A 68,982-nucleotide genomic window follows, 5' to 3' on the forward strand; every position below is an offset into this window, starting at 1 on the left:
GTAATACTTTTTTTTTTCAAAATTTCTTGCTCGATGATACTAAAGGTGTAGTGAGACAACATGACAGTCAAATACCCATAGCTTCTCCTAGACCAAAAGCTTCTGGGGGAAACTCGTCTCGAATGGAGTGCCATTGGATACTAGCCTCCCCCAGAGGTTTTCGGTCTTGTAGTGCAAATGGGTTTTCTCTTAACCTATTACTGACTGTCATATAAGTCTATGATCTATGATCACCACAGAGCAGCGGATGGCTCTATAAAGCAGCAACCCGCTAATTTGAGGGCACATTTGTTTCTTCTTCTTCTTCTACTACTACCAAACTAATTTGTCTCCTTTGTGTGTTCTCTCTCCTATCTTCTCCTCTCATCTGCTGCTGCTACTACTAAAGCACTGCTGCTACTACTAAAGCACTGCTGCTCTCTCTTCTCCTCTCTTCAACCTACTTCTCTGTTTTGATGCCTTGATGCTCCAAGTTCTTGATCAAATGATGGTAGACATATTTCTAAGGCCTTTTTAAAACCTTTCCCTCTCCTCACCTCTCCTTCCTCTCTGCTCTTTCTGTCTCTCTTCTATTTTCTACTCTCATCCTCTCTCCAACACTGCTGCACTAGTCTACTACTAGTCCTAGCTGCTGCTGCTGCTGCTACTACTACTACTACTACTACTACTACTACTACTACTACTAATACTACTACTACTACTACTACTACTACTACTACTACTACTACTACTACTACTACTACTACTACTACTACTACTACTACTACTACTAATACTACTACTAAAGCACTGCTGCTCTCTCTTCTCCTCTCTTCAACCTACTACTACTACTACTAAAGCACTGCTGCTGCTACGACTACTACTAATGCTGCTGCTGCTGCTACTACTACTACTACTAAAGCACACTTTATTCCTTTCATCTGTTAGAACAAATCACGAAATGACACGGACAACAAGCAATGCAGCCCGATCCAACGAACATGAAGAGCACCCTAGCCCTAGAGAGCAAGAAATACATGATCAGTTTTCTCAGGAACAGTTTGATGAAGAAGTGGGCAATGGTGTAGCATTTATGCTTACTCAGGAGGAGTCTGGCGAGGAGCAAGGGGGAGAAGCGGGAAGAGGAGAGACTGATGAAGGATCTAGCAAGGACGATGACTCAACCTCGGGATATGAAAGTCCTGAGGATCCACACCCATGTGAACCTAGACGGAAGCCAACGACGGATGAGTTGGACAAGGACTTTGACCCAAACGAGGAGGTAGGGATATGAAGGTCACTTAGTAAACCATAAATTTTGGTAACGATATGGTTGTGTTACCTCTACTAACACTTTGACCTGTTGTTTATACAGGTCCCTCCTAAACCTCCAAAAAGACCACGTCGGCGTCCGACACGTTTCGCCGGACACGACGGGGCAAGGGAAAGGAGGGCAGAGGCAACAGGCACAGAGACTACGATTGTGGCCTCTGCTCCGCAACCTGAAGGCACAACCTCGGCCTCGACTACCAAAGTGAAAAGGAAAGGAGGGGTCAGAAAGCCAAACCACTATCCAAATGCAAAAATGGTTTATGTGATTGATGAGGTTGGGGAAGAAGGGCAGATCCTTAAGCCAAAGGAGTTCCAATCAAAATTCCGCAATGCAATTGGGGCCCTAGTCAGAGACAAGTTGAACCCATCAATCCGTAATTGGCACGACTATCCAGAGGACATAAAGGATGACCTATGGAAAAATCGTCTATTGGTCAATTTTAATTTTAGGATTCCGGCAGAGAAGCTACCCCTAGTAAGACGACGTGCTATGAAGATGATGGGAGAATCCTTCCGACGTTGGAGGAATGAGCTGAACACCGAGTACATCAAAAAGGGGTTAACTCCGTACCATAAGTATGGACACATCACTCCTGCTATCTGGGCGTTGCTCGTGGCTGAGAAGACTGCACCAGAATCTTTGGCCTTAAGTGAAAAGAACAGCTTGCAGGCGAAGAAGAACATCCACCACCCTCGTCTAGGCCCCGGTGGCTACGAGGGCAAGGAAGAGATGTTTAGAAAGATGGAAGAGGAGGCCGTAGCTGCTGGGAATACAAAAGTAATGAAATTGAAGCCACGCACCAAGCGTTGGCTCTTTGCCAGGAATCTTGAAGAATCAGGCAGCAGTCTGAAATTTGCCAAGCCAGAGACCGAGGAGGCAGTGTCAAGGATAATGAAATATTCTGAAGATATCGAGAAGGGCTCATTCACTCCTTCTAGAGAGAAGGACGAGCTTAGCCTTGGCTTGGGAAACCCCGAGCACCCAGGCCGTGTCAGGGGGTTAGGGAAACATAAGACCTGGAAGGAAGGATTTCGAGAGGATGTGGAGATGTACAAGAAACATGGTAGAAACCGGGAGGAGAGTCTTGCCACCCTAGTGAAGACCCTAGTTGCCAAGGAACTACAGGAGCAAGGACTGTCTACTGAGCGACGGTCACAAATGGAGCCGCCTAGGGATTTGGTTCTAGTTGGTAGCCCTCCAAATGTTCAAAGCAGCCAAGGTTCCAATGCAGCCTCCGCCTCAGTCGATCACATACGGGTGCCAACTCGTTGCATCCTGTTGATTCCCATCGGTAGGGGACAGGAGATGGCTGAGGTCGCAACGGGTCTGGCACATCCTCCAATTCCAGGCGACATCTGGCACCATAAACCGGTCCCGGCCGACTATAGTAAGGTTGAGGTGCATACCGTGAATCCCGAGTACGCGAAGCATAAGATTGAACACCCAACTAGCGAGGGGATTCGTGAGCTTGGACTACTCATGAAACAGTTCATCCTATGGTACAAAAAGGATATTGTGTTGAATGTTTCCTCGCCAACTCCAAGTGATGTACACCTGGAGAGAGTCCACCTTGAGGATGGAGCGGTGTATTCACCGTCTCATGAGGACCACTTGATGCATGAGAGGGTACCGGCTTCTCCAACCGCTGGTGAGCAAGGGGTCGAGCCAGGGCATGATGAGACGCCACATGAGCCTCAAATAGGTGAACCTTCTGTAGCTCGTGCGGAGCCAGAGCATGAGATGCCACATGTGCCTCATAGTCCGCATTCTTCTACAGCTCGTGCCGAGCCAAAGCGTGATGAGACACCACATGTGCCTCATAGCCCAAAACCTTCTACAGCTCGTGCCGAGTCAGAGCATGACGAGACACCACATGTGCCTCCTAAGCCACAACATTCTCCAGCTCGCCCCGAGCAAGGCCATGATGAGATGGCACAGACTTTTCAACAAGCACCGCCGACACATGAAGAACTACTCCCTCTAGTATGTGAAGCTCGTGAAAAGATCCCCATCATGATAAGGTCGACAGGGTCAAAATCTTTTGTGGATATGAATGTCTCGGGTATGTACAAGTGGTATGCTCATGACCAGTTCAAGCCTGAGAACCAAGGCCCGAACAAATTTGCCTACAGGATGCCCACTGACACCTCAGACTACACAACGATAACAAAGTATCCAGATGTTGAAACCATCAAGTGGTCAAAGGATTGCCCGAAAGAATATGTAAAAGGCAAACGTTTCCTACCAAACCGGGTCTTGTGTAAGATGCCATATGGAATGAGAAGGTTCCATGATTGGTACTACTTGCATGTTTCACGTACAGAACTGAATGTGTTGGAAGCAGTAATACCTGCTCGCACATTTGGAGGCCCTGCTTCGGGTATTGCCTTTGACTTCAGCGACATCCAATCATGCTTTCACCTTAGTTCAATGTCGATGAATCTGATTCGCACTTGGTGCCTGTAAGTCCTCTTCCTCTTGATATGATTTGAAAGTAACCTAGTTGGATTTTGCTAAAACTAACTTACGTCATGATTTTTAGAATGCAAGCAAACTTTATGAAATCTACACGCTCAACGAAAGCCGGGTATGTAGACCCTATGCCTATAGCACAAATAAATTTTAATTACCCATCGAGATGGGAATTGGATGCGCCACAGCTAGCTGCTGGAGGGACGTTGGCGGAGAAAGAAAAGATCCGTGCGGCCAAAATAAGAGAAGAGTCTCTTAAGGTTGCGGCATGGCTTGCCGTATGTTTAAAGAATCTCCAACACTTCGAAACAATATGGATTCCATACCACTTCAAGTAAGTTCGATTAATTGTATACTTAACGATTGTTCGGTTTATCTTATTTTGATGCAAAGGTACTTATGTATTTATTTAAAATTGTTGTAGCAATCACTGGATAGTCATAGGTCTCGATGTCGGGATGAACATGGCATGGATTTGTGATTCTGCAGATTTTGACCCTCACACATATAAAGACTTCATGTCAATTCTCATTACGTAAGCAAATTTGTAATCCTAGTAACCTTATATGATTCACTTTAATATCGACTTCTGCATACTACAAGTCACATCGATTCTCATTCAAACAGGGCATTCAGGGCCTATGTCAAGAATCACAAAGGAAGGCATGATCCAGGTCTGGGGAGCCACTTGCGTTTCAAATTTCTATGTTCGGTAAGTGCGACTTAGTTTGGCATAAAATTACTAATTTTTTCAGTACTTATACTTGACACATCTCCATTTGCAAATTGAAACAAAGTTTCCCAAGCAAAGGCCAGGGAGTCTGCATTGTGGATACTATGTATGTGCTTTCATCAGTAACACAAAAGGCTACAGGAGACACCCTGAATTGGTAAGTTTGAATCTCTTAGTGGGTTGTAGTATGAAAACATAGTATTTCTCACTTAGCTTTGCAATCTCTTCTTTACACTAGACCTAAACTTGTCTTTTACGATCTTGTAGTGGAAAGAAGAAAAAGGACTAAAAAGGGATGTCTACAGGGATGATGACCTCTTAGAGATTGTCGGTGACCTTTGCAACTTTATAATGGACCATGTTGTTTATTACAAAGGTGATTACCATAACCCACAGTCCGACTTAGGTAGCAATCCTCTTTACCAGCACCTCCGTCAGTGGGATAGGCTATGTCTAGGTCGTTGATTACATGTGAACTTGTTGGAATGGACTGTGATCGATTTGTATTAGTACCTGAAAAATTTCGGACTCTTTTGGATGGATTTGGACATGGAAACATTTTGGACTTGAAATGTGGTGCTGTGTATATGTATGGATATTTATGTTGTGAATCTGTGATGTTTTCTGTCTCTGATTATATATGTATATATGTATGTGGTGCTGTGCTGTGCTGTCAACTCGATTATTGTAATTTTTATTTTTTTTTCTGAAAAATAACTGTAGGGGCGGTTCTAGATAGAGCCGCCCTTGCAAATACAGATAATAGAGGCGGCTGAGACACAAGCCGCCCTTACTAAGGCTCACTATAAGGGCGGCTGGAAGCACCAACCGCTCTTACAGTAGGCCACTGTAAGGGCGGCTGTTGTTTCCAACCGCCCTTACAGTGGGCCTCTGTAAGGGCGGCTGGTGTTGAACCGCCCTTACAGTGAATTCCACTGTAAGAGCGTTTGCATAAGGGCGGCTGGGCCAGCCGCCCTTACAGAGCTTATTTAGCCGCCCCTGCAGTACCTGACTGTAGTAGTGTATCTATATTTAATGTTCCATTCATGTGTCCAAAGGTTTAATGTAATAGATGAAAATTTTTTGATGTGAGAACTAAACAGGGCCTGAGTACGAGAGTGTCTCTGCGTATATTAATTACGGTCAGCATCCAAGCTCTACAAATTGTGTAAAATGCTGCAGCTTCTTTCCCCCTCAGCCTCTTTCATGTCTTCGTAGGCCTTGTTTAGTTCCGAAAAGTGAAAAGTTTTCGGTACTGTACCACTTTCGTTTGTTTATGATAAATATTATTCAATTATGGACTAACTAGGATCAAAAGATTCGTCTCGTGATTTACAGCTAAACTGTGTAATTAGTTTTTATTTTCGTCTATATTTAATGTTTCATGTATGTGCCACAAGATTCGATGTGACGAAGAATCTTGAAAACTTTTTGGTTTTCATGGTGAACTAAACAAGGCAGTAGACCTTGTTTAGTTCCAAAAAAATTTACAAAATTTTTTCGAATCTCTGTCACATCAAAATTTTTAGACGCATGTATGAAATATTAAATATATATGAAAATAAAAACTAATTGAACAGTTTAGTCGGAATTGACGAGACGAATCTTTTGAGTCTAGTTAGTATATGATTGGATAATATTTATTAAATACAAACGAAAGTGGTACTATTTTTATTTTGTAAAAAAATTGGAACTAACCAAGGCCCTAGTGGATTTGCTTCAGCAAAGAACTGGGACGTTGTTTGTGTTTGGCTCTGGTTTCAGATCATCCCCAAGCTTTTCCCCCGTTGCATTGCATGCCAGGCCAGGCCTTTTTGTGTAGTAGTAGTAGTAGTAGGGCACCTGTACTTCATAGTTGCTTGGACTCACTGCACTTTCATTACACAACGCAAGGCGCCCATCAACTGCTTCAAGGAACAAGGAAAGGACCGGCCTCGTTTAGTTCACCTATCAAACCAAAAAGTTTTCAAGATTCCCTATCAAATCGAGCCCTGAGAAATTCTCCATTCTCCACTGAACCCTAGCCAAAACAGAGACCGGCAGCAGATCGCACGAATGTACAAGTCGCGGCTGCAGGAGCTGTGCCAGAAGCGGCGATGGGCGCCGCCGGTGTACGAGCCTACCCGCGAGGGTCCTGCCCACACGCCCCTCTTCCGCGCCACTGTCGTCGTCAATGGCGAGAGTTTCAGCTCCCCGGATGAAGGGGAGAGGTCAGTCAAGGAGGCGTGCAACCTCGCTGCCATGGCCGCCTTCGAGAACCTCAGCGCGCTCCCGGCCGAGGCCCCTGCCCCTGCCCCTGCCCCTGCGCCGCCGCCGCCCGGTGAGCTGCCAGCTTGTCCCCTTACGATTTGGGATCAAATAAGGTTTTCGTTCCTCGAATTATCACCGCCTTCTCGGTGGAATTTCCCTCCGTGTGAAAACCCCATGCTATTATCTTCTTTTCCTTTCGAAAAACACTATGTTTTCTTAAAACAATGGAAAATAATTTCTTTTCTTGGACGATCGTGGTAGCATTGGATTTTCGCACCCTTCTCGTTGTTTTGAGTTCCTTACCAGGTACATTTGAATATTTGATTATTTGGAGGTGGCACGGGTGCCTGAATCGGTAGGAACCACTCCAAGGTTTAAGCATCTGCCTAGCTTTTGAAATTAATCTTACGAGATGAACTGGAGAAGAGTAGAACTTATTAGTAATCCAAGTATTTTCAGGTGAATTTTACTAGCATTATTGTTGCAACAGAGGAAATTGATCCCTATTTTTTTAATACTACTAGTGCAATGTTAGTATTGGTAGGAAGCATTCATGTAGGTAGATAGGCTCACCACCACACTTTACTCTTTGATTTTGTATTGATTGCACTTGATTTTCCCACCCTTATCATCGATTTGAGTTCCGTATGAGGTACGTTTAATTGTTTCTGTTGTGAAGCATTAGTGGATTGTCCACCTTTTCCCAATCGCTTAAGCTTTTGGGTTCACTTGGCTTGTGCATGAAATCTCGAGTTTGAGTCTTGGTAGAGGCATCTTTTAAGTCCTCTGCTCCCTTCTTTATTTCCACGTTTGCGCCTTGTTCTGGCTGCACGTGAGTGGGAGTGTTGTGAAGTATTAGTTGGTGCATGAAACCTAACAGTTTCGAGGTGGTGTGGGTGTTTCAATCAGTAGGAACCCTCCAAGGGGTAAGCATCTGCCTAGTTTTTGAAATTAATCTTACCAGTTGAACTGAAGAAGACTTGAACTTATTCACAATCCAAGTATTTACAGTTGAACTGAAGAAGACTTGAACTTATTCGCAATCCTAGTATTTACAGGTGAACTTTACTAGCATTATTGCTCCAATAGAGGAAAGTGATCCCTGTTTTTGTAATGCTACTAGTGCAATGGTAGTATTGATTGCACGTGATTTTGCAAGGACGTAGTGTGTTTCATGCAGTTAGGTAGGTTCACCAGCACACTTTACTCTTTGATTTTGTATTGATTGCACGTGATTTTGCAAGGACGTCGTGCGATTCTTGTAGCTAGTGGACCCTGAAGATAAAATTCTGGCCGTGTATAATGGATATATAGAAGAAGTACCACGTGAGTCATTATGTACATAATAAACTGCTCGGAGGTCATGTTGAACTCATTTAAGAAATGCAGGAGAAGCTGTCTGTAGTTTTTAGCAAATCGGTTACACGGTTACATCTCAGGACTATTCATCATATGATCCATATGTCATTCCTGGAAAGTTGTCATTATTATTTTCTATTCTTTTTTATGTTTGGATTAGTTGTTTTGTCGTTTACCTATGTCCCTATGTTTATTCTCTCATGCTATAAAGATCCTTTTTTCATGCAGTAGAGCGTTTTTCGCTCATCTAAAAGAGGAAATTTTCTTTTTTGCTTTATCTGTCACACTCATTATTATTATTTTTTATGTAGAGACCCAGCTTCGTTACAAGAATCAGTTACAAGAATATGCTCAGAAGCGAGGCAAACTCCTGCCTTCGTATCGTCCCATTCATGGAGGTTCTCTTCGTGCACCTCTATTCAAGTCAGAAGTAACCATAGATGGTCAAACATTTGAGAGCCCAGAGTACTGTCGCACAATGAAGGAAGCTGAAACAGCGGCTGCAAAAGTTGCTCTGATGTTCTTACCTCAAGAAGCAGGCCCAACACAGCAACTACCGGTTGGTCCATTTCTTTTCCTTTTCACTTTTGGAGAATTTAGTTAGCACAACCTCACCTTATTTATGATAACAGATACACTCTTCAGCATATATGCGCACTGTCAGTTAATATTCAGCAAACCAAGTTTGGATTGTCCAGTACATCTGGGACCAATATTGATCCATACTGATAAAAATGGTTTTTGAATTGGGAACGACTAATATGCTTAGACATATTTTAAATATCTGCAAATGTATTTAATTGCATGCCATCTTGTACCATCTTGGGGCAAATAAGTCATATGCATGTGAAGTTAAGGCCGTTGCTAGTTTTTTTTGTCTTTTTTCCCTTTTCTTTTTAACTTGATCATGTAGGAAAGGTGTGCATCATTTCATTTAGAAGAAAGAAAGTACATGGGTTCTTTAAAAAAAGTACATGGGTTGGAGAGAAAATCCCCTTCCCAAGAGGAAACCCAGCACACATGCACAAAACCATACCACTGGCACAACAAAATCTAGGAATCATCCCATACCCCTAGCACAAACCATACGCTTAGGGCGTGTTTGGATCATGGCCTCCCAGTCAGACGATCCTAGCCAGTAGCCACAGTCACATGAAATCAGATGCCTGCCGACGCTGCCTCGGCCAGGCAAGAATCTCATGCCATCATCCAAACAAGCCTTAGTCCTGGTGTCTTGCATTCCAGGTAAAGGTATTACTGTACTAGTTGTGCTAAAACCTGAAGAAGTTGCTTCCATTCCATTTCTACTTGCTAAGAAAATGTTGGTCTTGTTACTAATTTTCCATTGTTGCTATCGTTTCTTTTTTGTTGGGTTTCATCTCTAGCATATCCTTAGGCTGCAATTGTTTGAGCTACTTTGCAGCAGCTGCTGCTTTTTTGTACAGTAATACACAGTAACCCGTGAGAGTGAGCTGCAGCCGCAGCAGCTGCTGCTGCAGAGAATGGCTGCCGATACTAGGGTTTAGCTGCACACTGTTAGGAATTCCAGTAACAATTGTTGAGCTGTGATCCATTTACCATGTCAGGTACCAAGCATATGTCGTCATGCTTTATCTTTTTAACAAAAATGTGAGAGTAGCAATGAGCCAGTAAACTGTGAAAATTATCTCAAACAGTTTTGTAGTCAAATTGCAGAAATTTGAGCTTTGCCATTGCAGGTGCCTATGAGCTAGCCTGAAGCAAGGTTCATAGAACAAGATAACAGTTTGCAACTAAATAGGGTTACATGCTATGTATTCCTTAATGTTTTGTAATGTTTATAAAGAAAGATAATGATTTGTCACTATGCATCTTTTTCCATGGATCAAATGTTCTAGATTCTAAAAGGTCAACAATTTTTTTTTAAGATATCCGATGAATTTAGCTATACCAATTTGATGGGTCATTCTACCTTTCACAGCTTCCATCAGTATCCTATAAGAATCTTCTACAAGAATTTGTTCAGAAAGAAGGCTTTCCCTTGCCTACCTATGATACAACTTTGGATGTCTCGAACTATTCTGCTGCCTTCATATCAACTGTGGAAATTCAGGGTGCAACTTTTCGTGGAGAGCCAGGGAACACTAAAAAGCAAGCAGAGATGAATGCTGCGAAGATTGCTTTTCAACATTTCAAAGACAGTAAGTCGCTAAGCTACTGTCATAGTTTCCTTCACATCAAGAACAAACTTGCCTACCATAGCAATAGATTTGCAATTATCTTTTCTATTCATTACATGAGATCAATGATGGCATTTATGTTTTGAAGCTTCATTCTTGATAAAGTTCAACTTCTTATTCTGTCATATGATTACAGTTCCCCGATGTGTTGTATGTATTAAGAACTGCTATGTAGGAGTTAATATATACCTAAAATTTTGCTCTTAGGAAAAGAGTGAGAAATTCGTAAAGCAACTAAATTCTGAGCCTGTTCACATGTGTGGATGGGAACAGGAACTCCTATTTGACTATTCATTGCCTCAGTATCAGTTTCTGATATATGGCTCCATTGTCAAGACTCCAGACTTGTCTAGTTCATTGTTGATGGTTTACCTGTTTACAGATTCATACTGCTTAGCATTTGAATTATAGTAGAGTGTCAACCTTACATCTAACCCTTGGTTACGATATTTGAATATCGTGCGAAGGTTAGCTCTTGTGGATTCTGTTTTGAGTTTTCTTTAGCGATCAATTGCCCCTGTCCAACCTTCTCGTTTTTCCCCATCTATGCACACCTTGTTCTGCATACCGTTAGCAAAATTTTTTTGCCTTTCAGGGGTAAAAGACTCTGCTTGTTCTACTGTCCATGGAGGACCACCTGTGCAACAAGGAACCAAGAACTTGCCTGCTGGACAAAATATCAAGGTTCTAGAACCTGGTTTTTCGGTGCTTGGTGTATCAATGCCAACGGCAAATCATGGCAAGGATAATGACTTTGATGCTGGTGAGTTTTCTGGTTACTCCTTTTGTTCCATTTCTTTGCAAACTAATATTACAAGTACATGGAAATCTCATGGTTCTTAGCCACTAGTATTGGGCTTCTTCTAAACCAACTTCGCCACGTTCATGTCTATGAATGTGATCTTTCAAATTTCAACTTTGACGTTCCAGGAGGTACTAGTGGCTAGTGCGCATCAGTTCCTTAGCCTCTCAGATCCTTTGCTGTACCATATGCCAATTTCTTCCGTTTTGAACTTTGGTGACTTTGGAGTTTTGAAACTACAGTGAACGTGCATTTGTGACATTATGTGCATGGTATTTGGTAGTTACTATTTCTGCTCTTTGCAAACACGTGTTGGGCTTTGCACAACAGTGCAGGGATTTTTTTTTTTTCAACGTAGTGGCAGGAGCTCTGCCTTTCAATTAAGAAGAAATAGAATTGACCCAGTTTATGAGGGAAGCAAGGCCTGAAAACCTTACAACCACACAGTTTATTAAAGGAAAATTGGCAAAAAACCTAAACATGACAGTCCAGACGGCTAACTCTGAGCAATCCATTTACAAAGGTGACACACAACTGACAGAGCCCCATGCACGTCATCATTGCTGAGCTTATCACAAGATCCAATGATAAGAAGCTCCGACTTAACATCAACCAAGCCCCAAACATGCCACCACGACCTCCGTAGAAAAAGGACACAATGTGTCATCGTTGCCAAGCTTTGTTGCATCCCACAATAAAAGCAGCTCCGACATCTCACTGCAGATCCACTCTAGGAGAACCAGAGACGCGCGCCGCAAGAGTAGCGAACCAGAGAGAACCTGGCCTCGTTGAAAATCCAAGGCTTGCAGACGAAGGATACGATGTTGATCGTTGTTTTCACCTGCCTAGAAAACCCCAAGCGAAGTTTCCTCAGAAGAACCCCGCAGGATGAGGGGAGGCCTCGACGACTCTTCCAAGGAATCCAAGGAAGGGAGCAACGCCAGTGTCGCCGTTGTTGGCTCCGACTAACACTGGCCAGGTTTTCGCGCAACGCGCTCCACCTCACACCAGCACAAAAGGTCCACACCACTGCACATCAGCCAGTCCTGTAAGCACCACAGCACGTGGCCAGAGACTGATGCATGCGGCCAAACGCAACATCTTCCGCGAAGCCAGATGAAGAATCTCACTGTCTGCCACCACACGCAGTTTGTGAGCTGAGCTCATGGAGCCATTGCCGATGGAAAGCCATGCCCACAGCAGGTTGCGTAGCGAGCCATGGTTGTCATGTCCTAGCACCACACATGCAGCCTCGGTAATGTCGTGACATCCAAGAAGTGCCAACGCTCCAGCACGCGATGATGCCACGTTGAACGTGGCCTCCAAGCCGCCGTCGTGCAGCATCCGGGCCACAGCCACCTCTCTGCGACTGCAGCATCCTGCGAGCGTAGCCAGTATGCAGCCTATGCCCCCACTCCCGCATGCCACCACCAAATGGCCTCTGGCAGCCAACTCCAGTTGCTGGGTTGATAGATCTGGTCAAGGGGACGCTGGATCCGCACGCACCGGAACTGGATTCTGGCCGCTGCCTGCTGCTACTTGCAGGCCACGCATGGGAGTTCCTCTGGGAGAGAGGGAGGATTTATGACCTTACACGTGGGTCCTGGTAGAATTACACAAGCATACTGGCCAAACCTCAAGGACCAGCGGGAAGGTATGAGCTGTGTATTTCAGGCATCTTGGGTTTGAATCCCAGGCATGTCTTCATTTTTTTTTTCTTCCTGATTACCTCTCTCACTCATGTGCTGGTCCCTCCATTTCAAATTATAAGTTGTTTTGGCTTTTTTAGATATCTATACATAGTAAAATCTATGTATCTTAGACTGACATAGTGTATATTTATATACATAGTAAAAAGCCATGTACCTAGAAACACCAGAAAGATTTTAATTTGGAACAAAGGAGTAAAAAAATAAATTAGTAAGTTCAACTTGGTTCCTCGGCTCTCAGGGTTAGGGATGCATATTGTGATGTCATAGTGGTTGTACTGCTGCTATTTAGTATTTACCCTCTAAAACACATTTAGATCATAACCAGTTGATCAATATTACCACTGAGAGGTAATAATATGAACTAGTAGAATGTTCCCTGCTATGAGGCACATGTTAAGTTCAACTTTGCACTTGATTAACTTTTGGCTGGTCTTATTTATTCTGCATCTGATGTCCATAACTCTGTCCATTGCATGTCTACATAATGCAACCCTTGCAAGTTTCTTTTTGTCTGTATTTGCTATTTGCTGATGTGGGTTTTCTCTGTATTAACTTGATTCTCATTCATTCATTCACTCACTCATGTTATGTTCATGTGCAGTAAATCATGATGCTGGATCAGCTGGCTCTGCTAACCGACTTCCTGTTGCTGCTACAACACAGTCTCTTGATGGAAACACTCTCTCTGCAAAGCTGGAAGTTAACAAACCACTCCTTGCAGAACCAAGCACAGAAGTTGACAAACTGCCCCTTCTAGGGCCAAGCATGGATATTGAAGTAATGGACTCAACTCTGGAAGTTGACAAACTGTCCCTTCCAGAGCAAAGCATAGATATTGAAGTTCTGAAAGTTGACAAACTGCACTCTCCAGAGGCAAGCACAGAAGCTGAAGTGATCCACTCGTCTCTGCAAGTTGATGAACCGCTCATTCCAGAGCCAAGCACAGAAGTAGAAGGCATGGACTCATCTCTAGAACACACATCAGTTGTGAATGGTCAGGCAGCCCTCATAGCCCCAACCATTACCTCTACTCTAAGCATGTCAACAGCTACCATGCCTGTCAGCAATGACAGCTGCGGTTGCTATTTGGGAACCAACAGAATCCAAGTCTACCCTCGCCACACTGATATGGTTATCCCAGAAGGTGCGACCATGCTTCCCATCAGCGATAATCAGTGGGTAGCTGTCAGCCTACCTTATTCCAACAATAACTAAGGTAATCTGAACCCCACTTTATAATTTTATTACTGGAAGTCTATGGTTCGCTTGCTCCCACTGAATCTATTCTCTCTGTTACCGTAACGCAGGTAGCAGGACTGCCAGGAAGATTAGAGCAGACAAAAGGAGAATTGATGGATGCTTTGTGACGATTATATGGCTTGTGATTCCGAGCTAATATATTTCCCGTGTTGTACTAGTAATCTAGTCTAACAAGACTGCCTTGCGCTGGATATCATTAATGCCCCTATTGCGGAGACTTGTGACTTCCATTGTACTCCTTATCTAGCTGAAGCTACTTGCTTAACTATGTGAGGAAATCTGAGTTATACCAGTGCCAGGTTATAACTGAAGTAGAGAAGCTGAACTCTGGATGACTGGATGGACCATCCGCAACATTTATCATGATCAGACTTCTTTCATGCTCCCTGGTTGAGCTCGTTGTTTTCTTGTTGCCTTTGGGAATGCTTCTGGATGTTGATATGCGTCTGAGTTTGAGCATCTGCTCAATGCGGTCGGCATGCTGTAGGCTGTAGCTCTTGATTCATTTTGTTCTGCGTATTGCTCTTTGTTCAACTCTTCGCAGCACACTTTCTCAGCAAGAGCTCTGCGTCGAAATTTAGGGAGGAGCATTGAGTAGTAATCGTCTCCCTCTGCCTGCCCTTTTTACCGCGGCCATTGGGTGCCCCCATACCTCTAGTGTTCCTTCCGAAAGCACCACGCTCGCCTACAAATCACGGCGCCGTGACCACGCGCCGCTGCTCTCTCCCCAGTCCTCCACCTCGCACCGCCGTTCCCATTTCCGGCCTCGCCGGTGCGTGCATGCGCGCGCGAGGGACGGCAAGTGAGCTCAGCTCCAGCACGCAATCGGCAGCAGAGTGAGCTCACCCTCTCCCTCCGTCGCTGCTCCGCGGTGAGGAGAACTCCCGGCTTGCTACTAAGCTACTAGCTACCACAACTGTCTGTTGCCGCCTCCTGCTGCTGCTCTCAGGGAGCTCTCGTTTTAGATCAGCGCATGTGCTTCTTGGGAGAGATTTCCGCGGTGCTGTTTCTTTTTCAGCCTCGAATTAGGATTTCCAGGGGAAATCAGGGGACGCCACTAGCCCACTATAGTGTTCCGCTGCCGGCTAAGGCCTTGTTTAGTTTGGGAAAAATTTTGGATTTCGCTACTGTAGCACTTTCGTTTGTTTATGGCAAATATTATCCAATCATAGACTAACTAGGATCAAAAGATTCGTCTCACGATTTACAGTTAAACTGCGTAATTAGTTTTTGTTTTCGTCTATATTTAATGCTTTATGTATGTGCCGCAAGATTCGATGTGACGGGGAATCTTGGAAAATTCTGAGGGGTCAGTATTTTATAATAAGACCTACTGAGACGTGTTGACTTCGCTACCATATCATATTTTTCGTTGACCACGGCTGAGTAGTGACACAGTACTCGCCGTATGCTGTCGAATTCTTCTATTCTTTATTTACCTGCTGGAAATGGTTCTCATTCAGCCATGTCCAATGTACGTACTTCATTGTGGTGATAGTTGTATATGAAAACTACACTTGTGTGGACATTGATAGAGATGCTGAAACTTTGTTATGTGTTCAACATTCTCAGTGCTAAACCTTTCTTTTACGACTGACTTAGCAATTAGTAAAGAGGAAAAGTTCTAAGGAGGTATCAATAATTTTCCCTCAGCAAGATAGGGCCATCATGTGTTTTTACTACATGTTAAGGTGTGCTTCATTTCTTGTAGAAGATCAACGGGGGACGTGGGTTACAACTTAATTAGATCACGTCTGGAAGCCCATTTGCTGTGTCCTTCGAAAGAAAACTATTTTCTTTGTTCATACAATTGCACTTTCTTTCTGATCTGCATGCTGATTTTGATTTATCTAATCTCTAATGTTTCATTTAGGCCTATTGAATTATGTTCACAGTTCGGGGATCAAGACCATCGGGCCAAACTATTCCAAAGAAATTTTCAGACATGAGATACTCCAATGTTTCCTGGACATTCCTTCTACTGCTATGTTTTGTTTCGATGGCAGATGCAGAGTACATGAAGTACAAGGATCCAAAGCAGCCTATTAACTCTAGAATCAGGGATCTTATTGGTAGGATGACCCTTGCTGAAAAAATTGGCCAAATGACACAGATAGAACGCCAAGTTGCATCTGCAAATGTCATGAAAAAGTACTTTATAGGTAAGTTCTATATAAGCCCAGAATCATTTGCCGTCTTTCATATGGCTTCTTGTTTGGGTGATAAAAACAAACGAAGCCTATGGTACTCCACAGCTATAGCTACCACTGTTGTATTCTTCTAAAAAGGCTACCACTGTGGCATTGTCCTATCCATATCCGATGTTATGCAATTTCTAATGTCAAACTTTCACGCTGTTCTGAAGGAAGCATCTTAAGTGGTGGTGGAAGCGTTCCTGCTCCCCAGGCCAGTCCTGCAATTTGGGTGAACATGGTCAATGAATTCCAGAAAGGTGCCTTGTCAACGCGTCTAGGAATTCCATTGATTTATGGAATTGATGCTGTTCATGGTAATAATAATGTCTACAACGCCACTTTATTCCCTCATAACATCGGGCTTGGAGCTACAAGGTACATCCCTGTTAATCTACATGCACATATTGCAATTTGACAAATATATGCTACATGCTTCATAGAAGGCAGCAATTCATATCCATTTAGCAACAAGAATTGTTTCTTGTTAGCAGGCTGATCATGCAAACATCATAAAAAAATTATGTAGCTATATCAACATCTGTATCTTTCTTGTTCTGTTAGGGATCCTGGCCTCATAAAAAGAATTGGTGAAGCAACTGCTCTTGAAGTGCGTGCGACAGGCATTCAATATACTTTTGCTCCATGTATTGCAGTAAGCACGTATAAAATTTGTTGCTTCTACTATGCAAGATCTTTGATGAAGCAAAGTTGAATGAATATAATGCTATATTCTTGTTTCACTTTAAGTTATATTGATCGGGAACTATTCTTATAGCTTGATTTAGGTTTGCAGAGATCCAAGATGGGGTCGATGCTATGAGAGCTACAGTGAGGATCACAAGGTTGTGCAGCAGATGACAGATATTATCCTTGGTCTGCAGGGCGAGATCCCAGTCAATCATACCAAGGGAGTTCCATATGTTGCTGGGAAGTAAGATACTCTTTTCTCAGTGCTGATACAAATATTATGGTACAAAGCCAATATGTAAGGCATTTGCATCTTTATCAAATACTTGGAACCTAATCACTAATCAGCTAAGATGCCTTGATGGGCACTCTATCAGTAACAATATTTTTATAACAAATATTACTTACTATTTTTGTGAATATCTCCTTCGAATGAAATTAGTTTAGGAAAACAATCAGTATTCTTTTTTTTTTTTGCGAATAACAATCAGGATTATTATCTCACAGTGTTAAAGAACTTTCTATCTTATGCCTATCCTTATACCTCAGCTTATGGCTTTTGCAGGGATAAGGTTGCTGCTTGTGCTAAACACTATGTTGGTGATGGTGGAACTCATAATGGAATCAATGAGAATAACACAATCATTGATGAACATGGGCTGCTAAGCATTCACATGCCACCATATTATGACTCTATCATAAAGGGTGTTGCTACTGTTATGGTTTCTTACTCAAGCTTGAATGGTGTAAAAATGCATGCCAACCATCACTTAATCACTGGATACCTGAAATCCAAACTGCATTTTAGAGTTAGTAATAATCTGCAGCTTTATCTACATTACTTTGCTGTGATCTAAAACTTAATTTTGGATATCTTGTGACTGCTTGCAGGGTTTCGTGATATCAGATTGGCTAGGAGTAGACCGTATCACCTCACCTCCTGGCGCGAACTATACTTATTCTGTGCAAGCCGGAATCAATGCTGGCATTGATATGGTATGTGGATTTCTTTTGAGAAAATTATTGGTTACTTTCAACTAGCTACTGAGGAAAATTATTATATACCTAGTGGGGAAGGTTTAGTGTTGCAATTGGAGGTGAATTCCTAGTAGGTATTGATAACTCTGATGTATTCTTTGGTTGACCTTTTGTCATGAATTATTTTTCATAACAACAATTCAAGAATTGGGGACAGATAAGTTTGCACATAATGGCCATAGTAATTTTTGCTGAAATAAGAATGAAGTTTTTCTTTTCCACCATCTGCCTTTAAATTTTTTCCTTCAACTCAACTCCAGGTCATGGTGCCATACAATTACACTGATTACATTAACGATTTGACTTCTCTCGTTCACAAGGGTGTCATCAATATGAGCAGAATTGATGACGCTGTGAGACGTATCCTTCGAGTCAAATTTACAATGGGCCTGTTTGAGAACCCTTTAGCTGATCTTAGTTTTGCAGAGCAGCTTGGAAAGAAGGTTGGTAAGCTAGTTGTACAATGTTTTCTCAAGTTACATGGTGATGTTTCAAAAAGAGCTACATTGTGATATAGAAAAAAAAACAGTTTTTTGTGTACAGCTAGGTTGGAATTCATTCCAGATCAACCTAAATTTTGTACCAAAATCTGAACAGGAGCATAGGGAGCTGGCTAGAGAAGCTGTGAGGAAATCACTTGTTCTATTAAAAAATGGGAACCCTCCCGAGCAGCAATTTCTACCTCTCCCTAAGAGAGCTAGAAGTATCCTGGTAGCTGGAAGTCATGCTAGCAATTTGGGGTACCAGTGTGGTGGATGGTCAATCAAATGGATGGGGGGCAGTGGTGATATCACAACCGGTAATGCCATTCATCATTTTAATATATATTTTTTAACGAAAATAGCAGGAACTCTGCCCTTCAATTAACAGAGGAGAAAGACCGGTATTCATTACATGAAGCTTCTTTTATATAGGTTTTCCTTTTATATTTCAGCAAAAACAATGCAGGTGTTCATTGCATGGAAATTTAACAATTTAACATACATTTTATGTGACTATTTTTATTGTGTGCATATGGGATTGTCATAGAGCTACGACCGGTGGCCGGCCCAGCCGGCCAACCAAGGGGTATGATACTGTTCAAGGCATGTACAGTACGCCAGTGCCTGAGGGTACACTACTGAATAACTGACTGATTCGGCTGATAAGCTCAAGCGAACAAGCTTATCAGCCGAATCAGTCAGCCAAATCAGCCAACAGTACTTTCTGCCACGGCTTATCAGGGAGTTCATCTAGGTTAAGACTAGGGAACTAGAATCAGGTTTGCATGTAAGTCAAGCCAAGTTGGGAAAATGAGAAAGGGGAGATGTAATTGTTTGGAACTAAGAAGTATGAGTAGTACTGAGAAGTCAATAAGGGGTAAAACCCTAAAGCTCTTTAGCCTCCAGTATCCATGTCGCCCTGCAGCACGCCACCGCCAGCAGCTCTGACTCTCCCTCCTCTGGCCCTCCTCTGGCTGTAGTTTCCTTCCCCCTTCTCCCTAAAATTCTGCTTCTAATTTGCTCCTAATTCCCCAATCCTACCCTAATCCCCTCCAACAGAGATATAACCCTGACAGGGATACACTGAATTGCCAAGTAAACCTAAGAGCTCACTCTAGTTATTTTCCTTGCAGTTTGGTACATTTTTAACATGGTCTAAAACTGCATTTGCATATTTAGAAGTTGGTATTCATAACTGCAAACGCTAGAAGCAAACATGAGCACATTCATACTTCAGATGCATCACAACTGAGCAACTCATTTGCCTCCAGCTTTTGAGCTCAGAAATTACTAAAGGTTCACACTTCAGATACATCCAAAGTTAACTTAGTATCTCCATGATCAACAGCACAGTGATGATAGTGGAACTATCATTCTACTGAACTAACATAATTCCTGATTGAGATTTAGAAGAGGCTAGGATAAACTTCCCAATGCGCTATGCTGAATTTTGCTATGTGAGGTTCCTTTAATAACTGAAATACCTAAAGCAACAGTCTCTACTGTAATTTTTCGTTGCAGTGATTCAGTATCCTGTGCAGGAACAACAATTCTTGGTGCCATAAAGTCTACCGTTGCTGACTCAACGTCTGTTGTCTACTCTGAGAACCCTGATGACAGTTTCATGAAGCATAACGACTTCTCATTTGCTATCATCATTGTTGGCGAGCCACCCTATGCTGAAACAGTCGGCGATAGCACTGACCTCACTATGCTAGACCCTGGTCCAGACACAATCAGAACTGTGTGTTCTGCAGTTAAATGTGCAGTAGTCATCATTTCGGGTCGTCCCATTGTGATTGAGCCGTATGTTCCATTAATGGAAGCGCTTGTTGCAGCTTGGCTTCCGGGAACCGAAGGTCAGGGGGTTGCAGATGTACTCTTTGGAGACTATGGTTTCACAGGCAAGCTCCCACAGACCTGGTTCAAGTCTGTCGACCAGCTGCCCATGAATGTGGGAGACCCACACTACGATCCACTCTACCCTTTTGGCTTCGGTTTGACGATAAATTCATCATTGCCAGGGTAAGCTTGTTAAATGTAGTGTGAAATCAACATGAAGTCCGGTTCGAACTATTGCTTTTTTAAAATAATAATAATAATAGAATAAACCAGACGTTAGTCTTTTTATGCTTCTCACCATGGCGTTTCATCTTGTTTTCTGTTTTCAGGTTCTCTGGTGTTGACAATCTGGGATATAAGAAGCAAAGAGTGCTATTTGTTGTGCTGTGTTCTCTACTGCCATTGGTACTAATCAGTTAATAAATTGGGCATAGACAGTATCTCAACGCCTAGAGCCCTTTTGTAGTTCTCATATGATTAGCGTGTTACTAATCTAGCATTAGTAATTGTTGATTATTTCTTAACGGCCTCATGACTCTCTGCAAAATGTGTCACTGGACATCAATCATTAATCAATCCTTTTGTTTTCGTCGATCCATCTATTATCTATCTATCTACTAGATGAATTCCCCGCGTCATTGCCCCAGGCCATTTTGTTCAAGTTGATACAGATTGTCCTCGAGAAGTGGATGCATGCTACTATATAAAAAGTTAATTATCACCATGTTATGATTTATGTATTTAGCACTTACATGGTTAGTGTTGACGTGGATTCCGGTGACAAGCGCCAGCAAGGGCTTGATCGCCGGACCATACATGGTTGAGAGGGAGGTCTAATTATCTAAACAGTGGGGCTGACCAGGGGGTCGATGAGGCTAAAAATGTTTGACTTGGTAATTGAATGATAACTAATGAACTAATACTTTTAGGGCCCTTTGGAAAACAGGATTCTTTTGCCTGGTCCTGCATTTTTCCTGTGAAAATCGATTCCTGCGTTCCCAAGGGACTCTTAATTGGGGATGTTTAAACTAGGGTCCACAAGATGGTGCCACCAAGGCATGGAATATGGTGGAGATAAGATGGTGTCACCAAGGCATGGAGTATGGTGGAGATACTGATGACGATAAGAACTTACAATTTGGAATGAAGGTAGTAATAAATATATTTATATATTATAATGGAAGAAAAAAACTTACCATGCCAAAGGCCTAATAACACATGGCCTAAACTTTATTTTTTATGAGAATTATGCCCCATTGTCAGGTGATAATATTTATTTGTATATATTTAAAACTATGGTCTAAAACGGACTAAATTTGTAGAAAAGTACAACAATATTCATGACACCAATAACAAATCATGAACATATATTTCATAGTGCATGCAATAGTGCATGCAATGATATTAATTTAGTGCCATAAATCTTGGTGTTTTGTTCTATAAATCCAATTAAACTTAGAAAAAATGAGTTAAGACTACTCTAATTATTAATTTATTTAGGGACATATGGAGGACTATGAGCGTGACTTTTATACGGTATGTTGCCTAAACCCTTCTAAATACTACTATGCTGAGAGGCTGCCATTGATTATTCTCCTGCTCTGATTATCACTTTGGCTACCATGTGCAAGTTGAAAGTTCATGATCCATCCAGGTCACCAATCTCACCATACACCTTTCAGTTGATTTCAACTATCAGGATTAAATTAAATAGGGAGCCTGCAATCACACAGCTTCTTCCATCCAGAAAGAAAGGAAGAAGAATTCTCATGGTCGGTTTATATATATAGACTCGGAACTCTCTAGCAAAGAAGGTCAAATTCAGCAACCAGACGTGTCGCTTGGTCAGTTCATCCAGAATGGACTCGTGGGCAGTTGGGCACGGGCATGATCCTCGTGCACCGCGCACAGCGTAACCAATCCGGCGATAACACCACGCGTACGCTGTGGCCGCGCACAGCCTGGACGGCGAGCCAGCGGCAACGGCGGGATTCGTCAAAATCCTTCGTTCGTAGTAGGCACGCACCAACCGAAGCCAGCAGGAGCAGCCCACCACGCCTTCCCCTCGCCTCGCTGCTCGGCGTTCCGTACCGTCCATCCCCCGGACCCCAAATCCGGCTTTCCCCCCGCAAACCAAGAGCTCCAGTTCCTCACGCCTCTCCAATCCCTCCTCACACACCGGCCCTCCCCCTCCAGGCTCCAGGGCCTTCTCCGGCGACGCCAGCGCCGCCCCTAGCCGCGGTCCTTCACCGGCGACGCCAGCGCGGCCCGAATCTAGGGTTCCCTTCTCCCGCCGCCGCCGCCGCCGGCCGGATCGCGCCCAGAGGAGCCTCAGCGATGCTGCCGTGCGCGAGGTCGGTGCTGCGGAGGAGGGGGCTGGCGTCTTCCGTCCTGCGGAGGTGCGGCGGGGAGGGCGAATGCTCCACCGGCGCGGGGGAGCTGGTCGCCAATGCCAGGTGTTCGAGCACGCTGGCCGCGATCGTCGGCGGCGGCGGGCGCGTGCTCGAGCGCGGCGGCCGGTGGGCATATCCGCAGACCGGCGTGATTGGCGCGGGGCGGATGGCGCGCACGCAGACCAGGTGTTTCCTCGGGTGCGGCGACGGGGAGGAGGGGGGCGTGCTCTCCAAGGTCTATGAGGAGAGGCGCGTGATGGGGTATGCGGTCAATCGAGAGCTGCCTTGTGGTTGTTCTGGAAATCGATTTATAATAACGTGGTTAATCGTTGGTGATTGTGGTGTTGTTGTGATTGCTTTGGTGAGCTCAGGTACTCGCCGGAGCAGATGTTTGCCGTTGTCGCGGCAGTGGACCTCTACGAGGACTTTGTGCCGTGGTGCCAGCGTTCCAGGATTATTAGGCGGCATGACGATGGCTCGTTTGATGCTGAGCTCGAGATTGGATTCAAGTTCCTTGTTGAAAGCTATGTCTCCCATGTGGAGATGGAGAAGCCCAGGTATATCAAGGTGAGAATTGTGGAATGAACATGTAGGTCATGTCATACTTGTATCGAATGAAGACAATAACATCTGGTATAAGGAATGTACTACTTTCAAGGCTCATCACACGTAGGACCTTTTTTTAACAAATCACACAGGACATTCCACCTGTTACCTATTTGCGCCCTATGTTTCTTAGCATGCTTATATGTTTGTTTGCAATGTTGAGTGGCAAATGGATATTGTCGGTGTTTTATCCCCCGGGGGGTCACACCAACGAGTAAATTTGTATGCGTGCTCCCCTTTCCGGATGGTGATGCAAGAAGACACTGAGATTTATCCTGGTTCGGGCAAGAGAAGGCCCTACGTCCAGCGGGGGGGGAGAGAGTTTGTATTATCTTGCACCTAAGTGCTTGTACAAGGGTGAATACAAGCGTGGTATGAACTGCGCTGCTCTACCGTGTAGTAGTGTGCGTGTTCATGTGTTGTGATCTGTCTCTCTTCTATTCCTGAGTCCCTCCTTTTATAGCTCCAAGGAGAGACACAGGGTACATGCATAGATGTTAGAGTAGGGATTGATAGCCGCATGGAGCGCTGACCTACTCGAGGCTTCCGTACGGCATGGCCTCGAGCCGTCCCATCTTGATAGCTTGGTGATGATTACGCGTGCTCCTGTGTTCTGCCCTGCCAGCCGCCTTATGCCGGTCCTGAGGTCGCACGCTTGTACGGTGTGGTGGCGGACCCGACGGCGTAGCTGTGACGAAGTTTAGTCGACGCCCAACTTGTTCCTGAGTAGGGGCCCTGTTTGGTCGAGGGTCGGACGCCGTGTAATACGCTGGTATCTGGAGCGCTGACCTTGGGTATCTCGAGGGGGTCACGATTAGACGTTCCATCCTTGTTTCCTGCGTCCTGACACGCCCTGGGTCGTTCGGTGGGAAGGCTGCAAAAAGAACGATGGGACAGAAGCTTGCTCTCTATCACGCCTCCCATGACCTGTGTGTTAGGTGGGAAACGTCAGATGCATTTAATGCTCCCGCCCGCGTGCGCGCGTCAGGCGGCGGACAGTGTCCCAACGCTCGATGTCTCTCGGTTCGCTCGAGCCCGCTTCCGTCTTCGACGGTAGTCGTTGCTCGAGCCCTGACCGGTTCGCTCGACGCTTATTTCCGTATTCGAGGCTGCGACCGTCGTTGGCAGCGCGTAAGCCAGATTAAGGCGTCGAATTGGGGGTCCCAACCTTCGTATGGGCAATCTCATAATGCGCATCGCTGAGGGTACCCCTTACCGATACCCTCGACAGATATACTATTCGAATAAAGTTACTATATCATGAGCTGTGACCTTTCTATAAATTGACTACTTCCTTGCTAGCTGATTGGTGTACTTCTTGTTTGTTTGGCATAATTTCTTATGGAGCCTTATATGTTTCTGTAAAAGACGTGCCCGCGTGCAAGTTGTGCAAGTTATAAATATGTTTTCTATGATAATGTTCTTAAATTCAAATAACTCTTAGATACATTTGGACACTTGGGAAGTTAAAGTTTCCTGTTAAAAATGTCAATAGTTTTGCTTTTGGCGATGTCATTAATTGATAATTCATTATCTGTTGGCACTGAAAAAGATCTGTGCTCTTGTTTATCCAAGTGATGGTCACATCTCAAAAATATTACCTTAGCTGAACTAGCAATAAGCGCCAATTTTATGTTATGTGATAGCTGTTAATTGTTACAGATCTCAATTTAGTCATTTGTTAGGCACACTGGATTAAAAATTTGCATAGACTAATATGAGCCTATAATCTAGATTTAGTATTCATGTTAGCACAATAAGGGAGACATCAGAACTTTCTGCCTTACTTAGAGCTGCATGTACCATACTATTTGAACAGAAATTTTCTGCCTTTTTTATAGGCTGCATGTACATACTATTTGAACAGAAAGTATCTTCATATATATCAGACTACCAATCATCTGCCTAGAGGGGTGCTTTCTTTTGAATAGCTTTGATGAACTATGGTATTTGTTAATAAACTGCAATTTAGGTTGAAACTTTTTTGTTCAACTAAGATCTTCTATAGTGTCAGTTTCTGGATGATAGTTTGATGTGTGCGCTGATTGTGCCACAGAAAATGCTGTTCTATGCCTCTAAGATTACGAATTTCTTCTACTTGCAGTGTCTTCTGATTACGATTATTTTGCAAATTATGGTTCTGTGTTGATATCAGAGGCACTTTTTCTTGAAAGAAACTGACATGGCAATTTTTCTCTATCCTGCATTTGTCATTTTGTTTATGCTTGAGAAAATTGTGTTTTGTTTTATGTTTCTTACTGGTAATGACTACATGCAGACGACAGCATCTGAAAGTGGACTTTTTGATCATTTGATAAACGTTTGGGAATTTAAGCCTGGTCCTGTTCCAGGGACATGTGACCTCTACTTCTTAGTCGATTTTAAGTTTCAATCACCACTTTATCGTCAGGTAAATCATGCTTTTAGTGATACTGCACATCCATCAACGTATCATATGCCCGTTATGTCTCTTACAATATGAATCTTTCTCATCTCAGGTTGCATCGATGTTCTTCAAGGAAGTTGTTTCACGACTAGTGAGCTCACTTAATGACCGTTGTTTTAGAATATATGGACCTGCTGTTCCAGTGCTTGAAAATACTTATGGACAAGGAAGATGAAGCCGTTATGATTCAATTTTGAAGGATATACCCTTCGCAGATCCCTGGGGATTCCTTGTAGTCAAGGCATAATCCTTCCTTTTATGATTGGCGGTAGTGCCATTTAGGGCATCGTCAGGCAAGAGGTTGTCTTAAGGAAATTCATCAGTTTTGAGTTTACATTCATGGCTATTTCTGAGGTTATTTTTTCATCGAATTAGTAAATTTGTTCCCCATGTATAACAAAGGAATGGCCATTTCTCACGATTATTTACCCAGCCATTCAGTCAATCAGATTCTGATGTTCTGTCTGTCGAAGCGTATGCATTCAAAACTCTCCGTTCACAAGTGTGTTTGTTACACCTCGTCATGAACAAAAAATGGTATCCAGAGGCCAAGTTTCTACGTTATGAAAATAATGTACCACGAGCTATTATTATTTGCTAACGAATGGACTCAAGAGCATGTAGAACGTTTGCTGCCTGATTGTGCTGACAATGCCAAGAGGCCAACAACCATTTGATGATTAGATCTGTAAACGAAGGGACCCAGAACCTGAAACACATGATAATCAAAAGAGCGCATACGTCAGCCAAGAGCCATTTGATGATTTGATTTGTAAACGAAGGCACCCAGAACCTGAAAGACAGGATTATCAAAAGGAGCATACGCCGAGTCTGGGCTACACTGCTGAAAGTTGTTAGTCCGTTGCTGTCTTGCTGATGATCGCGGTGCAAGATGTATTCTTGTGTTTGGAGCACAGGTATATTACAACAATTCAACAGAATCGTTGAATCGTTCGGCACAAGAAGAATAATGGAATTGTTGTTTGGAGCTGCCAGCCGGCTTGCTCCTTCCCAAACCACCTCCATCGGCTGCCGGCGCGCCTATCCTAGCTGTTGCATCCGTCGCACGGCCGTCCCCACGAGGCCGGCCATCAAGCTTGCCAGCTTCCTCCCCGCCGCGCCCTGCCTGACAGCATCGATGTCGCCCCCGACCGAGCACTCGCCCGCCGCGCCGTCCACGCCGCTACCCACTGCGCCGCACCACTCGCCCGGCGTGATGCCGTCCAGCGGGCGCCGCAGCAACTCCTCGTCTATCCTCTGCAGCAGCGCCTCGTCGTCGCCGAACCGCCCGGCGAAGGCCGCACCGCTGCTCACCAGGGCGTCGTACCGCGCCTTCTCCTGCGGCGGCGGCACGTCGACCCGGAAGCTGTGGTTGACGGTGCTGTTCCTGAAGCGTGGCGAGTTGGCCATGACCGTCTGGAAGTAGAACTCCCTGGCCTCCAGCGTGTTGCTGAAGTACATGAGCAGCGTCCGGGGCAGGTTGTCCGGCGCGGCCACACAGTGCTCCGTGAACGCCCGGCTCAGTATCGGCCAGGGAGAACCTGATGCGATCAAAGGCGCCGTCAGTTTGCCGCGGAGGTACCAGTGTCTGGCAATAATGATCAAGCGTGAGAAAGGGGAACAGAACGAGATACCATACCTCTGAAGAGCTCGAACGCGTCGGGCTTCTCGCGGTGCCCCGACGAGAAGGAGATCTCGGCGTTCGTGCTCTGCAGCAGATTTTGGTCGAGAATAACCACGTGATGGTTTCCAGAATCGGCCCTGTGATCGATGAAGTTGAGGTCCCTCGGCACGGAGGACAAGGCGTAGAGCAGGTCTGCATTTGCCGCCCAGACGCTACTAGCTGTCAGCGGCACGACACGACGGAAAACCAAAAAACAAGATTGGCACGCAACGCGGCGGCCTGAAACTCACCGTCCTGCGTCACGAGCGGGTAGTCCGCGGCGTCCAGCGTGACGAGCCAGTCCCACTCCGCGCCGATCCTCAGCAGCACGGCCGCGCCGCGCAGCACCGCGGCGACGGCGGACGGGCCGCGGCCGTCGAGGGCGTCCCCCTTGCCGACGACGTGCACGTTGCCGTACTCGAGGAACACCTGCTCCGACCGGACGTAGCTGGCCAGCCTCGCGCGCTCGTAGGCGCCGGCGCCGGCGTCCAGGTGCAGCAGGTACCGGTTCCGGGGGTGGTACACGGCCTTGAGCAGCCGCGTCACCCGGAGGCAGTCCCCGTGCCCGCCCGTGATGTAGTACGCGAGCACCGGCGGGTACCCGGGCCCCCGCCTAGGCGGCGTGGGCGCCGCCGCCGTCGCCGCGGACGACGGCTCGGCGTCCGGGCTGTAGGGGTCGTCGTACTCGTACGCCGCTTGTTGGTGGCCGATGAAGGAGCTCGACACGTAGCTGAGCACCAGAACGCTGGTCATGACGGCGGCCAGCGTCGCGAACGCGGACCACGGGGAGCATGTCGTGACCCAACCCATGGCGGACGCCGAGAGCTTGGAATCCTTGGGCGTGTGACCGGGCGATACGCGGGAACGGGTGTTCCTGCTACTAGTAAAACTTGCAGATGTCAACGCTCGAGCTGGCAACCGAAGCTGTGGAAGGGGTCATGGAGGACCAAACATAAGCCCTGACGCAATGATGGGCGGGCGAGTATTTCTTTTAAAAAATCCGGCACGACGGAGCCCATGATAACAATGTTAGTATCTTTTGATCACTTGTTTTCTGTTTCTGCGCTACGCGCAGCGCACATGTAGACACGTACTACTGGAGGACGTGCGTCCAAGGACGGACGGGGGCCGGCCGGCGGGGAACAGAAGAAAATCCAGAAATATTAGGGCCTTGTTTAGTTCCCAAAAAATTTTGCAAAATTTTTCAGATTCCCCGTCACATCGAATCTTTAGACACATGCATGAAGTATTAAATATAAATAAAAATAAAAACTAATTGCACAGTTTGGTCGGAATTGACAAGACAAATCTTTTGAGCCTAGTTAGTCTATAATTAGACAATATTTGTCAAATACAAACGAAAAAGCTACAGTATCCATTTTACAAAACATTTTGGAACTAAACAAGGCCTAGGATACGATGGTGAAGGGAAGGTACGGACCACGGAGACAATCGACAACGCCAAGTATCGAGCCGGCATGGTCTGAGTCTGACGCGGCAGCGGTGGAACGTTTCCACTGCTGGTGCGGGTGATCAGGCGGCCGCGCGCAAGGCACAACACGAAGGCTCGAATCGTCCGTGGACTCGTGGTGATACATTGACATTGACACGTTGTTTCTGCAAACTGGAGTACTTCAGTGGTCGATCGCCCGATCCAGAGCAAAACTAGTCGAATCGCGCTGGGCAGGCCACCAATAACTTAGACCTCGTTAATTAGCTCTGCGTGCAAAGTTTGACTTGTAAATGCAGCACAAAACTTTTCCACCGCCACACCACACGTCCACACCACATATGCCGGCATGCCTTGTACATGCATCTAGCACAAAAATAGCTAAGTGAGGAGAAATAGGGTTAATCTTGGGCCATTTTAATGGGAGTTTTATAGAGTTTTATGGACATGTATCGATGAAAGACGATGAAAATTTCATAAGAGCAGGAGAGTTTTATTAAGACGAAACTCTTCTATACTACTTCTAAAATATAAATATGTTAAAAACTGAACTATGAAACCTCCACCAATAGCTTTAACAGAGAGTTTTATAGCATAGTTATCAAGACTATCACATCAAGTATCATGATGACAAATTACATTTTGGTAAAACTCTCTCCATCTGCAATGGTAATTGACCTGAAGCAACGACGAGGTAGCGAGTCCAATCCACCCAGCAGGCAGAGTGGCCGAGATGCCCCCTAAAGCCCATAACGTTTTCGGGGGAAAAGTCCACTAAGCTATACATGATATAATAAGTAAATTTTATTATACTTCAATCATATAGTAATTAGTTTATTATAAAATTTTTATCACAATTGGACCACAAAAAACTACAACTATGAATTATTATAATTAATTACAAAAAAACATAGATATAAAGTTACAGTAAAAATTTTATACCAAAGCATGTTATATTATATATTCATTGTGTAGTCCAATATTAGAATTTATATTTCATGAATTTTTTATGATTTACTATGATTTTATAAAGATTCAGCCAAAATAAAAAAATGCAAATTTTAACAAACACCTACTTTTGAGCGATTTCTAAAAGACACTAGTTCTTGATAAATTGGTTGATGGACAATGTGCCTAAAAATACTTTTATAAAATAGATATAAAATCATACAAGTGCCCCAAATTATACCATAAAATCTTCTAGACTCTCAAGATAAAACCATACAGTAAAATATTGTTTTGCACTGAAAAAATATATTTTGCCTATCTTCATAAATAAAAAAAGGTAACTATGGTTAATTTGTTCATGTATTTGTAGGAAATTAAAAATCTTGAAAAAATCATAGATTGTGTACATCACTGAATCATGACTACACCTAAAAATATCAACTCAAGATAATACAACTTCATATATCAACTAAGCTTGACAGAAGATAAATCTATAACTCAGTTATGCTAAATATACCATTATGAACTTTATTATTTTAAGCTGGTATTTTAGCACAGTCATGATTTGGTGATATACATATTCTATGATTTTTTTCAAGATATTTAGTATCCTACAAATACATGGACAGATTAACTATGGTTAACTTTGTTTATTTATGAAGATAGGCAAAATAACCATCTTTACTACAAAACAATATTTTACTGTATGGTTCTCATCTATTTTTTGGGAACAAGCTGTATGGTTCTCATCATGTAGAGTCTAGATAATTTTATGGTATAATTTTGGAACACTTATATGATTATATATGTATATTATAAAAGTATTTTGTTAGGCATGGTGTCCACCAACCAATTTATCAAGAACTATAATTTCTTTCAGAAGTCGCTCAAAAATATGTGTCCGCTAGCAAAGAGCCATCACTGGCATGTTCAACAACAAATTTTGCCTAGAAAAGACAAAACTGTCTTCAAAACTATTTATAATGGAGCTAGAGAAGTAAGATGAGCATTTTTAAAAGTTGAGGGAAGTATTTTATCTGATTTTGGAGTTCAGAAAAAAAGACAAACTTTGACAACAGTTGAGAGTGGTAATATGGACTTTTTTCAAACACAACTGGTTGCTCTCCTGTGGGCTTAAGATGGTTCATTAAAAAGGCCCGATGCGCGCGCAGCTGGACACCCGAACAGGAGAAATGTGTCACTACTTATCCTCCCCCAAATTGTCATAAAACTATTGCTTACTGTAGTAAAAATTACCTTCAAAACCGTTCCAAAAAGGTAGAATACACGGTTTACAAAAGTTGAGTGAGGTGGTTTATCTCCTCTAGGCTTAAGATGGTTCGTTAAAAGGCCGATGCACGCGCAGCAAAACACGAGAAATGTGTCACTACTTTTCCTCCCTGATTTGTAGCAAAACTAAGGTTCACTGTAGCAAAACGTCTTCAAAACCGCTCTAGGGAGATAAATGCTTGGTTTGTAAATTCGAGTGAAGTGATTTGCCCGGTCTTGAATTTGAAGAAGAAAAAAAGGAGTATCACGAAAATTAGGGGAGGTACTTCTATAATTAAGCCACTGTGCGGACTGGTGTTCTCATGGGCCGACTACTAGTTCCCTGATCAGATTGACGGGCCCAATTACAACCATAAATTGGGCCGGTGTTTGCAGGTCAACGCTAGTCATCGTGATATTTTTCTTCGATTCTTTCCCCAATTGTTGCTTGCCGATATGCATTTTCACTTACTAAGAGCATCTCCAAGAGCTTTCCATTCTCAACTTTGCATTTCAGGGGATTTGCAAAGTTGCAAATGAGTTTGCAAAGTTCCCAAAGGGGGATCTCCAACCGTTTTGCATTCTCATCAAGTCCTTTCCCGAAATTTTTTCCCACGCGCCATCCGGCCAAAAAATTTCGCGAGCAGTGCCAGATCGCAGTCCGTGTTCGGCGTACGAAGACTTGCGTCGCGATGAAGATGTTGTGTGGCGGCGGCGAAGGGAGCTGTCGCGCGATGAAGAAGCCGAGCGATGAAGAAGTCGCGTGGCGGCGGCGGAGGGAGATCGCGGGGGGGGGGGGGGGGGGGAGATAAATCGCGCGGGAGTCCTTTGGCGCGCCGAGTCGGGCAACCGCGATGCCGCCCAAAATATTTCGCGCGAGGGGACCGAGCGGCCTACGTGGCGGACCGAATTCCTTGCGAATCCCAAATGCAAAGCCTTGAGGAGGTTTGCATATATGCAAAGTTTCCACCTCTATTTGCAAACCTTACCAAATTGCAAACCTCATTTGCAAAGCCATTGGAGAGGTGTTTTCTACTCTTTTTTGCAAATTGGGCAATGCAAAGTTGATTTGCAAAGCCCTTGGAGATGCTCTAATAAAAATAAATAAAAGATTTGTTTTCATTCTCATGCTCTAGATTCAAAACTTAAATTGTTTTTCACCTTCAATTTGGCTATTTTTTGTTCTGTTTTTGTAAAGTCCATATTGACTGGTAGTTTTATACTTGCGCTCCTACCCTACCCTACCCTCAGGCCTTGTTGAGTTCGTGAAAATTTTTGGCTTTGACTACTGTAGCATTTTCGTTTGTTTTTGATAATTAATATCTAATTATGGAGTAACTAGGCTCAAAGATTTGTCTCGTAAATTACAGACAAACTGTGCACTTAGTTTTTTATTTTCATCTATATTTAATACTTTATATATGTGTATAAAGATTCAATGTGATGAGAAATTTTGAAAATTTTCGAAGACTAATCAAGGCCTCACTCACCCCCTCCCCCTCCTCGGTTGCAAGGACACGCATAAATACCACCAGTATCACTGGTATACTACGACTGTGCTGCACAGAAATTCCACATGCTGCGTGATGGAAGCAATCAGTCGGAAAACGATCAGCATATGGGATGTGCCTACAAGCTCGCGATAGATATCTTACGTTCCGATTGACCATTTTAGCCTATTGACTAACACAAGTCTTTCCATACTCCAAAATAGTGGTACCATTTCTAGTTAAAAATCAGCAGCCTCTTCACTTGAGTTTATCAACTAAATCTACTAGTCATTTAGCTATGTTTTTATTTTATAACAAATCAGTTAATATTACTTTCTGTCATAATTAGCCAAACAAACAGGAGCATACATCGCCCCGATACACATTTGAGTGCAAGGCAAAACCTTATCATTCTTTTAAAAAAGAAGAGATGGGCAGAAGTAGCAACGCACACACTTCACGGCGACAGGTGATGATACGACCCTTCCAGCTAAAAAAAATCTTACTAGTGGTACTGCTGACAGACCTGGGCAGTAGGCCCCACCGAGCGATGCACGTTATCCATGGCGCCTCGAGGCGGGCCCGGCGAATGCTGGCCCTTGGATCCAGCCGAGCTCGCATGCATGCGCATTCGCTGCCTTCCAAACGGAGGAACGGGAAATTAACAACGCGATTACGCGAAGCCTTCAAAAAGCCAGCCTCCCCTCCTCTCCCTTCCAGACAGACAGCCAGCCACAGCGCAGCGGTGTGTGTGTCTGCGCGAGAGACCAAACACCAACCTCCCCCCACCCTCGACCCATCCCTCCGCGCATCCCCACCTCGCCGCCGCCGCCGCACGGTCTCCTTCCCCGAGGTAAGCGCCGGACCCTACCCCTTCATCCGCCCCTCCTCCCGGGTCGATCGCCGGGCACCGCGTCCCGGATTGGTTAGCGTGTCGGCGGCGGCGGCGGTGGCGCGGAGGCCGAGGCGGGCGCGGACGATCGGCGCGGCGCGGACCGATCTTAGCGGCCGTGGTGTCTGATCGTGCGGGGATCGCTCCGGCGCCCGCCGATCTCCCCGTTTTTTGGCGGAAATTTTGGGGGCGGCCTCTGTTCCCTCGGTTGCTGTTGGTACCCGTAGAGATTTTCTGGGAGCGGCCCGGCGGGTTTCGATGAGGCGGGTGAGGTATTGGCGTGCGTTAATCGCGCGTGTTTTGATCGGTTTTTCGAGAGAGGAATTCGTGTGGAGGACATCAGGATAGGATTTGGGGGAGGAGAGGGATAGTAGGGAGCTGTCTGTTGGGAAATCTCATGTCATGGCTTACGTAGATTGTTTTACCGCAATTGGGACAAGGGTCAGTAGCGTTGCATTAGTCCTAGACGCCTATCACGAATAAATGAAGGCTTGTTTGTGCTTGCTCGATCAGTACTTATTTATCCAGATGTGTTTTCTCATGTTTCCAGTGATATTTTATGTTTGATGAGCTGGTAGTATAATGTGGTACCAGTGTATTAACTACCTAATGACGCTGTTGTGGTTTCGATTGACAGATTCGTATGCGATAGGAAGTGCATGGGGAGAAAGGATGCCAGAGTTGCGTAGTGGAGTCCGGCAATCTCGGTTGAGGGCAAAGAAGGTTGAGGATCTTGTGGCTCAGGACCCTACAGACAATTTGGTTGTGGCGGCACCTACGGTGGCAGGAAGGCGTGGTAGAGGAAGGGGTGGAGGGAGAGGAGCAGCACGGGGAAGGGGAGGAAGAGGAAGAGGTGTTCCAGTGATTGACTTGGATCCTGACCAGCCTTGTGAGGTTCTTCCAGGAGCTGGTGTTGGTGGCCGCGCTGCAGGTGGAGCACAGCCCATTGGAGCTGATAAGGTTGTGAAAATGGATGGTGGGAGTGCTGAGAAGATTGCTGCAGGTGAAGATGAAGGGACTACATCTCCAGTCCCAGAGAAGGTATGCTCTTCTTATGCAGTTTTGCTTGCCCTATTTGGCTGTGTATCCTCACTTGCATGATTTCCTTAGCAGTGTCATTTCTTGCCATTGAGTTTAGTTTTGGCAGTGAAGCTATCTTAGAAAATGGGATAATAATGACAAAATATAGATTGTGGCAAGGTGTGACATGACACATGGGGTATGGTATCATACAGTTTTTTTTAAAAAAAAAACTAAATGTAGTTCATATATGTGCCTATTTTCCATGCAGCTACTCATTATGCATCTTTGAAACCTACATATATTAACTAATATCATCAAGAATCAAGTGGCAAAATTCAGCACCTTCTTCCTTACTCTATCGTTGCTGTAATGGTTGTATAATAAATATCTTCTTGATTTCTAATGAGAATGAATGAATGAAATGCACAATTCTTTAGCTGGAGGTGTAGCGATTTCATAAATTTATGGGATAGCCTGTGGATCAGATGTGTAGTGACCTAAAGAAGTTTGGAGCTGGTAAGGAAACAGAAAGTTATGGATTCAATATGGCTTGGTACCATTTTCCTGAGGAAGACAGTGCTATTCCTTTAACATTAGATCACTTAGGCTCCGTTCGGTTACTAGGATTCCCGGCCAGAATCATTCCTGGGCTTGTCGTTTATTCATTATTTTCTATAGGACCGGAAGCATTCCTGGCCTGGATAGGTCGGGAACGGTGAACGAACGAAGCCTTAATGTGTTTCTTAGTGTAACTACATACTGTCAGAGTGACAGTCACCTGTGCCAGGGTAGGTACACCATCCTGCATTCATGTTTTGTTTGTCTCAGGCCACTTCCAATGATATAGGTGAGTGTCTGTAGATGCAGTTGCTTTGTTCCTCTAAACTTAGCATCATATCTTGCATGGTTTCAGATGCATAAATTATTACATCACTTATGTCTACCTCTAGACTTAATTTAATCAACTGAAAGTGTCATGTCTAGTTTTATTGCCAACCTTGCCCACTGGCCTTGGTTTGCAAGGTTGGTCAAGGCAAACCTTGCTACTTGAAGAGAGACATTTTTGGTCTCCATCAAAAGCTACGAAATCCTTGCCCGGCTTGCTCAAATTCAAACCAAGCAAGGGAACTGACAATACCGTCTTGTCCCCTTACTAGGTAAGGCCAGGCAGGGTGCACAAAGAAACCAAACATTCCCTTATTTTAGATCAAAGTGTTTTAAGTCCAGGCTTTTTTTTGTTGACTAGGTGAATCGAGCTGTGAACATGATAAAACCTGTTTGCATGCATCTCTAAATAGGCCAGATTACAGTATTTTTCCAAAGTATTGAATCTTGTATTATGAGATATTACAAGGAGCTATAAAAGATAGAGAGCTCACATCTGTAATCAGCTCTTGAGCACTCTAAAACTGGATAGTACCGGACTACATGTAGTTGTCAGATTAATTTACTTCATCTAGTTAAAAAATGGCTAGTGCTGCAAATAACCCACCTATGCCTCAAATACTAGCATGATTTTTTTCACTCTACTTGGAAGATAGAAATTCAAAAATGAGAATCTTACAACAAATTCTTGGATTGCTAAAAAGTAAAAGGTGGCATGTACTCCAGCTCCAGGTTCATGAATTATTTTTTATTAGTAATATATTTTGGTAACTGGTAAGAACAGCCAGCTCTGGCCAATGGTGCCAAAAGTAGAACTGCAAGTGTATAACTGAATTTGAAAATTTGGTCTCCTTTAAATGATATATATCTTTTGCAGGTTCAAGTAGGCCATTCTCCGCAGTACAAGGTTGAGCGCAAGTTGGGGAAAGGTGGTTTTGGCCAAGTATACGTTGGCAGAAGGATTTCTGGTGGAACCGAGCGCACTGGACCTGATGCTTACGAGGTTTCTATATAGTTTACCCTGGAAATTACTCAAAAAAGATATCCTCTTCTATGAAAGTTATACTAATACATGGCTTACTGACCACAGGTTGCTTTAAAATTTGAGCACCGAAACAGCAAGGGCTGCAATTATGGCCCTCCATATGAGTGGCAAGTTTATAGGTAATTACATCATATTAAGCTGAAAGTGTATATTACACTCTTACAGAAGAACTTTAGGAATCATAGTTATAAAAAATGTACTTTGAAACATGGCGATACGAATCATCGTATGGTTTTGTGTTTGGTTCAGTAACTCTTGACTTACACTGAATGGCTAAGGTACATTGGTGGCTCCATTCATTACTACTGAACTCTGCCATTTCTTTGTTGTTTTGTTTGTTTGGCAGCATTCTGTTAAATATGATAGCAGTATGTGATGTTATTACTTATTAATATTTACTACTTTTAAGGACAAATCTTAATTTAATGTATTTGTTGTGCATCTGCTTCAAGTGCTCTGAACGGGTGTTATGGTGTACCATGGGTTCATTACAAAGGTCGGCAAGGAGATTACTATGTTCTGGTTAGTTCTTACATATATATGCATAGTTGAAACTGAGTTTATATTACTTAAGTTAAAGAACTAAGCATTACAATTATTCCAGGTGATGGATATTCTAGGGCCCAGCCTTTGGGATGTCTGGAATTCATTTGGGCAGACGTAAGATGATATGTTCTGTCTGCTTTGTTTCACTCATGTTCTTCTAAGCAGCTGACTGGTCACCAATATTTGATTCAGGATGACAGCTAATATGGTTGCTTGCATTGCTGTAGAGGCAATTTCTATACTTGAGAAACTTCATGCAAAAGGGTAACTAGTGTATATTTACTGAATTTTATTTGACATACTGTATCTCCCAATTATTTATTTATTGGTAATTTTCCGTCAGGTTTGTTCATGGAGATGTTAAACCTGAGAATTTTCTACTTGGTCAGCCTGGATCCCCTGACGAGAAAAAACTTTTTCTGATTGATCTTGGGTTAGGTACGTCATGACGCTTCTTCTGTGATTGATATTTTGCTTGCACATGTTAAGATGGTCTAACCAATTTGTCACACTGCTCTTTGTTAATATTCTGTGAGCTATGTTTCACATGTGCTTTAAGCTTGTTATATACCATTGCTGATCTAAAATTTGAGTTAACAAGTTTTTAATTCCTACAATTTACACTGTCAGCATCTAGATGGAAGGAAGCAGGGTCATCTGGACAACATGTTGAATATGATCAGAAACCAGATATTTTCAGGTCTGTTTTTTTTAACCAAATATTGTGTTTTTCATTTCCCTTCAATGTACTGACCTTACTTTGCCCCTTCCTCAACAGAGGTACAATAAGATACGCTAGTGTCCATGCACATTTAGGACGTACTGGTAGCAGAAGGGATGATCTGGAATCATTAGCATATACATTGATATTTCTTCTTAGAGGAAGGTTGCCGTGGCAAGGTTATCAGGTTTGCTATCTTTCTTTGGATGGGATTGTTGAATCATTCTTTTGGTTATGACTATGCATACTTCCTTATTCATTGTCATATTTACACACTTGAAACCATTTTCTCTTATCTTTTTTGTCGAATTCACATATAGATTGAAGTTGTGTTTGAACTGTTTTATTTTGCAGGGCGAGAACAAGAGTTTTCTTGTTTGCAAGAAGAAAATGGCTACCTCACCAGATCTACTATGCTGTTTTTGCCCACCTCCATTCAAACTCTTCCTGGAGACTGTGACAAACATGAAATTTGATGAAGAACCAAATTACTCAAAGCTCATTTCCCTTTTCGATGAATTGATTGAGCCCCAGCATTTGAGACCTATTAGAATTGATGGTGCATTGAAGGTTTGTTTTTTTACCACAAGGAATGACATTTCTTATTTTTTCTATACAGTTGTTTTTATGCAATTTTGTATTTACTGGATATCTGGCTTAATTTTGCATTCGATTACTTTCATATGTAGGCTGGACAAAAGCGTGGAAGATTACTTGTAAATCTAGAAGAAGATGAGCAACCGAAGAAGAAAGTTCGACTTGGAAGCCCAGCAAATCAGTGGATTTCAGTTTATAACGCTAGAAGGCCCATGAAGCAGAGGTAACTAAGTAAATAATTGTTTCTTTTTGGTGTATTCATTGTGGATCTTGTCATGATGTGCTTAATTTTCAAGTTAGACCCTGCTTGTGTGGCGGTCCTGACTCCTTAACCCCTGTATGAGATGATTTTGTGTGGACATTTCAATGGTTTAGGAGAAGATGTTTATATATTATTTGGATGGACTTTTGTCCACGCAAGTACATCTGTTTTTGCTTCTCCATAATCTGTTTGAATGTGGAAGGAGTTACCTCCTTGGGAAGCTTCTAGTCTTAATTATCACTAAACATTTTGAGGTGTTCCCCTGGTCTTTGACAAGGAGCAATAGATGCTATATGCACACAGTTGTGCTGCATTCGCAACTGAAGATTCATTAGCAGAAACCTTATAAAATCTTTTATAGTGCTTTGCCATTTTAAATGTCCTGGAAAAATGACAGTTGAGAATGTATCACAACTGCAGGTTGTAAGTTACTAGAATGTATCATCTAAAGTAGTTATATGGCTTTATGCTCTAAAATGCTTTCTTTTCTTTCAGATACCATTACAATGTAGCAGATGCCAGACTTCATCAACACATAGAGAAGGGTAATGAAGATGGATTGTTCATTAGTTCAGTAGCATCTTCAGCAAATCTTTGGGCCCTCATTATGGATGCAGGGACTGGTTTCTCATCCCAAGTATATGAACTTTCACCCATATTCCTTCATAAGGTATGGTCTCAATTCTCAAGCATAGTGCTTTTCTAATCAAAGCTACATTTTAAGCTACATGGTGCCTTTTCTTGCACTTTAGGATTGGATTATGGAGCAGTGGGAAAATAACTACTACATCAGTGCCATAGCTGGTGCAACGAATGGGAGTTCCTTGGTGGTTATGTCAAAAGGTCTGTCCTAATTGATGGCTGTATTGGAGGCCTCTTATATTTATTTATTACATTCATATGAAAAATCATTTGGTGGTGCCTACTGCTGTCAGTGTTACTGACCAAACATATACACAGTTAAATGCTCTATGCTGACAAATGTTTGCTATGGCATGCAAAGCAATTGGTTACAACTGGATCCTGGTGGTTTTCACGTTCTTGTTTGCTTTCTAGTTTCAAGATATGTTACAAGATACATTGAGAATACACACAAGTAGGACCTGATCATTGACTGGTTGCCCTAACCTGTATTGGGTGGGCATGGGCCACGATTTCAGTCCAGACACTGGCTCGGGTGTGGGCTGATTTTTTGATCCCCCTACCCAATATAGTGAGACCATCTCAACCTGGGAAAAAACCCAACCTGATGCATCTGTCAGGTGGGCGCAGGCCAAAAAATATCTGGCCTGACACATCTGCCGGTAGGCCTGGGCCAGCAAAAAAACAATGGGTTTCTGGCCTGACCCAAACCTAACCCTATCTGGGGCTTGAACGGATCTACACACAAAAAAAAAAACAAATCAGATGAATGTTTGATATGTCACAGTTCTTCTAAAATCAGGCCCTCAAACTGTCCTTTTCCAGGACTTGGATGCTCCACTTCTATACTGTTAGATGCAAGCACAACTAACACAAGTTTTGGGCTGATAGTAACAGTTTTCTGTGATTCTATAGATATATATCCTGTTTCTGTAGCCTTTCACTTTGCCAGTTTGCCTTCTCTGCGTTGATTTATCTGTGCATTTCGGTTTAAAATTGAACCTATTTACTCTTTGCAGGAACTCCTTACACTCAGCAGTCTTACAAAGTTAGTGAATCATTCCCCTACAAGTGGATCAACAAGAAATGGAAAGAAGGTTTTCATGTTACATCAATGACAACTGCAGGCAGCCGCTGGGGTGTAGTTATGTCAAGGAACTCTGGATACTCTGAACAGGTATTGTGAAGTTGTTTTTGGTCAATGCACAGTTAAATGCATATTTTGCAATGGTACTTCTAGTAGCAGCTGCATATAGAACTGTGGTATTTGAAACTATCTGTCTTTTAAACAGAAAGTGACTCACTACAGGATACATAATAGAACGTGCAATATTTGGAACTATCTGCTATCTGAAATCAAATTGATTGTGCTTTCTTTTCTGTTATGCAATGCAGGTAGTGGAATTGGATTTTCTTTATCCTAGTGAAGGTATTCACCGACGATGGGAGAACGGATATAGAATAACTTCAACAGCAGCCACTGGTGATCAAGCTGCTTTCATATTGAGTATACCCAAAAGAAAGTTAATGGATGAGACACAGGAAACTCTTAGAACATCTGCTTTTCCAAGCAACCACGTGAAGGTATGATCATATATTTTTATCCTTGACTACGCTGTCAAAATTAGTGCGCTTATTTGAACTGAAAATTAGGGTTTTCGTGTTAAAGTTGCCGTGATTTTGTCTCAACTTGGCATGTAGCCTTCCCCATCCAGAAGCAGGAACTCAAATCACCCATCTAACGTCGACAAAATAATCTGGGTCTTTTGCAGGAGAAATGGGCCAAGAACCTTTACATTGCTTCGATATGCTATGGCCGGACAGTGTCATGAGGCTTGCTCAACTGCATCCCTAGTTGGGAAGAGCATATTCTGATGAGTAGATATTGGAAAAATCAGCAATTTTTGTTGCTGCTCTCTATTACTCTCTGTATGTGTAGGTAAACTGGTCAAGATGAATCACCTCACAATGGCCAGAGTAGGAGCTTAAGAAAGAACCGAGAGGAAGGTGGAAAGCAAGCAGCCAATAAGCAGACGAGGAGGATGTGATCTGGCTAGTAGCGGGTGCAGACGCTAATGGCGTCAAATGTTTTGCATCAGCATGTTTTGCTTCGCTCCTGACTGCTGTGCAAGAGTAGACAGCTTGTAGCCTCCTTCGGAGGCAAGTCATCTGAGAACCATCGTGTATAGCGTATGATGTCATTGCATTTTGTTTAGTGGAAGCCAAGTTCCATCTTTCCGGAACTCTGAAAATGCTAAGTTATTATGCGAGGAAAACAAGTGTACTGATAAAATTCGGTGTATCGATTCCATTATTCGATAATTCTCACCTGCATTAATTAATGCAATGTTGCATTACTTATATCATCCTTTTTTTTTGGTCGCTTCACAGAAGAATTTCTGACGTGCTTGCTACCATCATTTCAGGAAAGCAGGAATCCAGTGAAACGAACTATAGTACTCCCTTTTTACTCACAAGAGAGTTGTTTTGGACAAACTTTGAGTTAAATATTGAGAATATAAATCATGAATAACTTTTAAGTTGGTGAGTTTGAAAATATAAAAACCATATAAATAGATTTGTCTTAAAAATTATTTTTATAAAAGTATACATATATACTATTTTTTTGATAAATATTTTTATAAAAATAAGAAGTTAAAGTTAGGCTTACCGTGTCAATGTTCAAGATGATTTTCTTTATGAGTAGGGAGGGAGTAACCTTAAAAGCAGTTTGTGACTCGTGAGTATGGAGGGAGTAATCTCAAAAGTAGTTACCAGGATAGGTATATAAAGCTAGTTTGTGAGTACGGAGGAAGTAATCTCAAAAGCAGTTACCAGGATAGGTATATAGAGCTAGAGCAACTAAGATAGTGTTGCACATCATGGTTTGCCGGCAAGTTTCTAGAGCATAAACCCATCACGCTAATAAATTTCGTTGTTTAGTTCCCTTTTTTTCAAAAAATTTAGGTTTTGGTCCATTATTTTATGCCTTATTTAGTTCATAAAAATTTTCAAGATTCTCCGTCACATCGAATCTTTAGTCGCATATATAGAGCATTGAATATAGACAAAAATAAAAACTAATTGCACAGTTTACCTGTAATTTGTGAGATGAATCTTTTGAGCCTAGTTACTCCGTGATTGGACAATATTTGTCAAATAAAAACAAAAATGCTACAGTAACCAAAAACCAAAATTTTTACGAACTAAACAAGGCCTTACAAAATGGAAGTAAACATTATGCAAACTTTTTGGCGAAAAGGTGGTTATTCTTCATTTTGGTTTTTAGCCTCAAGAGACAAAAGAAAACCCAAAAAAAAGCCCCAAGAGGTTCTCATGAGGATAATAAATTCTGCATTTTTTATGAAACTAAACATGACTCTGAAAATTTTGGCATTTTGCATTTCATCACTCCAAAGTAGTTGGCATTTTGTATTTTGGATTTTATGGGGAACTAAACACCCTCTCAATAAATTTCATAACTATTGTCGATGGAAAAAAGAAAACTCAGTTGTAGGAGAGTTAGGGGGCGTTGAGTGTAGATTTATCTGAACACACCCTTATTTTCCTGCGAAAATTCTCTCATTGCCACTAAAATCTATACCAATTCCGTCATTGCCATAAAAAACTATGGATTTCCCTCATTGCCATCCATTTAGAATTTTTGATCCTCTCATTGCCATTATCGTTCAAGCTTTATTCCTTTGGTTATCATCCATATAGATAATTTGTTCCCTTCAATGCCATCGACAAGATGGGACACCATTACAAGGTGTTCGTAACTGGACTAACTCTGTAAACACTATTGATAACAAAAATTGATCATTTTATTTATATTCTAAGCTTGATAGTTGCTTAGGCGATTTATTTTACCGAAATAATTAAATTCAAGTTTAGTTCAACTTAATTATTAAACTTAGTTATGATTATTAAAACTATCATGATTTGTAAACTAATTAATAAGTTGGCTAGTTTTGCTAATGACTAATTAGACTAATTATAAATTAATGATTAGAATATATTTTAGACATAGTCACCTACTTAATAAACAAATTTATCTATATGGATGACAAACAAGGGAATAAAACTTAATCATGCAACGGTAATGACAATAAGGGGATCAAAAATTCTAAATGGATGGAAATGAGGGAAATCCATAATTTTTTACAACAATGAGAGGACTCTTATAGATTTTAGTGGCAACAAGAGAATCCTCTCTATATTTCTTCATCCTTCACTTATGCCATAAGTGAAATTTAAAAAGTAAGTTAAAGAAAGACTAAGAAATACTCTTATATTTCTTTTGAACGGAAATAGCTTTATGCTAATCCATAGTACTCTATTTTACTTTAAACTAGCAAAGGTTCCTGTGCATCGCAACGAGATGTATATGTTATGTAGTCACTTCACTAACTTGTAACTTAATTTATTAATAATCATATCATGTGTTCCAATTCATCTTGGATCTGGACTCGCTACAATGCCTCGATGTATGATAATTTGCATGAGCACGAGAAGATTACATGTTTATCTAATGACCATATTATGTGTTCATATTTGTTTCGGGCTAGCTAGATGAGTTGCTCTAACTTATAGACTCGGAAAACATACTCATAAAATGCTCTATGCTTTACACATATACAGATATAAACATATAGATTAATTTACTTTAGATTGCATAAAAAATTTAAAAACATGGTAAGTATTCTAAATGGATTCTAGTCAGATGAACATGTACACCAATTGGCTTTGTAACTATTGGTACCGTGTTTGTTTGAAAAATATGTACACCAATTGACTTGACTATATGGATTGCGTCTATCATTACATGGCTAGGCGGAACCCAATACCTCTTATAATCGGTCTTCATACTAATACTCTACTCAAGTTATTTGAACTTATATAATCACTAGGTAAATGTCCGTACGTTGCAATGGAAAAAATTAATACCACGATAATACATGTATGAATGTGTATCATACTGGTTTGGCAGCACAGCTACACCAGCGACGAAGACACGAGCTGGATCTACGGAAAGGACACGCTGCCGGCTTCGCTGCCGCGGGGCTTCGTCGCTGGTGAAGGTCCCGATGAAGATCTGCTGATGCATATGTGGGCAATCCGGATCAGGGGAGGGCTCGTCGTTGGCGCAAGGGCTCGGCCTCGGTGTTGGCGTGGCGGGGATCATGGCCGACGGGACTCGGTCATTAGTGAGCCGACTTGTTGTTGGGCATTCTTAACGTCACTACCAAAAGTAGATAGTTTTCTAATTCTAATAACGGTGCCAAAAATGTCGAACCTATCCCTCATGCCACTTAAGTCAAGTTGTCATCCCCAGCATGACATAAGAGACGCGGTATTGAAATATGCAATTGCTCATCTAAATAAATAATCAAATAGGATCTGCAAGCGCACAGATTAATACCGATGTAGCATTTTAACCGGGAAGTATTCTAGGTATCGTTATTTATATTTTTACCACTGGAAAGGGATTAGTAACCATCAATGTTGATTATAGAATGAAATATAGAATTGAGTATCTATCATTGCATGTATAATTAAGAACATTTATCTAACTCTTTCATACAGGATAAGTGTCACATAAAAGATATATAAAGTAATGAATGGTGACAAAGATAATTAATCTGATCAGCATAACTTAGCCACATATAAATATGATAAGCACCTCAATTAGATATTCTAGCAAGTCATTAGCATGGAATTAGGACGAACTATAAGAATATTTCCTAAGTCATTCTTAACTATACAGTCTAGCATATCATAGTTAGTGCAATTATATTTAGCAATCATTGTGAGACAAGACTACACCCATGCATAGTGATATTATCAAAAAATATGAGAAACATAGCAATCACTGCCGTGTAATAATGTTGCTCTGCCAGCCCAATTCACGAGAGGGGGACTATATAAGAATCAATGGAGTTGTCACTACCACGAACTACCCCGCGATCTGGCATATAGGGTACAATCGCAGATAAATACGGTATAAGCACCACGCCTACACAATATTTATCATTTACCCATGGATCCGATGGATAAACGCTATACGATCCTAAACATGTATATAATTCCAATCTAACTAAGCCAAGTATATAACTATGATAAACTAAGAACAATATAATTGCGAATATAAACAAGTAGAGCAAAGTCATAATCAATATATTGAAGTAGAACAAAGTCATATTCATAATATCGAAGAACAAAGATGAACAATTGAAGACCAATAGAGAATTACCAAGAATCCTCTTGACAGATCCGGAAACCAATCGAAGATTGACTCCTTCTAGTTCTAATCCTATGTAACTATGCTAATCTAGATATCTAATTGATGTGGTGGCTCTAGGCTTGATCAGAGGCTTCTTCTTCCTTGATGAATAATGAATTAGGATTGAGAGGTCCCCTCCTCCAGGGGCCAGGGGGTCTGGTTTTATAGTCCTTCCAAGTGAATATGGGCCGTCGGATCAAACCGACATTGATTGAACGGTTATCCTCGATCCTTTAGGTCGGTGGAGCGTAATCCCGAAAGAGAGTCCTGATTGGACTCCAGAGGGGGGGGGGGCGCCCTGGTCTCCAGGGCGGGCGCCCTGGGCCAGGCCCCGTTCTGCCTCTGCTTCGTTCCCGTAGCTTGTGGAATCTTCTAGATGTAAGATAATTGCGCGGCACATTAATATCTCTATGTAATCCCGACGTGTGGGCCTTTCTTCCGTATTTCCTGATAACCCCCTGCAGAAATAGACAAACACCAAAACTCGTGGAATTCTGTCAGATAAAACCCTAAGTCTCGATGTTGATTTCATTTGGATCCTTTTCTTTGTTTATTTGATAGTTAAATTTGATACTTAAGGACCGTCAACACTTGTCATCGCAACTGCCATCGTTGGAGTGGTCGTGGGAGGGGAGGGGTGGCGCTGCAGACCGGGCCGCCGCGCGGTGGGTGAGGACGGAGGGGAGGGGAGGCGCTGCAGACCAGGGCAGCGCTGGAGTGGTTGTGGGAGGGGGAGGGGTGGTGCTGCAGACTGGGGCGACGCTGGAGACAGAGATGGAGAGTCGTGGTTGTGGGAGGGGGAGGGGTGGTGCTGCAGACCGGGGCGACGCTGGAGACAGAGATGGAGAGTCGGGAGATTTTTTTCTTTATGTCGGATGCGGCTACATTGAGTGGTATTTGCTAAAGTGTGATTCACGTGGGGAGCCGAATCATGGTATTTTGAAAGCTAGATAAAAACCGATCCGGGTGAAGCGAAGGGAGTTTGAGGGACGATTGCACTATAATTTTTTTAATTGTAGAGAAGAGATGTATAGTGTGACGGGTGAAGCATAATCCGACGTAAAAATAAGGCTTTGTTGGGAGAGAAAAGTTTTTGATGTCACATCAGATGTTTTATAGGATGTCGGAAGGAGTATTTGGACACTAATAAAAAACTAATTACATAACTCGCTTGGAAACTGCGAAACAAATTTATTAAGCCTAATTAATCTATCATTAGTATATGTGGATTACTGTAGCACTTAAGGCTAATTATAGACTAATTAGGCTTAAAAGATATTAACTAATTGCACAGTTTGCCTGTAATTTGTAAGACGTGACTTTTAGCCTAGTTAGTCTATGATTGGACAATATTTATCAAATACAAACAAAAATGCTACAGTGTCCATTTTGTAAAAATTTTTGGAAGTAAACAAGGCCTAAGGTAGCCAAAGAGACGGCCGGGTGGAGGTGAACCCAACGTGAAGAGATGAGTGATGGAGCGAAATGACGGGTTTCAGCTAAACCCGATCGATCGACGAGAAGACAAACATTTCTACTTAGAACACAATATAATAATGCCACGTGCAGTTCAATCGGGCATGTTCCTCTCCTCATCTCCTTTCCCACCCAGAAGCTCCATCAACAGCTGATCCACTGTCAGTCAAGATGCCTCCCCATGGAGATGGAGATGAATTCCTTTCCTTTTCCCCATCGATCATTCCCCACTACTCCACCCAAGATTTACCCAAGACTCCAGCAGATACTTCAGCATCCGAAATACCACCAAATACATCCATGGAACTCGAAACCCTTGACTACTCCTTTAGCTCCGTTGATGATGATTTTATTAAATCTTTCTCGTGGACCCCTCCAGAACCACCTTAAATCGACTTGTCTGAGCTCATCAACTCTGCCGAGCTGGCAAAAGCCCTCAAAGATGGTCGTTGCCCTTGCAGTACAGATGCCGATATGTTCGGTGTCAATGCCGCCGCCCCACAGGGAGCACCTCCGGTCCCTGTTGCGGGAGGCGAACACACTGCTTCCCCTTGATGTACTATGGCCGGCGGTACGACGGAGATCCCGCACCTGGAGAAGGAGGATGCAGATCTGCGGCCGTTCTGTTCGTGGAAGAGCGACATCTTCGGGGATGGTCGTGAAGCGGCACCCATGGTGGAGTCTCTGGCTCCAGCTCCGGCTCCCGACGATGGCCGCCCTTCCTGCAAAGATGCCGATATGACCGAGGTCAACGAGGCCGCCCCACAGCCAGGCCCGCTCCCCATTGCTGTGGGAGGGGTATACGCCTGTGCTACCAGTAACCCCATGAAGGAGGAAGCTCCGTTCAGTTCGTGGAAGAGCGCCATCGGCCAGGAGCTTCTCATGGATGCGCCATCGAGCTCCGGCTTCGCTAGGTCCGGGGCAGAGGGGATCGCTCGCAAAGTGGAGGAACGGCGGTGCACAGAGCAACGAGGCGTGGCAGCGGCAGGATGGGGCAGGGGCAAGCCGACGGAGATTGGCGGTGGCCGGAGAGGGGTCGGGCGAGGCGGCAACATCGGCGGTAGAGGGCCGAGGTGGCGGCGTCGGGAGTCAGTAAAGACGGCGGCGGTAGAGGCTTCAATTTTTTTCTTCATGGATGGATAATGAGGGGTGGGGGAGGCGTCTGTAAGAAAGAGTGGGGACCCACATGTCGGCGCAAATGAGCAAAGGGTGAGTGAAGCATCACGCGCCGGCTTCACCACGGAGCACGTTTTTAGGAGTAGAGATGTAGTCATGCAATGGTAATGATAATGAGGGATCAAAAATTCTAAATGGATACAGTGAGGGAAATCCATAAATTTTGACAGCAGTGGGGGAAGTGTTATAGATTTTAGTGGCAACGAGGGAATTTTCTCTATATTCTCCACCCTTCACTTATGCCATAAGCAAAATTAACTCTATAGAGTACGCATTAGATATATAAAAGTTGTTAAAAATAAGAATATATATAAATCAATTTTTATTTAATAAGTTTTTACATGATAATTTAAAGAGTAAGCTAAAGAAAGACTCTTATAAATGCACTTATATTTCTTTTGAACGGAAATAGCTTTATGCTAATCCATAGTACTCCATTTTATTTTAAATTATACACCTCGGTCATCATTCTCAAATTTCTCTAACTTTAACTATGTTTATGAAAATTTGCGCCAACATTTATAAGTTTAAATACTAGATACTCCTTATATCCACAAATAAATGCAGATCTCACTTCCTTGACTAAAAATATATTAAATAATATCAACATTTAATACAATTACATATGATAAATACTAGTATATTTTGTATATATTTGGTCAAATTTTTTTAAAAAAATAACTCCTAAAAAACAAGACGTATATTTATTTGTGAACGGAGGGAGTAAAATCATAGGAGCACTGCAGCAGTACATAGCACTTGAACAGTTGAGCCCCCAAACACCATAATAGTTTCCGGTCAAAAAAAAAAAACACCATAATAGGGAGAGCTAATTTATGTCAAGATGCTCAGCTAACCACGAGATCTAGAATGAACGGTGGGGCGACCTTCTTCCCGCGAAACAAAATGAAGGCAACTAAAACATCGAGCGCACCTAAATCTTCTCTTCCTCGTCGTCCCTGTCTCTCCTCAGATCTCACTTGTCCCGTGCGGCGCGGCCTCCCGCTTCCGATCCCTGCGGGAGCGCAGGCCAAAACCCTAACCCCTGGTCCCACCGTCGCTTCCCTGCTGCGCCTGAGGAGGAGCAGGCCGGCGGAGTAGGAGATGGCCTTCATGGCGGCGCTGGAGGCCGATCTGCGCGCTCTCTCCGCTGAGGCACGCCGCCGCCACCCCGCTGTCAAAGACGCCGCCGAGCACGCTGTACTCAAGGTACGCCTCTCCGTACCTAAGCAGTACGCACTCTTCAGCAGTGATCATGATATGGACACCCATTTCACGTTCCTTCAGCGCCCTCGCCCGTTCCGGACCCATTTAGCGGCGGGGCAGTATCCGAACGTTTATGCCGGTAATTGAAATTTGGAAGTGTTCATTTGGGTTTGGTAACTCTATTCTAGTCTTGTTCTGCGATAGAGCGATGTCACTATATGATACAGCGTGTTCGAACTAGAGATATGGTGGACTGCTCCAATTTTAACAGCTGGAACCTCTGAGTAGTGGGAGTTTAAATTTCTAGCTGCATTTTATGCATTGTTGATAAGTTATATTAATGATTAGTGCTTAGACAAGTCTGTCCTCTAGGTGGGTGTAGAATGATTAGATTGCTTTCGTTCAGAACTTCAGATGCTTGGAACCAATTTTGTGAATTTGGTTGTAGTGAAATTCTCAAGTTCATACCAAGTGCACACTGTGTCCATGGTTTCGAGAGAAGTGTAAGCACCATATGCTCAAAGAAGCACAAATCATGTGGAGCTGGAGGAACTTCACTGGTTTCTTCAAGTTGAAGGGTTTATTAACTGCTCCTTCCATTCCAAATTGTAAGTCATTTTGGCTTTTCTAGGTACATAGCTTTTGCTATGCGTACGCTATGTATCTATCTAAAATCCAAAATGACTTACGATTTGGAATGGAGGGAGTATTAGGTCATGTGCTTGATGGTTCATGTGAAGTTCTAAGCTTAGCTTGAAAAATGAAAACTATATCAATGTTGGATTGCTGTTATCATTTCCGATGGTCTTCAGAACTTCTATGTGTAAGGTTGGGTGCAGTGTTTAAAAGGCGACTAGGCATCCAGGCGAGTGTTGGGTCCGCCTGGACGCCTAGGCGACAAGGCGCAACTGTTTCCCAAGGTGAGCTGGGTATGCCTGGAACCCTGGACGCCTAGGCGACGCCTTTGAAACACTGGTTGGGTGTTTCCCCACTTTTATGTGTGTCGGCATGTGTCTAAAGAGTGACCAACTGACCATAACTTCATTTCCAATTCATCCAAGGTTCCAATAGGTAGCCACTACCCTAGGAGTAGGACAGCTTAGCGTGTGCACAATTTTTTTGGGAGCAAGATCAGGAGGCTCATATATTGATATATATGTCATATGGGAATTGACTACATGCAGATTCAAAAGGCAGCTTATAAAATCTTAAAGCATCATAGATTCACAAGGTGGTGAGGCATGAGACACTCAATCAGAGAAGCAGTAAACAGAGATGAAAATCACAACACAACTACTGAGTTTTCATGATAATCAACTTGTCCATGGTCCTCTTTTTCCTGCACTCCTGCCTGCCACCTCTGCCTGGCTCTTGATTTTCCTGCTCCTGTGTTTTATTAGCCTCCTATGACCTAGGTGATGCTCCAGTGGTCTGCCTCATGCCTAATTGTGACTAGGCATACATGTAATTACGCCTTTTGGGACACTGATATCATCGTACTCTTTGCTGGAGAGTTTGAACCTGTAGAAACTCATGCACTGTTTCCATTTTATTATATTTTTAGGCAGTTTTTATATCATTATGGCAGATGTAACCAATTATTAGCTTTATTCCATGATTATCTGAGATGAATCTCATCTATGTTATTTTGTTATAGAATGGTTAAGCATTCCATCTATCCCACAAAAGTTAGCTTTCAAGTTTTTTTTATCTTTATAGTATCAACGGCCTCTTTTATCTCTTGTAATCCAAATAAATTCATGGCTGAATAATGTTTATTGATTAGTCAAGGAGAATACTTTTTATCCATTTTCTGTAATTCTGCAATAGACTTGTAATTTATGACCACCTATACATTCTTAGTATTAATACATATCATAAGTGTTACTTGTTCGTTGACAAGGCACCATTTTCAATTTCTTTTTTTCGGTCTTGAAGCTCCGATCTCTATCTGGCCCAAGTGAAATAGCTCAAAATGAAGATATACTGCGGATGTTTCTGATGGCATGCAGTGTTAAATCAGTGAAGTTAAGTGTCATAGGACTATCCTGCTTGCAAAAGCTTATATCACACGGCGCTGTTGCATCATCTGCGCTGAAGGAGATACTAGCAACTTTGAAGGATGTGAGTTCTTGCCTTCTTAGTTACCTTTTGCCCTCATTCTGTTTATTATGAAAATTTCGTCGATAAATGTACAAATCAAACTTGATATTCTGTGTTATCTTTTTACTGTCATGCCATTTAGGAACTTAGGCCCTGTCTGGATCAGTTCAACTTTCTATAAGCTGCAACAGCTAGGGAGAGCTAGCTTATAACTTCTTCTAAGTTGGTTGGTTGGGCATGGGCTATAAGCTGGGCTGTTTGGACCAGACAGAGCTTTTTTTAGCAGATTTCTATAAGCTCTATCTAATCCAAATTGGGACTTAGCTAGCTCAGTTGGTGGGAGGTGTGGCTGTACACCTCCACCACCCAGGTTTGTGTTCTCTTAAAAAAAACTCCTAGACCAACCTAGAAAGAACTAGGTGGCTTTACATTAATATTAATAAGAAAATATGCACCCATATTTGCCTCCATGAGGACTTGAACCTGGTTTCTAGATGGGGTGATGCATCATGAGTCCATTCCTCAAATTTAGTGGAATGTCTTCATTCCTCATACTAGTATTATTTATTATAGTTTGTGTGGAATGAGGTGGTGATGGATCAACTCATTCCATTCTGCAAACCAAACACCCCATTACTGTTTTTCTTAATTGAGTTTGAGATCATGTTTTACAGACACAATAATTCCAAACCCACATTTGTCAAGCTAGAAGTTTATTGTAGTTATTATTTTGTATCTGAACCTTTATGTTTATGTTTCTTCTGTTAAATTCTCATGACAAAATTTGATTTCCGTAATCGTCTGTAGTTATAGCTGAACCTTGAACGCATTGTTTCTGAACTCTGTTGGTTGTTTGCAGCACGCAGAGATGACTGATGAGATTCTTCAACTAAAGACTTTGCAAACGATGTTGATTCTTTTTCAATCGCATCTACATCCTGAAAGTGAGGTATCAACTACCAGTGGCTATAATTTTATTTCTTGTGTGGAAGGTTTCCTACATGTCATGTGTTTAGGTAACCTTTGAACACGTGAAAGCTTCTATCTATCAAAATAGTAAACGTAAGACCGCATTAATGAGCCAACATGCCATCACCCGATGCTAACACTGCTGATTTCTTTTTGTCTTTCTCGTGTGGATTATGGCCCTGTTTGACACAGTTTAAACTTCTCTGCAAGCTGTTTTTTTTCCTAGCCGCACAGAGAAACCACTTCTTACACAAGCTGCTGGATTAAAAGCTATCCTGTTTAGAGGTTTGGCTTCTTTTTCAACTTTCTTGTGAGGATTCAGAGATGAACAAGGTTGCTACCGGTGCTCTCACCAGCAGAGAGAAAAGCCATGGCCTGGCCTGGCCATTCTTCTGCAGCGACATAACTGCCGGCATTGGGTGAGCATGGTGCACGTGCGGCTCCCAATCTCGCTGTGCAGGAACAGGGAGGTTGTTTGACATCGCTCAGCTTGGCAGGACCGCTGGAACAGTGACGAGGGGAGGGGTGTGTGCGCGGATCTGCTGCTGGCGAGCTCCATGGCTGACTACAGAGTGGAGAGCCAGATACGGAGGGGCGGCACAGCCATGGGTGACAGATGCAGAGGGCAGCACGGTGAAGGAGTGGCACGGCCACGGGCATGATGGTAGAGGAGCAGAGGGAGTCTTGCTGGCGGAGCAGGCTGGCACCACTGCTGCTTGGTGTGGGACAAAAGTGAGGAGCAGTGTGGAGTAGAAGGGAGGAGCGAAGGCAGAGGCAGTCGTGTGTGGGAGTTGCAGTTGAAAAGCTTTCCCCTGCCACTTCTGGAAAAAGTTGCTTGCTAGTTCATTTCCCACAAGCACTATTTTAAGCTTTGCATTTGACACCTGTGGTCGCTGAAAAAGAAGCAGAAGCTGGAAAGCCAATGTGCCAAACAGGGCCTATGTTCACTGCTACTTTTTTCTCAAAAGAAAGTTATTGTTCTTTTCTTTTTTTTACTATCTAAATTCCCATATGTTGCTACGGGCAACAAAAAAAAACATATCAGAATACAAGTCGCAGTGCATGGGAGCCTGAGCATCAAATCATCGTGTGGTGCCGTCCACATGCTGCCAATTCGGGACCAAGGTTGCAAAAGTCCATTGTCCTGGTTCTGGCAGAGCCCCTCGTCAGATGTTCTCATTCATGAGAGTTTTCCTGATGTTGTTGAGTGCTAACTCATGATCCACTTAACCTTATTATATTAGCACATATTTTGCCAAATATATACATTTGTTTCAAAATAAGTAATGTAACCTTTCGAACTCAAATGATTTTTTTATGCTGCACAAAATAAAAATTTCAGATATTATTTTTTGTACTCTTACTGTCTATAATGATATACATTTTCTATGAACTATACATAAGAGAAACCATATACATCCTCAAAAATATCCGCACAAAAATGCTAATCATAAAAACATCTCCTTTGAGTAGCAAAATTGTTTAGCCTGGGAAAAAAAAATCTGAAGAAACAGTACTCTGCCATGACAGAAAAACAAGAACAAATGATTCACGAAGAAAGTTTCCTGCTCAGCAGTCAGCACATTTGCGTGCCTCGTATGCAAGATTGTAAGTGCAGGAACACTCGTGACCATGAGGAATGCACAAACAACCTATGTTATTCCAGGTTCACTATAACAGGAGGAACACATGTACATGTAAATGGTAATATCCCAAGATTGCAAGGCCCCTGCAAATACATGTGGCTGATGTAAAACTGAAAATTGAGTGCAGAAAGAGGTCAGGGATAGGCTTGGTTTTGTCCAGCTAGGGGTGCCCTAGGGACAGCAAGCTATGCTTCCAGGCGTGTGTGGATGAGGGTAGGCTGTAGGCACCATCTTCTGTGATGGAGTACGGGAGTAGACAAGATCCTCTAGGATGGCGTCAAGCCATGGGTGGTCAAGAGAAGACAGAGGAACCCATCCTTGTTAGATAAGCTTCACCTGTCCATTGATCTAGTAGCACTGTGGCACGAGCCATAGCGCCCAGAGGTGATCATGGACGTGCTGCACAAAGCTCTCGGTTGCCTACTAGCTTCAGTGCCTACATCGGTGCCGGTACTGCACTACTGCATATGTCTCATACTGTGCATATCATGGGTGCTTATCGTTGAATGTAGGGGCGGCCAACATGCAATCTAATGACGTGGGAAGGTAGGTGGCCACCGGGCGTGATCTGGTGTTGACGAAAAAGGAAGTCCGTGATCTTGGTGTGATCTGGTTGTGAGGGAAAAAAAGGTGTGCAATACGGCTTTGTAATCTAGCGTTGGAGAAAAACCGGGAGAGGATGATGGACCGTGCGTGCTGGAGTGCAGAGCGCGTGGGGGTGGGGGTGGGGGTGGGGTGGGGTTGGGTGGAGTAGAGTGGAAGTGGACTCACTATTTGCTTTCTAAGTAGTAGAGATCAACTTTTTTTTTCTGGAACATGCAAGAGAACTGCATTTCATTTTGTTAAGAAGAAGAAGAAATTAAGTTTCTTACACAGCCCCACGGTTACTAGATTATGTGCGTCCTTATTTTCTTGCAAAAATGACCACAACCTAGTCTTCTACCCTCTACTTGCCTCTTCTTTTTCATTTTTTGGAGTGCAGGCTGCTAGAATTTTGAGCTATGAGCTTTTTAATGACTTAGAGCAACTCCAAGAGCCTCTTTATACCCTTCCTAACTGATAGGAATAAAGATTTTGGTGAAAAAAAATACCCTCCCAACAGCTTCTTTAATTAACTCTCCAAATATAGCTATCCTCTATTCTGGATTTCTTGCTAGCCAAAGATGGACAGCGGGGCTAGAGGGCGCATAAGATAAAGAATAGCTGTTGGAGGTTGGGAAGATATAGAGTGATTTTTATTCAATTGGCTTTCCAATTGATGATTTAGAGAGTGAGTTTAAGAGAAACTCTTGGAGATGCTAAAATATAGTGTGTTCTTGCCCAATATTCCCTCTGTCCCAAAATAACATCTTGCACTTCGAGGAGTCAACAGATGCTAAGTTTGACTAATTATATACAAAAATGTATTAATGTTTATGATACCAAATAAACATCACTAGATGAATCACATATATATTTTCATAGTAAACCTATTTAAAAATACAAATGTTAATACTATTTTCTAAAAATGTAGTCAAACTTGAAAAATGTTTGACTCCTTGAAGTGAGACATGCACTTATTTTGGGGGGTGCGGAGCTTGTTTGTTTGCTACTTCTTGGATTATATTTTTGAATCTTGATTGTTTCTTTGGGTTGTTTGCTCCACTTGCCATAACAGTTGTTTTTTGGAGCATGAATAACAGTTGTGGTATCATGCCATGGATGTTCTCAGGATCATAATAGATAATACTGTTACCATCTTATCAGTAGATCCTTTATATTTCTTTCAGGAGAGCATGACACAAGCTCTTGGAATATGCCTTTACCTACTTGAAAGCAGTCGATCTTCTGACAGTGTCCGCAAGTAAGCTCATTGTCATACAGATGTTTCACTGATTCTAAGTTCCTTATAGTAATATCCTATAAATCACATATTGTTCATTTAGTACGGCAGCAGCTACGTTTAGACAAGCAGTGGCATTGGTCTTTGATAATGTTATCCGTGCTGAATCACTTCCCTCCGGTAAAGCTTCTTCAGCAAGACTTGGTTCCCGTGTTACCTCTGTTGCTGATAACGTCACTCATAGCTTCAGTCACACAGTGTAAGCCAATCTCTATTTCTTTAATGATTATGCTATTAAGGCATATCTTAGCTGCTATAGTTGACAACTTGACATTATGACAAAGCTGGTAAACTTTTAGCCTGAAATTCAGAACCCCTATATTTTTAAGTTTATTGTTCCCAGTGCACATTTTTTGACTTACTAAAAGTTATACCACATGTGTTCTGCCAGATTCTTCTTAGCTGCACCATGCTTGAATCTTGCTTTGCTTATGTGTAGTTGTGTCATGGGCTTCTAGTTGAGATGGATAATAATATGATAAGCTCTGCATTTCACTTGCATTTGGCCACTTCATTCTAGTCAGATTTGGAGTAACATTTTAAAATTGATACCCAGATAAATGATGGTACTGCAGGAATGTTAATGTTGTTTTTCTTTGTGTTGCATTTGCATTTCACCTTTTTTGGTCTGTAGATTCATATTTTGCTTTACATGGCAGATCGCTAGGAAGCAACTCTGGAGATCCTACCATGAGGGAGAATTTGAGTGATGTTGGAAAGCTCGGGCTCCGTCTGCTCGAAGACCTGACAGCTCTTGCTGCAGGTGGATCTGTATGTGCGAACAATTTCTGATGGAACCTCCTCTATTTTTCTGTAAATAAGGACATCTGAAGTTTTTTTCCCTGTCAGATAATCTTGTGGTTAACTCCTGACTTATTTCCTCTAGGCTACATGGCTCCGTGTTTATTCACTGCATAGGACATTTGCCCTTGACATACTTGAGTAAGTTCTCTAGGTTCCACAATGAAATGCTCTCACTTGCAAGAATGTATCTGTCACTTGTTATCATATAATGACATGATGTTACCACTGGGCTGAGTTAAAAATTACTGATCCTAACGGTGCATTTTGACTGAATATGTTGGGAAGAAGATTTATATAGAACAATTCCACGTAAATCTTAAGCAGAAGCAGAACATGCATAAGAACAATCTAAACCTCATCTTGACATATTTTGTTCCAGGTTTGTGCTATCAACATATGTTGCTATATTCCAGGCATTGTTATCTTACCAGCAGGTTTGTGTTTCTGTGCAACGTTTTATCATCATTTTTTAAATTGTTGATTGATAACTTTTGATCATCTTGATAATCTGCCAGGTTTTGCGTCATCAAATTTGCTCACTTCTCATGACTTCACTCCGCACTAATGTTGAGGTAGGTTCATTGAATCAGGGGTTTGGATTTTTTTTCTTGAACAACGCAGGAGAGCTGCGTGTCATTTCATTAAGAAGAAGAAAGAAACAGAGGGCCGGCAGGAACCGGCCCAAGTACAACAATACAATGCACACACAGAAATTAAATTCAGAAAACACTGCTTACAACCACGCCACCGCAAAAAAGGGAAGACACCCACACTAGACCAGCTTAAGGGATAGGAGAGCTCAAGCAGACAGTTCCCGCCGAATACCATAGTAAAGACTCACTTTACTAGTTTCGTGTGACCTGTTTATAGTCTGGCATTGCAAAGGCTTTCACAAGCACCTATGAGTTTCTAGTTTTTCCATTGAACGAGCAGGAGAGCTGCACATCTTTATATTATAGAGAAGAAATAAAGGGCCCTTATAGACAACCTCCTATCTCAACTGTGAGACAAGGAAAGGTTGCTGTACATCATGGGTCAAAAGAGTCTGAACAGAAAAGAAAAAACTCCCTGACCTAAGCCCCACTCTTGAAGTTGGGTCCAGCCAAGCACCAGAGTCTCATCTCCTCGAACGAGTACTGAGCATCAGTGGGAGAAGGAGAGGTGCCATCAAAGACACAATTGTTCCTTTGAATCCACAGGGTCCAAGCACCCAAATTCACAGCACTATTAAATGCCTTTCTTTTGGCCATATTAATCCTTTACTTGCCTTTCTTGGTTTCTCCACCAATCTGAAAGCTTAATTCATCACATCTTGGCCTTATCAATCATTTGGCTTGGCTAACAAATTATGCCAGAATTGACGAGCAGACAAGTGGAGAGGATATGTTGGGCAGTTTCCTCCTCTTGATCACATAGCACACATTGCTCTGGGTGCGGTAGACCTCTTTTTGCTACTCCATCCCAAAAAGGGTGCAATTATGGGATTTGTCAGTCAAGCAAGCTCAAGTTTGACCAAATTTGTTGTTAATAGTATTAACATTTATGTCTCCAAATAGGTTTATTAAAAATAGATTTCGTAATTAATCTAATGGTGCTTATTTTGTATTATAAATGTTAGTACTTTTTGTATAGCTTTGTTCAAAATTCAAATCATTTGGCTTCTCGAAAAGCAAGAATTGCATTTTTTTTGGGACAGAGGGAGTAGTTGATTGGCTGTCTAACATTTGTTCCGAAATCCAAATAGCAAGCCATGAAAATATTTTACATTTTGATGGTTCCCAGGATTTCCACAAGTGTTTCCACGGTTCAAAAGTGAGCGAACCACAAAAGAAAGCCCTATATGTGGATTTAAATGTGAAGGACCCACTTCTCATGCTTCCCCACATGTTGACCAACCTCCTGTTTTAAATCGATATTTCCAGGACAACCCAAACTTTGCAGATACTGCAAAAGACCTTCCATAGATAAAGCCCTCTGAATGTCTCTAACGCAAGGTTGGTTTTCCAAAGCATCTGCTACTGTATGAATCATTATGGATCTTCTGGACACACAAGCCATACTGCTGGAGCAAGATAAAGTAAAGAACTGTCATGCAACCAGTGATCTGTCCAAACGATGGTTTTTGGCTTTGTGCTGCTCCCAACATATGTGTGTTGGTCCCTGGGCTCCCTGCACAAGTAAGCAATTAGCTTACCAACACACCCATACATTCACACTTGTCTAGAGGTAGAAGAAAGGGTGAGCACAGCACACACACACTGCACGAGCTGCAGCAGCAGCTCTGAAGTCTGAATGTGGCAACTGAACTGATTTGCTTCATTGCCTTGGCATAGTATATATACAAGAGCTAGTACCTCTACCAGGTACATAGTGGTATGGTGAGTACACCAACTACCTACTCCTACTACTACTAGTACATTGGCTTAGATCAGCCCATTACCAAGACATGACTGATGTAGCCTTCTACCAAGGTACTAGAGGTGGGCTATTGCCTTACTGCTACTGCAACAGAGAGCTGACCGAGTGCCTGCTCCTGATGCAGTTTCAGAGAGAGAGAGAGAGAGAGAGATCTGCAGCAAATTTTGTCTTACAATGTGGTCACAGAAATTTCCAACATTTGCTTGAACTTGTAGCTGAATTGGGATGTCCAAACCTGACCAGGGACGTCCTTCCTCAGTTTTATTCAACCATAGCCATCTCATCTGTAGTGCCCAGCCCATAACCTGCAAATTAGTAAATACCTAGGCCACCCAGGTCAATTGGTTTTGTCACCTTTTCCCATGCGGCAAGCAACATCCACCATTAACCCTAAGGCTCATCTGATTTTGTCAATTGTTTGAAGCACCCACTTAGGCACATCCATGGCAATCAACAAATAAACTGGGATCGCAGATAACACAAAACGGATTGTTTTGGATGTGACAAGTAGTTGAAAGCATCGTTTAGGTGTATTTAATAAAAAATTGTACCGAAACCATTGAAGTTTTTCTAATAGATTCCTCTAGACAACAATGGAACATTGATCATTAGCACCTTCTTGTATGATCTAATTTCTGTTTTTGTTCTTCAGCTCGAGGGTGAAGCAGGGGAGCCTTCTTACCGTCGTTTAGTCCTCCGTCTGGTTTCTCATGTCATTAGGCTATATAGCTCTTCACTTGTTACTGAAAGTGAGGTAATGTTTTGCCCATTCTCATATGCATCCTGACTACAGTTCTCATAATTTAATATAGAATTCAACCAGAAGCTTTAGCTCACTATAATGGTGATTAATAATTGTACTATAACTAGCTGTTTAGGGTCAATATGCTTGGGAATGCATCATACACAATCCTAAAGTAATGAAACGAGAACCACCAATTTTGTCCATGTTGAGCAACCCTTGTTACTGCTTATCTATCTAGTACTAGTAGTATATTGTCTTTTAGCTAGATGCAACGTGTATAAGTTGATTGTTTTTGCTTAGGCACTAAGAATAGGCTGCAGTAGAAGTCAATTGTATTTTCTAGTTTACAGCATCAGGTTTTCCTTGGTGTGTAAGATAAGTTGTGTGATGTTTGCATGTCCTGATAGCTGCTAGAACTATATGGTCAGTTCAGTAAACTGATGCCATATGTGTACTATAAATATGTGTGCCTATATCAATGTTCTAAATAGCTGGATTTAGCCCCAGCTATAGTGGGCTATATCGTTTGGAGAGGTCGATTTGACGCTAAATGATTTTTGCTGCTAATAGCAGCTAAAAGCGCTCTAAGGACTCTAAATGGCGGTTCTTAGACTTTGCATTCTGCAATTTGGAGGACTGGTTCTTGCTAGCTATTTTCCCTCATATGATTGACCATGCGTTCACATTTTACTTGTAGGTAGAAATTGCTAGCTAGTCTACATGTAACACTTTGAAGCAACTAATTTGGGATGCAAAATAATTAGAGTTCGTTATTATACAAGTGCTCATGGTACTTCTTATTCATCCTGTTATGTTAGCCTACCTAAGCTCTAAGCTACTTCTATTAACAGGTTTTCCTTAATATGCTTGTAAAAGTTACCCGTCAGGACTTACCATTATGGCATCAGATACTTGTCCTTGAAATTTTAAGGGTAAGTTTCTTTGGCTAAAATAGTGGTTTATGCTTATTGATTAATTGTTACATGCTTGCCCTTATTTTTATTTGTTCATCAGGGTTTTTGTGTAGAAGCCTGCACTCTGCGCTTGCTGTTTCAGACATTTGACTTGTACGTATTATTTCCACAGTGCTATTCTTGAATTCACTTTATCTGTTCATTTCTTCTTTCTTCTTCTGGTTGATGATTTTTTATACAACTTCACTCCAGGGGTTTGCTAGTCATGTCAGATTGCCAGTCCTGTAGCATGGAAATTTAGAATTTACTTTTTTTTCCTTAGTGATCCATTTGTAAGAGAACAGAGCCATAAAGATACTTCCTTTTATTTTTTCTAGAATCTATAGATATGTAAGAGGACATGAAAAGTTTTAGCGTTTCTCTGTTGGGTGTGTTTGTGTACATCAAATATATGTAAGAGTACATCAAATCAGTTTCATTAAATTCTCCATGAAATATGTTTGATAGTGCATTTATTTGGTATTCTAGATGTTAATATATTTTTCCATAAACTTGGTCAAAGTAAGCGGAGTTTGACTTAGGAAAAAACTAAAATGATGCACATTTTGGAATAGAGGGAGTAATAACCAGTAGGCAACCTGGCAAATCACTATAAATATTTACTTTAGGGTCTTAATGGAAAGGTGACACTTGCCTTAAGAAAAATTTGTATCTGTCACCAATCAGTATCAGAAATATAGTGTAGATATCTTTTTAAGGTTCTTTCTTTTCTTCTTCTAACATGCTTTGAAGATTTTTATATTTGGCATCAGTAGGTTTTTTTGTTTTGTTTTTGACAACATATTTGGTATCAGAAGTTGTACGCTTTTTATTGATTTGAAGACTTATCTGACTATCTGTTGACGGTTCTTGTGAAAATGTTCCTTATGTTTTATCTTTTGCATTGTTTCTTGGCCAGAAATTTGTTTTTGCAGCTTATTAACTATCCATGTCAGTATGTCCACTGCATTGGTGCTTTATGTCTGGGCATAACATTATACATATATGGTTTTTAGAAGAACATGCTGATATCCTTTTCTTATTTTAATAATACAGGAATCCTGTGAATACCAATGTCGTGGAGAACATAGTTAGAGCACTTGCTTTGGTGGTAGCTTCAATTCAGGTTGTATTGGTTCCCTTGCTTCCAAAGAATATCATCCTTATTAATTACATGTTTGTTTGAACTCATTTTATTTGAGAATTTTCCATTGCTATTCCTTTAACTAGAACTGTTTCTCTTATAGGCTTCAGATTCAAGTGAAGAAACTCTAGCAGCTGTTGGTGGAATGTTCAGTAGTAAAGCTAAAGGTACTCCCTACAGTTAACAAAGCCTAGTGATTAAATTACTTGCTCTGAGCTTATTGTTTTGTCTACTCAGATTTTAATAACTACTGATATGGCAATTACCATACAGGGATTGAGTGGAGTATGGACAATGATGCATCAAATGCTGCTGTTTTGGTAGCTAGTGAAGCACATACTATCACTCTGGCCCTTGAAGGTCTCTTAGGTGTAGTTTTCACTATTGCCACTTTGACTGATGAAGCTCTAGATGTTGGTGAGGTAAGAACTAAGAGGAGACGATTCTTATGAATAACATAATAATGAAGCTCTATATGTTGCTGAGGCCTCTTTGTACAGTGTTACTGTCTTTTTTTTAATAAAAAACCACAGTGGGGGCTTCCCCTGTTGTACATTTCGCTCGAAAAATGAATATGTGAATTTAAGTTTAACTAATCTTTTCTGTATCTTTTTAGCTTGAATCACCGAAATGTGAATCAAATAGTATGGAATGTAGTGGACAGTTGGCCCTTCTTTGTATGGCTATGGTCAATTCAACATGGTTAACCATCCTTGACTCTCTGTCACTTATTTTGATGAGGTCAGGTCAATCTTTAAACTTACATGCACTTTCCTATAAATATATGTTATTTTTCCTGTTCTTATGGTTATGGGTAATCTAATTAACAGATCACAGGGGGAAGCTATAATATTAGAGATATTGAAAGGATACCAAGCATTCACTCAGGTGATAATAGTGGTCTGTTGGTGTATCAAGAACTTTGGAAAATTGCCCTACCCTAGTCCACTTAGAGAATAACAGTGTTCCTCCCATGATGTGCCTCAAGGGCTACTGGTCTTCTGTTACTTTTCTGTTCTATCCATGTCCCATTCGTTATAGTGAATTAACTGCTTTGACAATCGGAATGTTGGATGCATACTGTTTCAGGCTTGTGGAGTTCTCCGTGCTATAGAGCCCTTAAACTCTTTTCTAGCATCACTTTGCAAGTTTACAATCAATAATCCAAATGACGGAGAGAAGAAAAGGTATGCTACTGGTGTCCGATTTCCTAGGATTCTTACTGGGCATATAACCAAATATCTTGTTTGTAGAATCATATATCATATGCCTGCAGGCCCCTCCTCTTCTAAATACCTTTTTTTTTTTGCGAAGTATATAACATGTGATGTGAACAGTAATTGGTGGGTGTTAGCCTTGTGCTAAACCCAGTTATCCTGCATAGTTACTTTTACTAGTATTTACTTTTACAATGTAGGTTCCTTGGCAGCCAAGTTGATCATGGTGCCTTGAGAACCAAGTAGCTAGAGCATCTTCTACTTTATAGTTAGAATATGTCAGGTTCTGTTGGGAGCTGTCTGGCTATATAAGCAGCAGCCATCCCCTTGTATCCCTAAGTCATTAGAACTCTGTTTTTCAATACAATCCAAGCGGCAACCTTTGCCAAGCTGCCCTCTGGCAGCAAGAAATACCTGTGTTCATGTCTTGAAACCAACAGTAATATTGTAATATGTTTTGTTAGAAATACTGTGTAAGCGTATCTTAGTTTTTTAATAGTGAAAACAGTAGGAGTTCCTGCAATATTCATCCATCTTGTAAATTCCAGGCTTATGATTTGTCTATTGTTAATTTTATGTCTCTAACAACCTCCTAAATGATTAGTCCAATTAAATTTCTATCTTGGTGTGTGAGAGCAATAAAAATATGCAGCTTTATCTATCTGAAAAAAGGTTTTCTACCTTTTGAGTTTTTAGTTTGAATGCCATGAATTCAAACAATGAAATATATTATTTAGATATTGTGTAAACCTGGTTTTTCAGGGCATGTATGATATTTTGTTTTCTAGTATTTGTGTTTTGGTAGGATCTTATGATTTTTTTCTCAAATGACGCACGAAAGCTGTGTGTCATTTCTTTAAGAGAAAAAAAAACTAAAAAGGAAGAGGGAAAAGGTAGCCCCGTCCAAACACACCCTGCTAGAAACAGAAAAAAATGATGTGCCACCTCAATACAAACAGGCATGACCAAAAGAAAGACCAGCCAGTCTCCCAACAACTAGAAGTCTGGGGCAAGCGACTGGAGGATTTTATCATTGGAAATCCCTTTCTCATTTGATAGCTACAACCTGCAAGAGTATTTGCAGTCTTGTATGTTATTAGGCATCACTAATGACCTCATAGAGGATTTTTTTTTGGTTTTCTTGTTTACTTCTGTGGTAGTAGTATGTTGAAATTGCTATGTCCAAAATGATAGTACAAATGACTAATAGTGGTGAACTAATAACTAAAATACAAGATATTAAGTACAAATTCATGGTTGCTGACTGGATTACAACTTTGCTACTGTTCAATTTACACTTGCCTTAGTCCAAAGTCTGGAGAGTGGTCATTTATATTTCATGTGATGACATCATTTACACTGAATGCTTCGGCTGTGCCTAAAGTTGTGTGCTGCATCTGCTATTCATGAGCTTTGTGCAATTATTTCACCTCACTTAGTTTGCTTTCATATGTGTCAGCACCTTGCAGTCTCCTGGATCAAAGAGGTCAGAAACTTCATTGGATCAGCGTGATAGTATTATTCTCACACCAAAAAATGTTCAGGCAAGTAGGAAAGAAGTGTAGTGTCGCTTACAACTATATTATGATCCCTTGCTTTTTCACATATATTTACACTTGTTTCATTCTGAATTCAGGCACTAAGGACACTTTTTAATGTTGCACATCGATTACACAATGTCCTTGGTCCTTCCTGGGTTCTGGTATGTAGGGAGTTACAACATTTTTAAGCTAATTAAGTTTCATGAATTATACTTCTAAATCTCTTATACATTGAATTGTAGGTATTGGAGACTCTTTCAGCACTTGATAGAGCTATTCATTCTCCACATGCTTCAACTCAGGTATTGGATGTAAGACATAATCTGCTTGTCCAATTGCTTTTGTTTTGTTTTCCTGGTACAGTCAAGAACTGTAAATGATCAGCAATCAGCTGATTGGTCCTGGTACTGTTTAGAGTATGGCAATAGGCCACTACTGTAGCCATTAGTTGGTAGAAGGTACATCAGCAATAGTGCTGTACTAGGAGTAAGGTAGGGCTGTACCAGCCATGATCTATGTACCTGTATAGAGGTACTAGATATGTGTATAAATATGTATGCAATACATCAAGCAAAGGCAGCTCATTGCCACCAATTGCAGTGTCCAGTCTTCAGCCAACGCTGAAGAACAGTTGTGTACTGTGTGTGTGTGCTGAAGTGAGCTCTGCTCATCTTCTACCTTGGGACAGGGGAGAAGGAGAGGAGAGGGGAGCAGGTGCTGCTCACCTCGGGCAAGTGCTGGGCCAACATTGGAGACTCTTCTTTTTTGATAACATCTTATTACCAAAAATAAGACATTGTTTTGTGTGTCTAATTTAAGTTAGTGCTGTCATTTTGCTGACACTGCCAGTTTCTCTCACAGGAAGTATCAGCTTCTGTTTCAAGACTTTCGAGAGATACATCGGGACAGTACAGCGATTTCCATATTCTCTCTTCTTTAAATTCTCAGGTCAGAAGGGGGATTCTTTTTCCTTTTTTCATGTTTTTTTGTTGGTATCATCTTAAATGCATTGCTCATATGTTAAAGTGGATTTTGTTTCATTGTTGGAGAATTTTGTTTGAAAGTTGCTGCTTTCATGTTTTAACTAAATTGTAATGCTAAACCGCATTTTTGTTTCTTTGTTGAGGAAGTTGTTTGAAAGTTCAGCCTTGATGAACATAGCTGCGGTGAAGTCACTTCTGTCTGCATTGCACCAATTGTCAAGTCAGCACATATCTGGAAGCTCTCAATTGTCTGTCCAGCAGATCGGGAGCATTTCATTTTCAGTGGAGCGCATGACAACAATTCTCGTCAATAATCTGCATCGTAGGTGCTTTCTTTACTTGGAGCATTCTTGCAGAGAAAATAACCTTTATGAATCAGTTATGGTCTTTTAGCGAATGGACCTCTAGTTGAGTTGGTTAGGCGGCCTGAGTAGCACTCCTCAGGTCCTGAGTTCGATTCCTGTGGGAGAAAATCTCCTCTTCTGTCCCACGCAAAAGCACAGGTCTAAGGCCCGGCTTTGGTCATGGTCATTCTCACATGGGCTACGGTGCAGCTGTGTATGGGTGGGCAGGGGTTCAGGGGCTTTCTCAAACTGCGTGAGAAGGACTTCTTAATGCAATACTGGGGGCTGTCTTACCCCCTGCGTTGATTTTTTTTTTAGTTATGGTCTTTTATGATCAAACAGAAGCTTGATCAGGTATAGATACTACAAATGTGTTTTTTCAACATTGATAGTGTGAGCTTGATCACACATATATTTTTACTTAAGATGTATTTGCTAAACTGAACATTTAGTTTGCTGGATCCCGCTTTTCGAATTTCAAATTCCAAGCATAATTGGTAGTTTGTGTCATCTATAGTTTGGGCTTGTGGGACACCTCACATCGGTGTAGCAGAAGCATTGAGGTCATCAAACATCATATCAACCTATAGCATCAGTCAGTTTACTGATGAGCATGACAATGATATATTAGAATAGCAAGTTACTACTGTCTACTGCATAACATAGTTCATGTAAATGAATGAGCATCAGATTTTCTATTGAGGAAGATCAGTTCATTGTTGAAGTCATTAATCTTTAATGTGTTGTGTAACTAATGTGGAGCTTATTTTAGACATAAAGCTTATTGGCACCACAATTTATTAGTTCTGCTATTGATTATTTATGTTATTTATCCTTTTCAGGAGTTGAACCGATATGGGATCAAATTGCTGCTCATCATCTTGAGGTAGCAATATCTTTTAGTCACTGGTAGTTTTCTCACAGTTTATGTAACGTCATGATGATCTTGGTGATGGCATTGCAGCTTGCGAATTGCTCCAACCCACAATTACGTAGTATGGCACTGGATTCATTGGATCAATCAATTTGTTCGGTAGTGGGTTCGGAAAAATTTCAGGGCATTAGCTCAGCACCTCATCAGTTTCAAGAAAGCAATGTAATTGATCAATAATAATAGTCTGCTGTTTCCTCTGCTTGTGCTATTTGTCTGACCTTTCTATTCTTGTGCTTGCTAGTTGGTCAAAGAAAGTGAAACTGTATCATTTGAGTATGCAGTTTTATCTCCATTGGTGATCCTCTATTCCTCCAACAAGAATGTTGATGTACAAATGGGTGCACTAAAGATTCTTTTGCATGTTCTCGAGGTACTTATTTCTTGTATATGCTTTTCATTGGGTGTATCAGACAATGTCCTCTTACCCGTATTTTTTCAGAGACATGGAGAAAAGTTGTCGTATAGCTGGCCCAGCATTCTTCATATGTTAAGGTGTCACTGCTATTCATTCATGAATTATATTTTTTTTATTTTTTATTTGACATTTTTGCTGTTTCTTACATCCTTGCTTCCTTCCAGGGCGGTTACCGATGCATCAGAAAAAGACCTCATCTCCTTAGGCTTTCAGGTAAAATTACTATATTGTTCCTTGCTATGTTTAGCATGATATAATTTCTCTGTGGGAGTTTTTCCCCTGGCATAGCTGCTTGGGCCTGTTATGTTTTTACTTATCTATGGAAGTCGAATAGGATTATGGATTACATTTCTCAACTCTTGAATGGAGGACCAAATAAGCACTTTTAAGAACTGATAAAGTAATATTGACCTGTAAAAGCTGTCTTAAATATGCAACTAAGGTACAGTCGGAAACATTTGTGAACTGTAACACTGATTTTCATTATACTGGTCATTCTAGTTAAACAAAAGGATAATATATCTTGAGTGCTCATTTATTTTTGCTGTTCTTTTAGGCAAGTGCTGTACATCTTAATGCTTTTAATTAATATATAAGTTGTACAGTGCCCTTTAAATATGTTTAAACACAATCTTTGCTTTGCAGAGCATACGTGTAATAATGAATGAAGGACTGGCAACAATCCCTGTACAATGCCTTCATGAGTAAGTCTTTCAAATCCACTGTTTTAATATTGTTCAATCTTGCTATTCTTCTCATTTTGCTAATAATAGTAACAATGAATATACTGCCTATGAGAGTACCTTTTCCCCAGGTTTTTCCCTGGTGAAAAATAGGAAGAAAACTTTTACTAGTACCTCCTTGGATTATATGAACTGAAAGATTTAACATGGCTATCTATGATTTTGTATGGTATTAGCCAAATTCTAGAGTTACATGCTATTGCATAGGCAGTAACAATTTAATTTGGAATTTCACTTAAACACTGTCTTCAGCAAAGGACAATATCCATTGTACTTGAAAGTTGAGACATTGAGTATGCTCCAGGAATCACTTTTCTCTTGAGTTTTATGGTGATGTGCAGCTTCTCATCCTTGCCATGACAGATGTTGCTTCCATGTAAAAGCACTCAACGCTAGTAAATAACATTTGTTTTGCTTATGCAGTTATGCTTTTGCTTTTATGGATGTCATGCTATTAGAGATATGTATAGTCAAGGTACAACTTGGGGTACAAGTAACATGATATACATGTGTTAGACTATACATATCTCTAATACATGCATTTATGTAAGACTGGTTAATATGACTATATGAGCATAAATTGCAATAAAAAAAATTTAAAACTAAATCAAAGTACTTTTAAGTCTCGGCTTAATTACAATCACATTGAAAGGGAGCCCATAAATTGTGGATCTTATATAAACGAATGCCACCAACATAAATCCTGATGAATGATTATTCAGAAAATTTCGCATGGTACACAGCTAGACCTTAGTA

General features: G+C 41.9%; 6 protein-coding genes, 1 long non-coding RNA gene and 1 pseudogene across 15 annotated transcripts in view; 7 read left to right on the forward strand and 1 right to left on the reverse strand.

The window, feature by feature from the left end:
- Window positions 1,565-4,511, forward strand: LOC8072134. Its single transcript, XM_021456308.1, has 4 exons — window positions 1,565-3,774; window positions 3,855-4,118; window positions 4,209-4,319; window positions 4,412-4,511. Exons 1-4 carry the CDS (start codon window positions 1,565-1,567, stop codon window positions 4,509-4,511), a joined length of 2,685 nt encoding a protein of 894 aa, XP_021311983.1.
- On the forward strand, window positions 4,634-5,073 carry LOC110433347. Its single transcript, XR_002450740.1, has 2 exons — window positions 4,634-4,674; window positions 4,785-5,073. It is a non-coding gene; the product is annotated as an uncharacterized LOC110433347 (long non-coding RNA).
- LOC8072135 (double-stranded RNA-binding protein 1) lies at window positions 6,348-14,488 on the forward strand. The gene is made up of 6 exons (XM_021458079.1): window positions 6,348-6,837; window positions 8,438-8,685; window positions 10,087-10,306; window positions 10,941-11,108; window positions 13,461-14,075; window positions 14,167-14,488. The coding sequence occupies exons 1-5, from the start codon at window positions 6,573-6,575 to the stop codon at window positions 14,072-14,074; spliced, it is 1,515 nt and encodes a 504-aa protein (XP_021313754.1). The 5' UTR covers window positions 6,348-6,572; the 3' UTR covers window position 14,075; window positions 14,167-14,488.
- LOC8072136 (beta-glucosidase BoGH3B) lies at window positions 14,648-20,961 on the forward strand. Of its 4 annotated transcripts, none has more exons than XM_002456375.2 (11): window positions 14,648-14,990; window positions 15,993-16,281; window positions 16,485-16,689; window positions 16,876-16,966; window positions 17,100-17,245; window positions 17,567-17,810; window positions 17,893-17,997; window positions 18,300-18,482; window positions 18,637-18,838; window positions 20,063-20,546; window positions 20,693-20,961. In XM_002456375.2, the coding sequence occupies exons 2-11, from the start codon at window positions 16,005-16,007 to the stop codon at window positions 20,781-20,783; spliced, it is 2,028 nt and encodes a 675-aa protein (XP_002456420.1). In that variant the 5' UTR covers window positions 14,648-14,990; window positions 15,993-16,004; the 3' UTR covers window positions 20,784-20,961. The 4 variants fall into 4 exon arrangements, with proteins under 4 accessions (XP_002456420.1, XP_021313751.1, XP_021313752.1 ...); XM_021458076.1 differs by having other exon boundaries at window positions 14,648-14,955; XM_021458077.1 differs by lacking the exon at window positions 20,693-20,961 and having other exon boundaries at window positions 20,043-20,221.
- Window positions 22,187-26,280, forward strand: LOC8072137. The gene is made up of 4 exons (XM_002456376.2): window positions 22,187-23,017; window positions 23,128-23,323; window positions 25,641-25,772; window positions 25,861-26,280. Exons 1-4 carry the CDS (start codon window positions 22,251-22,253, stop codon window positions 25,981-25,983), a joined length of 1,218 nt encoding a protein of 405 aa, XP_002456421.1. The 5' UTR covers window positions 22,187-22,250; the 3' UTR covers window positions 25,984-26,280.
- On the reverse strand, window positions 26,679-28,453 carry LOC8072138 (annotated as a pseudogene).
- LOC110433807 (casein kinase 1-like protein HD16) lies at window positions 33,329-41,602 on the forward strand. 3 transcript variants are annotated; one of them, XM_021456475.1, is made up of 17 exons: window positions 33,329-33,481; window positions 34,158-34,561; window positions 36,306-36,431; window positions 36,519-36,592; window positions 36,926-36,995; window positions 37,078-37,133; window positions 37,212-37,283; window positions 37,363-37,457; window positions 37,650-37,719; window positions 37,798-37,927; window positions 38,095-38,310; window positions 38,430-38,560; window positions 39,095-39,269; window positions 39,352-39,442; window positions 40,261-40,418; window positions 40,637-40,825; window positions 41,014-41,602. In XM_021456475.1, the coding sequence occupies exons 2-17, from the start codon at window positions 34,193-34,195 to the stop codon at window positions 41,071-41,073; spliced, it is 2,082 nt and encodes a 693-aa protein (XP_021312150.1). In that variant the 5' UTR covers window positions 33,329-33,481; window positions 34,158-34,192; the 3' UTR covers window positions 41,074-41,602. The 3 variants fall into 3 exon arrangements, with proteins under 3 accessions (XP_021312150.1, XP_021312152.1, XP_021312151.1); XM_021456477.1 differs by lacking the exon at window positions 33,329-33,481 and adding an exon at window positions 33,645-33,787; XM_021456476.1 differs by lacking the exon at window positions 33,329-33,481 and adding an exon at window positions 33,655-33,792.
- Window positions 49,090-68,982, forward strand: part of LOC8072139 (protein MON2 homolog) — a 27,665-nt gene continuing 7,772 nt past the window's right edge. The window contains exons 1-29 of one of the 4 annotated variants that reach the window (XM_021455860.1): window positions 49,090-49,388; window positions 51,324-51,509; window positions 52,348-52,437; window positions 55,873-55,946; window positions 56,029-56,184; window positions 56,645-56,756; window positions 56,872-56,927; window positions 57,169-57,223; window positions 57,305-57,361; window positions 59,860-59,961; window positions 60,804-60,884; window positions 60,967-61,019; window positions 61,962-62,031; window positions 62,153-62,216; window positions 62,323-62,471; window positions 62,666-62,790; window positions 62,880-62,937; window positions 63,139-63,236; window positions 64,726-64,810; window positions 64,903-64,968; window positions 65,050-65,118; window positions 65,669-65,755; window positions 65,938-66,112; window positions 66,977-67,020; window positions 67,099-67,230; window positions 67,310-67,438; window positions 67,508-67,560; window positions 67,648-67,696; window positions 68,129-68,187. In XM_021455860.1, the coding sequence (XP_021311535.1) occupies window positions 49,284-49,388; window positions 51,324-51,509; window positions 52,348-52,437; window positions 55,873-55,946; window positions 56,029-56,184; window positions 56,645-56,756; window positions 56,872-56,927; window positions 57,169-57,223; window positions 57,305-57,361; window positions 59,860-59,961; window positions 60,804-60,884; window positions 60,967-61,019; window positions 61,962-62,031; window positions 62,153-62,216; window positions 62,323-62,471; window positions 62,666-62,790; window positions 62,880-62,937; window positions 63,139-63,236; window positions 64,726-64,810; window positions 64,903-64,968; window positions 65,050-65,118; window positions 65,669-65,755; window positions 65,938-66,112; window positions 66,977-67,020; window positions 67,099-67,230; window positions 67,310-67,438; window positions 67,508-67,560; window positions 67,648-67,696; window positions 68,129-68,187 (2,639 nt within the window). In that variant the 5' untranslated portion in view covers window positions 49,090-49,283. Of the gene's footprint in view, window positions 49,389-49,854; window positions 49,994-51,323; window positions 51,510-51,630; window positions 51,859-52,347; window positions 52,438-55,872; window positions 55,947-56,028; window positions 56,185-56,644; window positions 56,757-56,871; window positions 56,928-57,168; window positions 57,224-57,304; window positions 57,362-59,859; window positions 59,962-60,803; window positions 60,885-60,966; window positions 61,020-61,961; window positions 62,032-62,152; window positions 62,217-62,322; window positions 62,472-62,665; window positions 62,791-62,879; window positions 62,938-63,138; window positions 63,237-64,725; window positions 64,811-64,902; window positions 64,969-65,049; window positions 65,119-65,668; window positions 65,756-65,937; window positions 66,113-66,976; window positions 67,021-67,098; window positions 67,231-67,309; window positions 67,439-67,507; window positions 67,561-67,647; window positions 67,697-68,128; window positions 68,188-68,982 lie in introns of those variants that run through there. The other 3 variants (XM_021455861.1, XM_021455862.1, XM_002456378.2) reach the window with 3 other exon arrangements.

This window comes from Sorghum bicolor, chromosome 3, assembly GCF_000003195.3.
Source record: "Sorghum bicolor cultivar BTx623 chromosome 3, Sorghum_bicolor_NCBIv3, whole genome shotgun sequence".
NCBI classification, from domain to species: domain Eukaryota; kingdom Viridiplantae; phylum Streptophyta; class Magnoliopsida; order Poales; family Poaceae; genus Sorghum; species Sorghum bicolor.

Excerpts from the sequence above, each read along its gene's own strand:
- LOC8072134 (XM_021456308.1), top strand. The coding sequence starts at position 1,565 with ATGGTTTATGTGATTGATGAGGTTGGGGAAGAAGGGCAGATCCTTAAG. Across the intron at positions 4,119-4,208 it reads TGGATTCCATACCACTTCAA|CAATCACTGGATAGTCATAG; the intron begins GTAAGTTCGATT and ends AAATTGTTGTAG. Across the intron at positions 4,320-4,411 it reads TTCATGTCAATTCTCATTAC|GGCATTCAGGGCCTATGTCA; the intron begins GTAAGCAAATTT and ends TCATTCAAACAG.
- LOC8072135 (XM_021458079.1), top strand. The coding sequence starts at position 6,573 with ATGTACAAGTCGCGGCTGCAGGAGCTGTGCCAGAAGCGGCGATGGGCG. Across the intron at positions 8,686-10,086 it reads GCCCAACACAGCAACTACCG|CTTCCATCAGTATCCTATAA; the intron begins GTTGGTCCATTT and ends TACCTTTCACAG. Across the intron at positions 10,307-10,940 it reads TTTTCAACATTTCAAAGACA|GGGTAAAAGACTCTGCTTGT; the intron begins GTAAGTCGCTAA and ends TTTGCCTTTCAG.
- LOC8072136 (XM_002456375.2), top strand. The coding sequence starts at position 16,005 with ATGTTCACAGTTCGGGGATCAAGACCATCGGGCCAAACTATTCCAAAG. Across the intron at positions 16,282-16,484 it reads CATGAAAAAGTACTTTATAG|GAAGCATCTTAAGTGGTGGT; the intron begins GTAAGTTCTATA and ends GCTGTTCTGAAG. Across the intron at positions 18,483-18,636 it reads CAGAGCAGCTTGGAAAGAAG|GAGCATAGGGAGCTGGCTAG; the intron begins GTTGGTAAGCTA and ends AAATCTGAACAG.
- LOC8072137 (XM_002456376.2), top strand. The coding sequence starts at position 22,251 with ATGATCCTCGTGCACCGCGCACAGCGTAACCAATCCGGCGATAACACC. Across the intron at positions 23,324-25,640 it reads AGAAGCCCAGGTATATCAAG|ACGACAGCATCTGAAAGTGG; the intron begins GTGAGAATTGTG and ends GACTACATGCAG. Across the intron at positions 25,773-25,860 it reads AATCACCACTTTATCGTCAG|GTTGCATCGATGTTCTTCAA; the intron begins GTAAATCATGCT and ends TTCTCATCTCAG.
- LOC110433807 (XM_021456475.1), top strand. The coding sequence starts at position 34,193 with ATGCCAGAGTTGCGTAGTGGAGTCCGGCAATCTCGGTTGAGGGCAAAG. Across the intron at positions 34,562-36,305 it reads CATCTCCAGTCCCAGAGAAG|GTTCAAGTAGGCCATTCTCC; the intron begins GTATGCTCTTCT and ends TATCTTTTGCAG. Across the intron at positions 36,996-37,077 it reads AAGGAGATTACTATGTTCTG|GTGATGGATATTCTAGGGCC; the intron begins GTTAGTTCTTAC and ends CAATTATTCCAG.